The sequence below is a fragment of the Papio anubis genome, chromosome 20 (genome assembly GCF_008728515.1).
Source record: "Papio anubis isolate 15944 chromosome 20, Panubis1.0, whole genome shotgun sequence".
Lineage (NCBI taxonomy): Eukaryota > Metazoa > Chordata > Mammalia > Primates > Cercopithecidae > Papio > Papio anubis.
This window is the reverse complement of record NC_044995.1, coordinates 37,194,640-37,262,077: the sequence shown is the minus strand read 5'-3', so window position 1 is coordinate 37,262,077 and position 67,438 is coordinate 37,194,640. Positions and strand designations below refer to the sequence as shown.

The window sequence follows — 67,438 nt, the reverse complement described above, 5'->3', positions numbered from 1 at the left end:
TGTAATGTAAATATTTTAATTATTTGACATCAAACTTTGTTTATGATGTTGTTATTTAGAAGCTTTAAGATTTGTTGAAGTAAAACATTTCAGATTTTTATTTTACTGTTTTTGCTTTTTGGTTCTTGATTAAGAAGCGTTTCTGTAGCTGGAGGTTATAGTTCCTGGAATTACATATATTTCCATTTATTATGTTAATGACTTTACTATTTATTTTTAGACTTTCAGTTCATCAACCTATATCTGTGCAACTTCAAAACTTTTTCTAAATTTTAATTTTTTGGGGACAGGGTCTCACTTTGTTACCCAGGCTTGAGTGTGGTGGTGTGATCATAGCTCTCTGTAACCGCGAACTCCTGGGTTCAAGCGACCCTCCCACCTCATCCTCCCATGACTGGGACCACATCTGGCTGTGCCCACGTGTGCCACTGAAGTGGCGTCATTGTCTGGGGTAATACCCAAGGTTTGTTGTCTCATGTCAAGAAAATTAAGGACATGGGCACACACAAGGAATGAGTTTAGGAGTGGAGGGTTTTTTTTTTTTTTTTCTCTTTTAGACAGAGTCTTGCCCTGTTGCCCAGGCTGGAGTGTAGTGGCATGATCTCGGTTCACTGCAACCTCTGCCTCCTGGGTTCAAGTAATTCTCCTGCCTCAGCCTCCTGAGTAGCTGGGATTACAGGTGTGTGCCACCACACCTGGCTAATTTTTGTATTTTTAGTAGAGACAAGGTTTCACTATGTTGACCAAGCTGGTCTTGAACTCCTGACCTCAGGTGATCCACCCACCTCAGCGTCCCAAAGTGCTGAGATTACAGGCATGAGCCACTGTGCCTGGCCAGGAGCAGAGGTTTAATAGGCAAAACGAAGAGAAAGGAGAACAGTTCTCTCTCTTGTGTGGGAGAGGGGCAAATGAATGGGAATTCTGACCCTTGTCATAGTGCACCGGATTTTGTAGACAGGCTTGAGAAGGCAGTGTCTGATTTACCTAGGGCCTACCCCATGTAAGCTGGTCACCCCACCCTAATCTTATTATGCAAATGAGCTTTCCACTTGGCTGATGCTATGTTGTCTGCTTTTTACTGTACACATGGCTGGCAAAGAGAAGGGAACTTGGAGCCGCCATTTTGGACATGCCTAGTCTAGGTAGCTTTTTCCTATTGGCACAGCCGCCGGCATCCACCCGTGCAAGCTTCCGGCTTGCTTATCTATGTCTGCAACTCGATTTTACAGGCTGCTCTTTGTTAGAAAAGAAAATGATTTGGGGACTGCTTTTCATTAAACAGAAAATCTTACTGAGGACTTCCTACCCTTGCTATTTACCTAAATGACTTCTCCTTAACTCCTATATCGCCACCATGCTTGGCTAATTTTTAATTTTTTTTTTTGGGTAGAGATGGGTCTCACTCTGTTGCCCACGCTGATCTCAAACTCCTGGGCTTGAGCCATCCTCCTCCCTCACCCTTCCAAAGTGCTAGGATTACAGGGCATGAACTGTGCCATACCCATCTTCGAAGTTTTATGGTCATGTAGAATCTCTATTCAAGGAAAGCAGATAACAGACAGGGGAAAGGGCATTTGCTTGGCACATTTAGGAGTTTTGCAGATCACTCCTTAGAAATGGAATTTGTTGCACATTCCTGATCTGAGAAACTTTAGAAATTTTTCTGCATGTTGGTGTGAAGATGAAAGAAGACGGTGTTTATAAAACAGTTTATACTTCAATTGCCTAGCAGTAGAAACTTGATTTCTGGGAATTTCAGCTTCTGAGTCAACTCTAGCTGCAAGAGCCAGTTCATTTTCCCCTAAAAGCTCCATGAAGGCAGAAGCCGTGTCTCTCTTGATCTATGTGTGAATAATCAATATTTTTCACATGACTAAATAATCAAACCCATAGAACTAGAGAACAACAACGAAAAAAATTAAGAAATCCAGATTGTGGTGTGAACATACTAGCCCTTTCGAATGTTGTTGCTATGAAAGTCCTCTTAGGCTCGTTTTCCTGCTTCATTTTAAGATCTGGAGGAGTCTTTGTAGGAAGGAGAGGCTGTGGGAGAACCTTCTACACCTTCATAAATATTGTGCTTCACAGTGACCAAGATATGGGCCACAGTTGGCCATCTGTATGCTGAGAGTTTGCTGGGCACATTGTAGGGCATGGAAGAATTCCGGTTTCTGCAGGAATTGAATGCCAAGCACGCCTTCCATGACATCCTTCATATTGCTGACACGGTGAATTTCTTGAAACACACAGAACAAAGTCTTTTCTTTCCTCTCTAGATGGCTGAAATATTGTTTAGATTTTCCACGGGCAAAGAGGGAAGATCTTATTCAGAAGATTTTTCTAGTTAACCTGAAATATATATATATATATATATGTATGTATGTATGTATATATTTTGTTGTTGAGACAGTTTCACTCTTGTCGCCTGGGCTGGAATGCAATAGCGTGGCCTCGACTCACTGCAACCTCCACTTCCTGGGTTCAAGTGATTCTCCTGCCTCAGCCACCCAAGTACCCGGGATTACAGGCATGTGCCACCACGCCCGGCTAATTTTGTATTTTTAGTAGAGACAGGGTTTCACCTTGCTGGCTAGGCTGGTCTCGAACTCCTGACCTCAGGTGATCCGCCTGCCTCAGCCTCCCAAAGTGCTGGGATTACAGGTGTGAGCCACTGTAATATATTTCAGCCCAGCCTGAAATATATATTTTTAGAAATATCTATAAGACTATAGAAAGAAAACCTATAATTTCCATTTTAAAAAGAAAATAAGAAATTAGTTAAATAAGTAGATTATAGCTGCTTGTGCCACAAAAATAAGTAACTATGTGAGATGATAGATATGTTAATTTGCTTCACATGTAGATAACCATTTTATTATCTATATGTATACCATAACTTCATGGGTTAAACCTCAAATATATGCAATAAAATTTATTTAAAAAAAGAAATTTAAGGAGTCTTTTTTTTTTTTTTCTTTTTAGAGACAGGGCCTTGCTCTGTCACCCAGGCTGGAGTGCAGTGGCACCATCTCTGCTCACTGCAACCTCCACCTCCCAGGTTCAAGTGATCCTCCTGCCTCAGCCTCCTGAGTAGCTGCAACTACAGGCATGTGCCACCATGCCCGGCTCATTTTTTAATTTTAATTTTTTGTAGAGATGGGGACTCACTGTATTGCCCAGGTTGGTGTTGAACTTCTGGGCTCAAGTGATCCTCCCATCTCAACCTCCCCAAAATGCTGGAATTCTAGGCATGAGCCACCACGCCTGGCCAAGAAGTCGTTAATCATAAGGTTTTCTTACCATATATATTTGTCAGGGCAACATCAAGAGGCCATATCAGCTTTCATTTTGCTCCATCCCGTTCTTAGAGGCCCCATCTTTGTATGCCTCCTAAACCCCAAGTTACCAAAGTTAAGAGGAAGTAAACATGCTGCGGTAAAATATCTATCTGGGCGAGGCGCAGTGACTCACGCCTGTAGCAGCCAATGTTCCACCAGGTGCAGTGGTTCACACCTGTGATCCCAGCACTTTGGGAGGCCGAGGTGGGCAGATCACTTGAGGTCAGGAATTCGAGACCAGTCTGGCCAACATGGTGAAACCCTGTCTCTACTAAAATACAATAATAATAATAATAAATTAGCCGGGCTTGGTGGCAGGCGCCTGTAGTCCCAGCTACTCGGGAGGCTGAGGCAGGAGAATCGCTTGAACCTGGGAGGCGGGGTTGCAGTGAGCCGAGATGGCACCACTGCACTCAAGCCTGGGCGACAGAGTGAAACTCCCTCTCAAAAAAAAAAAAAAAAAAAAAAAAGATGTATCTGAAGTAGGGTGATTATAGTTAACATTAATCTACCATACATTTCAAAATAGCTGGAAGAGAATAATTTGAATGTTATTGGTATGAAGAAAAGATAAATATTTAAGGTGATAGATATCCCAGTTACCCTGATTTGCTTATATGAGTGTAGCAAATTATCACATGTGCCTAGAAATTATGTATGTCTATTATGGATCAATTAAAAAACATTTAAAAAGATCTACCTGTTTCCAAATGTATGTCTTGACCTCTGAGGTCCAGTGTTTGTGTAATGTTGCTTTAAATGTGGAGTTATAAAAGAAGGCAGGTGGGAAATTAATGAAATGTTAGAAGTGTTATCTATTGTTAATCACATAAGATTTAAAGGAAGAAGGACTGAGTTCCTTTTTTTTTTTTTTTTTTTCTGAGACAGGGGTCTTGCTCTGTTGCCCAGGCTGGAGCACAGTGGTGGGATCGTAGCTCACTGGAGACTCAACCTCCTGGGCTCAAGCGATCCTTCAATTTCAGCCTCCTGGTAGCTGGGACTACAGGCACGCACCACCATGCCTGGCTAATTTTTGTATTTTTTGTAGAGATGGAATTTTGCCATGTTACTTTCCCACGATGGTCTGGAACTCCTGAGCTAAAGTGATCTTCCTGCCTTGGCCTCCCAAAGTGCTGGGATTACAAGCGTGAGCCAATGCACCAGGCCTGAATTCCTTTTTTTCCATACCTTTTCCATCTCCAGTATGAGTTAGCTATTCCCAGGTTCATAGGAAACTTAGTGTAATTTCTAGGGTTCCAGATGGGCAGCTTCACTCGCTTACATAGTTAGTATTTAATGGATAATTAATATGTGCTCAAGAGATTAATATTGTGCTTCAGGAAATTATTCAGTAGTGATCACAAGACATTCTGTTTGTATGAAACAAGACTGCAGAAAGCCGTGGCAGGGACTACAGAATAAAAGCAAGACATACACATTTTCTTTTCTTTTTCTTTTTTTTTATTTTGAGACTGAGTCTCACTCTGTCACCCAGGCTGGAGTGCAGTGGCTCAATCTCGGCTTTACTGCAACCTCTGCCTCCTGCGTTCAAGCAATTCTTGTGCCTCAGCCTCCCAAGTAGCTGGAATTACAGGCACCCATCACCATGCCTGACGAGTTTTTGTATTTTTAGTAGATGTGCGGTCTTGCCATGTTGGCCAGGCTGGTCTCAAACTCCTGACCTCAAGTGATCTGCCCGCCTTGGCCTCCCAAAGTGTTGGGATTACAGGTGTGAGCCAGCATGCCCGGCCAAGACACATACATTTTCAAACACCAGAGATACCAAGTTTTAGGAAACAGTAGAAGATAAAATGACATTAAGTAACGCAACGGGTTTTCTTGGTCCTTTGTCTGTAGTTGGCAGGAATATCTGATCACACACCTACATTTCAGAAGCCTTTTTTTGGCTATCTGATGGCCTAACTCTAATTCCCTACACAAAAGGACACGTTTCCTTCCTTCAATGTGTATATTATTTCCAGTGGCTGTGTGGGGTGGGAGGGTGATAAATATTTATGCAAATATCTACAATATGAGGCAGATTTTGATGATTCTGCAATAGGTAAACCCAAACTATATGGGTATGATAGACAGAATAATGACCCCCCAAAGAGGTTCACATCCCTAATCCCCAGAACCTGTAATTGCTACTTGACATGGAGAAGGAGACTTTGCAGATATGGTTATGAAAAGGATCTTGAGACAGGAAAATTGCCCTGGATTGTCTTGGTGAACCCAACGTAATCACTGAGGTCTTTATAAGTATGAAGGATGTAGCAGAGTCAAAGATAGGGATGGGCGGGACGCAGTGGCTTACGTCTGTAATCCCAACACTTTGGGAGGCCAAGGCGGGCAGATGGCTTGAGGCCAGGAGTCCACGACCAGCCTGGCCAACATGGTGAAACCCTGTCTCTACTAAAAATACAAAAATTAGCCGGGCATGGTGGCGGGCACCTGTAATCCCAGCGACTTGGGAGGCTGAGGCAAGAGAATCGCTTGAACCCAGGAGACAGAGTTTGCAGTGAGCCCAGATGGTGCCACTGTACTCCAGCCTGGGTGACAGAGCGAGTGAGACTCTGTCTAAAAAAAAAAAAAAAAAAAAAAAGACAGGATGGAGATTTAATGACAGAAGCAGAAAAGAGGGATGACTGACATGGCTTGATGATGGAATCTATAGTGTGGGTGAAAGTCTTACCTTTGGAGAGGACAAAAGAAATTCAGTCAAAATATGGGAATGTGGAAGGCGGATGTTCACGTTTGGTTGTATGATTGAGAGCGTGGAGTTTACAATGTGTCACATGATGACTTGGATTTGTGTGTGTGTGTGTGTGTGTGAGAAAGAGAGAGAGAGACATAGGTGGTGAGGGCATTTAGTGAGAACAGAAGAGGAAATAGAAGATCCTGTGTTGGAAACAGGGATTGTGCAGGTTGGATGAAAAAGGTAATGAGGCCAGGCGCAGTGGCTCACGCCTGTAATCCCAGCACTTTGGGAGGCCAAGGTGGGCAGATCATTTGAGGTCGGGAATTTGAGACCAACCTGACCAACATCTCTACTAAAAATACAAAATTAGCCAGGCTTGGTGGCGCATGCCTGTAATCTCAGCTACTCGGGAGGTGGAGGCAGGAGAATCGCTTGAACCCGGGAGGCGGAGGTTGCGGTGAGCCAAGATAACGCCACTGCACTCCAGCCTGGGTAACAAGAGCAAAACTTCGTCTCAAAAAAAAAAGAGAGAAGAAAAGAAAAGAAAAGAAAAAGGTAATGAGAGAAATGCAAATGCAGAAAGAGTGCCTGGCAGTATGGTGGGCTTCTTTTCAAAACTTAAAAAAAATTATTATTATTTATTTATTTACTTTAGACAAGGGATCTTGCTCTGTCACCCAGGCTGGAGTGCAGTGGCACAATCATAGCTCACTGTGGCCTTGAACTCCTGAGCTCAAGTGATCCTCCTGCCTTAGCCTCCCAAGCAGCTGGGATTATAGGCATGGACCACCATGCCCAGCTAGTTTTTATATTTTGTGTAGAGATGGGATTTTGCCATGCTGCCCAGGTTGGTCTCCATCTCCTGGGCTCAAGCCATCCTCTCGCCTCTGCCTCCCAAGTAGCTGGGACTACAAGCATCTGCCACCATACCCAGTGAATTTTTAAAACATTTTTGTAGAGATGGGGTCTTGCTATGTTGCCCAGGCTGAATAGGCTCTCTCTCTCTCTCTCTCTCTTTTTTTTTTTTGACAGAGTATTGCTCTGTTGCCCAGGCTAGAGTACAGTGGCATGGGGCAATCTTGGCTCACCGCAACCTCTGCTTCCCTGGTTCAAGCAATTCTTCTGCCTCAGCCTCCTGAGTAGCTGGGATTACAGGTGCACTACTCACCCTGGCTACTCATGTATTTTAGTAGAGATGGAGTTTTACATGCTGGCTGTGCTTGTTCCCACCTCCTGACCTCAAGTGGGATTTTGGCTCACCTTGGCCCCCTGAAGTGCTGAGATTATAGGCATGAGCCACCATGCTCGGCCCTGAATGGGCTCTTTAAATGGGAAGGAAGACTCAAGAGGCCTAAATCTCACTGGCTGGAAGAGACCGTGTACAATTCCAGCTTTTTTTTTTTTTTTTTTGAGATGGAGCCTCTCTGTCGCCCCAGGCTGAGTGCAGGGTGATCTTGGCTCACTGGCCTCGCTTCTCCCCATTCTCCTGCCTCAGCCTCCTAGTAGCCTGAGATCATAGGTGCCCACGCACTAATTTTTGTATTTTTAGTAGAGATGGGAGTTTCTGACAAGTTAGCCAGGGAATGGCCCTGACCTCCTGACCTCATGGATCTGCCTCCCAGCCTCCAAAGTGCTGGTGCATTACAGGCTTGAGCCACTGTTCCTGGCTGATTTATGAAAAGCGCTTAAAACCATATATTTTGCCATTACAACAGTCATGAGTTGCCTCAAATGTGAACCCTCTTAGGGCATCACCCGCTGATTACCAGGTTGCCCCGTGTGTTTTTAAAACTTCATGTATTTACTTCTATTATTAGTATTGTTTTTTAGAGAAGAGGTCTTGCTTTGTCATCCAGGCCGAAGTGCAGTGGCATAATCATAGCTCAGTGCAGCCTCAAACTCCTGGGCTCAAGTGATCCTCTCACCTCAGCTTCCTGAGGAGCAGGACTACAGGTGCACACCACCACCCTCAGCTAATTTTTAAATGCTTTATAGGGATGAGGTCTCACTGGGTTGCTCAGGCTGGTCTGGAACTCCTGTCCTCAAGCAGCTGTCCTGCCTCAGCCTCCTAAAGTGCTGGGATTACAGGCATGAGCCACCATCGCTGGCCCCATTACTGCTTTTCTTTCTGAGTTTTGCAGGGGGTAGAGGGTGCTGAGTAGAGGCACTGCCCACTACCCACTACTAAGTGGTAGTTGGTAGAGGCAGACTTGTTAAGAGAGCCTAAATCCCAGTTAACACCTATTTCTGTTTAATTCATAAATATGTACAGCGTTTCCTCCCATGCCTGCCTTTATGGGGTGGTGGTGCCAAGTGACTGTGAGATAGACTAATATGTAGAGAAAAGGGATAGGGTAAATGCTTCTGAGTAGAATGTGCATCACTGCTTCAGATCAATTCCTGCTCATTTAGTTAACCATGTATGGCACACAGTAGGTGTCCAATAGGAGTGTTTGTGTGTGAGAGTCAAGATAAGCACAGCTCCCTAAGGAGTAAGAGCCAAGGATTTTTTTTTTTTTTTAAGTTTTGGGATAGGGTCTCACTCTGTTGCCTGGGCTGGAGTGCAGTGGCGTGATCATGGCTCACTGCAGCCTCAACCTACTGGGCTCAAATGATTGTCCCACCTCAGCCTCCTGAGGAGTAGCTGGGATTACAGGTGCATGCCACCATGTCTGGCTAATTTTTATTTTTATTTTTTGTAGAGATGGGATCTTGCTATGTTGCCCAGGCTTGTCTTGAACTCCTGGCCTCAAGTGATCCTCTTGCCTAGGCCTCCCAAATGCTGGGATGACAGGCTATGACTGTAATCCCAACAGGCCTGGCTGATTTAAAAAAAAAAAAAAAAATGTAAACTGAGATCATTGCTAATGGTTAATGAGTCAAGGCATACTCAGATGTGAGCCTGTCTAGGGCATCGCCTGCTGTATTCCCAGGTTTCCTTGTGTGATAGGCACATGCTCCTCAGGTGGGTCGGTCAGTGAAATGCTCTGGAGCAATGCGTGATCTTACCGTGCTGGGTTTGGGGGTGTCAGCCTTCGCACTGCTGGAGAGTGTGTGCATCTCAGACTCAGTTCTCAATTTCCTGAACCCTTTGGACCATTTCCTGTATTGCTCCCGGACCTGCAGAGGCAAAGCGTGCCCTGGGTCAGCTCATGGAAAGCAGTGAGGACAGGAAGAGCACTGGGTGGGAGCTGGGCAGCGGTACCTGCTGGCTGAGGAGGCAGTACACCAGGAAGATGAAGACGCCCTGCAGGCTGTTGATGATGGTGAAGAGGTAGGCCATGACCCGAGCAGCCGGACCCACCTGCAAGACGCCCAGACACCACGTGCAGCCCAGGATGAACAGCTGAATTGTCGCTTTAAATGCCAGCATCCTGCATTGAATAAGAAAGGAGGCTGGTGATGCACCCAGAGAAACAGAATCAAGGCTATTTCATCTGTGCCCATGGAGTCCTCTGCCCTCCCCTGTAGATGATTTCTCAGACTGGGCTGTGATCAGCTTAGATCTTTACTGTCAATGATAGCCCACAATAGAAATGCCACCTGGGGCCGGGCGCGGTGGCTCAACATCTGTAATCCCAGCACTTTGGGAGGCCGAGGCAGGCGGATCACCTGAGGTCAGGAGTTTGAGACCAGCCCAACCAACATGGTGAAACCCGGTCTTTGCTAAAAATAATACAAAAATTAGCCAGGCGTGGTGGAGGGCGCCTGTAATCCCAGCTACTCAGGAGGCTGAGGCAGTAGAATCGCTTGAACCCGGGAGGCGGAGGTTGCAGTGAGTCGAGATAGCGCCACTGCACTCCAGCCTGGGAGTGACAGAGCAAGACTCCATCTCAAAAAAAAAAAAAAAAAGAAAAAAAAAAAGGTTAGTTTTGAACATGCAAAGAGATTTCTCTGTTCATGAACTACACAGTCTCTTCAAATCACCAATACAACCAAAGCATGACATATGAAATTTGGAAATGATAATGACAGGAACCTAGAAGAAAGCTCATTAATTTTGCACAAGGGTGCCTGGAACAACAAACTGCTCAAGCCCTACAGAGGAATTTTTTTATATTTATTTATTTATTTATTTATTTATTTATTTATTTATTTTGAGACGGAATCTCGCTCTGTCACACAGGCTGGAGTGCAGTGGCGCGATCTCGGCTCACTGCGACCTCCGCCTCCCGGGTGCAAGTGATTCTCCCACCTCAGCCCCCTGAGTAGCTGGAATTATAGACGCCCACCACCACGCCTGGCTAATTTTTGTATTTTTAGTAGAGACAAGGTTTCACCATGTTGGCCAGGCTGGTCTTGAACTCGTGACCTCAAGTGATCCGCCTACCTCGGCCTCCCAAAGTGTTAGGATTACAGGCTTGAGCCACCATGCCCGGCCCCCGTAGAGGATTTAATGTTGATTAGGATTTTCCCAGAGGGAGGATTGCATGAGGAGTGATGAGGAGCCTGAACTGAGGATACGGTATGAAGGTGCAGGCTGGGCTGTGGGAACAGACATGAAAACGTACACATTCTTTGCACTGTTTTTTTTTTGAGTTGGAGTCTCGCTCTGTCACCCAGGCTAGAGTGCAATGGTGCAGTCTCGGCTCACTGCAACCTCTGCCTCTCAGGTTCAAGCAATTCTCCTGCCTCAGCCTCCCAAGTAGCTGGGATTACAGGCGCAGGCCACCACAACCCCCTAATTTTTGTATTTTTAGTAGAGACGGGGTTTCACCATGTTGGTCAGGCTGGTCTCTTTGGCCAAGCTAGTCTCGAACTCCCTACCTTGTGATCTGTCCCCTCCAACCCTTGGCTCCCCAAAGTGCTGGGATTACAGGCATGAGCCACCGTGCCCGGCCTTCTTTGTATTTTAAAAGTGCTAACTTCTTTGCACTTTTGTTACAGGACTGCTTACAAAAGTCCAAAGAAGTTTTTAACCTTTTAGTTTATTGATTCATAATGTTTGTACATCTTTATGGGGACATACATGATGTTTTGCTAACATGTATAGAGTGTGTCATGATTAAGTCAGGGTATTCAGGATATCTGTCACTTTGAGTGTCTATCATTTGTATGTGTTGGGAACACTTTAAATTTTCCCCTCTACCTATTTTGAAATATACAATATATTGTGAACTAGAGTCACCCTACTCTGCCATCCAACATTATAACTTACTCCTTCTATCTGACTCTATGTTGTACCCATTAACCAACCCCTCTTCATCACCTTGCCTACTCACACACCTTGTCCAGCCTCTGGAATCTATCATTCTACTTTCTTTTTCTTTTTATTTTTTGAGGCAGAGTCTCGCTCTGTCGCCCAGGCTGGAGTGCAGTGGTGCGATCTCGGCTCACTGCAACCTCCGCCTCCTGGATTCAAGCGATTCTCCTGCCTCAGCCTCCTGAGCAGCTGGGATTACAGGCGCCCCCCACCACGCCCAGCTAACTTATCATTCTACTTTCTGCCTCCATGAGATCAGCTTCTTTAGCGCCTCTCTATGTAAGTGACAGCGTATGCTATTTGTCTTTTTGTGCCTGGCTTATTTCACTTAACAGAATGACCTCCAGTTTCATCCATGTTGCTGCAAATGACATGGTTTCATTCTGTTTTGTGGTCGAATTGTATCTTATTTTGTATGTATACCATTTACCAGTCAATGAAGATTTTTCCGGTTGCTCTGGGATTCACTAACTGAGATTAGACATGGACAAAACATTTTGCTCGGGGTGTCAACAGGATACCACTGAATCTGAGACGGCTGCCATAGAAGGATGGCTGCATCTGTTTACTCTGGGTGCCTTCAAAAGACCCTGAGATGGGACCTCAGTGGCTGTTGAGGCACATGGCTTGGCTCTTGGGAACCATACATGTCTGTGTTGTTGTCACCCCCTTCTCCATCTTACCTTGTGTTCTGGAGGGTGGACACTTCATTATTGAGGGAGGAGAGTCTGTTTTTCAAAATCCAGAGAGTCACCAGAAGGAGAGCTAAATTCACCTTCAGGAAACCACAGAAGATTTGTTGAATAGAATTTGAAACCCATTATCTCTCTCTCTCTTCTTTTTTTTTTTTTTTGGTCAGACAGGGTCTTGCTCTGTTGCCCAGGCTGGAGTATGGCGGTGCAATCTCAGCTCACTGCAACCTCTGCCTCCCGGGTTCGAGCGATTCTCCTGCCTTGGCCTCCCAAGTACAGGCACCCACCACCATGCCTGGCTAATTTTTTATTTTTAGTAGAGACAGGGTTTCACCATGTTGGCTAGGCTGGTCTTGAACTCCTGACCTCAAGTGATCTGCCCGCCTTGGTCTCCCAAAGTGTTGAGATTACAGGCGTGAGCCACCACATCAGGCCTGAAGCCCATTATCTCTTCATCTTAGCCTGTCTAATATGAATTATACACGTAAGTCTTTTTCTTAAATATTGAGTAACAGTGTTAGAGTTTGAAGATTCAAGAGTGGTCTTAGGAAACCTAACCCAACCCATGACAACCCAAGGGGCATTCCTGCTCTTGTCACCATCTTTATTATCTTGCTTTTCTAATGACCCTCAGCGGGGCAGCGAGGATGCTTAGATGATGTCACTTACAGAGAAGATGGCACAGACAGGTCCAAGGAAGCCCCATATAAATCCCTTTTCTGGTTGGAGCCAGCAGCTGAACAAGAGAGAGAGATTAAAAAAAAAAAAAAGCATCAGTTTTTGGAGATATGGAACAGTTATGTAAATCTATTCCTTCCCTCCTCACCACTTCCTCCCTTCCTTCCTACATCAACAGTATTGAGTGTTTCTTTAGCGATAGGGTCTGTGGTTGGCTCTGAAGATACAGTGGTGATATCTAAGAACACGGTCTTAGATCCCCAAAATTTCAACTCAGGGAGGATACACGCAATTAGACACATTCTAACAATGAAACAAAAATGGAAGGTTGTGCCAGGCACAGTGGCTTACACCAGGACTTTGGGAGGCCAAGGTGGGAGGATTGCTTGAGGCCAGGAGTTTGAGACCAGCCTGAGCAACATAGCAAGACCCCATTTCTACAAAAAAAAAAAAAAAAAAAAAAGTCCAGGTGTGGTGGTTCACACCTGTATTCTCAGTTACTTGGGAAACTGAGCGGGGAGGATCACTTGAGTCTAGGAGGTTGAGACTGCAGTGAGCTGTGATTGCACCACTGCACTCCGGCCTGGGCAACAGAGCAAGACCTACATGGCAGCATTTTAAATTTCTATTTAAAATAGAAAATGAGTCCAGGTGCAGTGGTTCATGCCTGCAATCCCAGCACTTTGGGAGGCTGAGGCAGGTGGATCATTTGAGGTCAGGAGTTTGAGACCAGCCTGCCCAATGTTGTGAAATCCTGTCTCTACTAAAAACACACAAAAAATGAGCTGTGTGTGGTGGCGCACACCTGTAATCCCAGCTACTCAGGAGGCTTGAACCCAGGAAACAGAGAGCAGAGGTTGCAGTGAGCCGAGATTATGCCACCGCACTCCAGCCTGGGTGACAGAGTGTTTCTAAATAAATAACTAAATATAAAATGATTGAATGGTCTCTTAAAATTCCTTTCTATGGCTGAATAATATTTCACTGTGGATATGTTACTTTTTTTATCCATTCATCAGTGATAGGCATTGTTTCCAATTTTTGACTCCTTTAAATAATGCTTCTATGAGCATTCATGTACAACATGTTTCTAAACGTTTAGTTTAGGTTCAGAGGTACATTGTGTAGGTTTGTTATGTAGGTCAATTGCACGTTGCGGCGGTTTGGCGTACAGATTATTTTGTCACCCGGGTCATCAGCACAGTACTCTATAGGTCGTCTATTTATCCTCACCCTCCTCCCACTTTCTACCCTCAAGTAGGCTTTGGTGTCTGAAGTTCCCTTGTGTCCATGGGTACCCAGTGTTTAGCTCCTACTTATAAGTGAGAACATGTGGTATTTGATTTTCTGTTTCTGAATTCACTTAGGATAATGGCCTCCAGCTCCATCCATATTGCTGCAAAGGACATGATCTCGTTATTTTATTTTATTTTTTTTGAGATGGAGACTCACTCTATCGCCAGGCTGGAGTGCAATGGTGCCATCTTGGCTCACTGCAACCTCCGCCTCCCAGGTTCCAGCAATTCTCCTGCCTCAGCCTCCCAAGTAGCTAGGATTACAGGCACCCACCACCTTGCCCGGCTAACTTTTGTATTTTTAGTAGAGACAGGGTTTCACCATGTTGGCCAGGATGGTCTCAATCTCTTGAACTCGTGATCCGCTTGCCTCGGCCTCCCAAAGTGCTGGTTTTACAGGCGTAAGCCACCGCAACCGGCTGACGTTGTTATTTTTTATGATTGCATCATTTACAAGTTTTTGTGTGGACATCTGTTTTCATTTGTTTTGGGTATATACCTGGGTCATATGGTAGCTCTATGGTTAACTTTCGGAGGATTGGTGTTAATAATTCACAAAACCAAAAACAGCAAAAGAGGAAGCACTTCCCAAATCTTCTACAAGGCCAGTATTACTCTGACACCAAACCCAGAAATAGACATCACAAGAAAACAAAACTGCAGACCAAAATCCTTTATGAAAATGAATGCAAAAATCCTCAAAAAATACTAGCCGACCAAGTCCTGCAACATATTAAAAGGATTATATACCATGACCAGGTGGTAATTATCCCAGGAATGTAGGCTAGTTTAATATCTAATCATCCATCAATGTAATACACATATTAATAGAATAAAGGATTAAAATTATATGATCACATTATAGTTATATAATTATATAATCATATAATTATATGATCACATTATAAGATCACAGTTTAATTATATAACCATATAATTAACTGTATATAACCATATAATATTCCCCAGGACTCAAAGGTAAATAACCATATATAACTGTATAATTATAATGTGATTTTTTTTTTTTTTTTTTTTTTGAGACGGAGTCTTGCTCTGTCCCCCAGGCTGGAGTGCAGTGGTGCGATCTCGGCTCACTGCAAGCTCCGCCTCCCGGGTTCACGCCATTCTCCTGCCTCAGCCTCCTGAGTAGCTGGGACTACAGGCGCCTGCCGCCAGGCCCAGCTATTTTTTGTATTTTTAGTGGAGATGGGGTTTCACGGTTGTCTCGATCTCCTGACCTTGTGATCTGCCCGCCTCGGCTTCCCAAAGTGTTGGGATTACAGGCGTGTGCCACTGCGCCTGGCCGTGATCATATAATTTTAATCCTTTATTCTATTATGTGTATTAATAGAACAAAAGATTAAGTAATTAAGTAATCATATAGTTATATATGATTATATAATTATAATGATATAATATATGATTATATAATTTAATGTGATAATATAATTTATAATTATATAATATAATTATCATATTTGATTATATACTTATATAATATATAAATTACATAGATATGTATTTATATATAAATTACATATAAAATAATCTAAGTATATAATTATAATGTGATCATATAATTTTTATCCCATATAAGTAAAAATTATATGCTTCTGAAATGCATTTGACAAAATCAAACACAGTTTCATCACCAAAATACCCAACACACTAGGAATAGAAAAGAATTTCTTTAACCTGAAAATGGGTATCTATGAAAAATCCTCAGCTAACATCATACATTAATGAGAATAGACTCAGTGCTTTCTCCCTAAGTTCAGGAGCAAGACAACACTGTCTGCTGTTCTAGTCAACAGTGTCCTGGAGGGTTCAACCAGTGCAACTGGCAAACAAACAAACAAACAAACAAACAAACAAACAGGCTAGAAAAGTACCTAGCACAAAGTAAGCATCTCGTAAGTCTTAACTATGACAATATCAATTATTTGGGTTATTCAAATCAGGTCTACTTTTTCAAATGAAAAATTGAAGCATCCTAAAAGATCTGGATAAAGTAGGTTAGATATTAAACAAATGCTATCATGAGCACTTTGGTTTCATTCTTGCTATTTCAATGATAGAGATTTAAATACATTATCCCTAACTATTATTAGTATCTTTTAGAGACATGGTCTCTCTCTCTTGCTCAGGCTGGAGTGCAGTGGTGTAATCATAGCTCACTGCAACCTCGAACTCCTGGGCTCAAGCGACCCTCCCATCCCAGCCTCCTGAGTAGCTAGGACTACAGGTGTGTGCCAGTATGCCCTGCTAATTTTTTAAATTTTGTAAAGAAGGGGTCTTGCTGTGTTGCCCAGGCTGGTCTCAAGATCCTGGGCTCAAGTGATCCTCCTGTGTCAGCCTCCCAAAGCACAGGGATTCCAGGCGTGAGCCACTGAGCCTGACCCTCCTTAATTATTATAATCTTCTAGCAGAAAGATGCCCTGGGGATTATGACACAGTGTCTTTGTCCTCTTTATGCTTTCCAAAGACTTGCCCTTTATTTCATTCAGAAAATTTCCGAAAACCCTCTTCTACAATGCCTAGTTTGAAATGTAATTGAAATAAACTCAATAGCTAAGAATGAGGAGCTGCAGTGTAATCCAACCAACAGAGCCTAAAATCCCTACTGATCTAATTAAAAGCAAGTATCATAAAAATGCTATCTAGGTTCTAGCAATGGCCACGGTTATGCCGGAGAAGATAAGGACTGTGGGAATTTGCATTAACTGGGAAGGTGTTCCATAAAGGTGAGGCCTGGAGGCTGCAGAAATGGCCACTATCACAGCTGGGACTCCATAGCCCATAGGGAACATGAGCTTCTTCGTGAATCTGTTGATGCTTGAGTAGTTGACCACCATCAGGTTCCGTGCAGTGAGGAAGAGGTACAGGGCCTCCAGCAGCATCCAGGTGAAGGCGGCCAGGTAGAGATAATGCAAGGCACCGGCGATGATGGCGCACAGCACCTGGGGGAGAAGTAAGAGACGTCCAGAGCGGCGGTCAGATTTGAGTGTGACCCATGGCTTCTCCTGTACCATGCCGTTGGGGAGAATTCTGAGATATTTGATGGCATTGTAGAGAATATTTGCTTTGTAGTTGAGTCAGGCAATGGGAAATTGGTGGTGTTCTCTTCTAATATTCCCCAGGACTCAAGGGCCTATATATACACACACACACACACACACACACACATGTAGATACACGTATATATACACACACACATATGTGTATACACACACACATATATGTGTATACACACATACACATATACATATACGTGTATATATATATGGTTTTTTTTTTTGAGACGGAATTTCACTTTTGCTGCCCAGGCTGGCGTGCAATGGTGCAATATGGTGCGATCTCGGCTCACCACAACCTCCACCTCCTGGGTTCAAGCGGTTCTCTTGCCTCAGCCTCCTGAGTAGCTGGGATTACAGGCGCCTGCCACCACGCCTGGCTAATTTTGTATTTTTAGTAGAGATGGGTTTTCTCCATGCTGGTCAGGCTGGTCTAGAACTCCCGACCTCAGGTGATTCACCCCCCTCGGTCTCCCAAAGTATTGGGATTACAGGCGTGAACCACCGCGCTCCGCTGGGCCATTATATTAAGGAATCCAATGCCACATCATTCCATGAGCCAGCATCCTCTGCGTCAAGGAAGGGAGACCCCTGGAACACCGCTGTCAATACCTCATGTTCGGTTCGATCAATTGCCACGAGGAAGAGGAGGTGGGCCAGGAGGAGGCAGAGCGAGAGCTGCAGATGCAGCCAGGTGCTGGTGTTCTGGATGGCTTTACACAGGAGGAAGGTGAGGGCTGCCAGGAGGAGGCACAGCAGAGACAGGCTCAGCCCCATGTAGGTGATGACAGTCAGCACAGGATCCTCCTCCTGGGACCCCAAAAAGAAGAGTTCACAGTTATGCTTTCTTGCTCTGGGGTAATGACCCCACCACCATTTTTAATTTTTATTTTGGCATAGCACATTCAAGAATGAGGCAGCCAGGTAAATTTGTGAAGGTGTCATCAATTTAATTTAATTTGTGAAGTTGTCACCTGAGCCTCTTGGGTGTCTGGGAATACAAGGGTAGTCATGCAGGTGACAACAGGTGTGCATTATAGTCATGTATGGCACCATGCCCTGCTAATTTTTTTTTTTTTTTTGACAGAGTCTTGCTCTGTCGCCCAGGCTGGAGTGCAGTGGCGCGATCTTGGCTCACTACAACCTCTGCCTCCCTGGTTCAGGCAATTCTCTGCCTCAGCCTTCTGAGTAGCTGGGATTACAGGCGCCCACCACCACGCCCGGATAATTTTTGTATTTTTAATAGAGACGGGGTTTCACCATCTTGGCCAGGCTGGTCTTGAACTCCTGACCTTGTGATCCACCCACCTCGGCCTCCCAAAGTGCTGGGATCACAGGCGTGAGCCATCACACCCGGCCTAACTTTTTAAAAATTTTTATAGAGACAGGATCTTTCTGTGTTGCCCAGTCTGGTCTCGGATTCCTGGGCTCAGGTGATCCTCCTGCTTCAGCCTCCCAAAGCACAGGGATTCCAGGTGTGAGCCCGTTAGGTTTCGAAGGGAAGGTGAGGGTTAAAGAAAGACAGAGAGAGAGAGAGAGAGAGAGAGAGAGGAGAGAGAGAGAGGAGAGAGAGAGAGAGTTGGCAGCTCTACAGCAATGCAGGTTTATGTCCAGCATGAGACCTGTGGAGCGGGGAGCTAGCTGCGTGCCAGAATCCGCCGCCGCTTACAGGCTAGGGTAGTTACAGGTCTGGGCAAGAGGGGCTGGGTGGTATGGCTTGCTGTCTGGGAGGATATTGATAAGATGTTCCTGCGATGGAAAACAAAAGGGTGGTTTGGCCCTTTTTCCCGCAGGATCTGATAGTGATGTCCCTTGGATCTACTCCAAGTGATGAGATAAGAAAGTCAGGTGGGCCAGACGTGGTGGCTCACACCTGTAATCCCAGCACTTCTGGGAGGGGGCCGAGGCGGTGGAACTTGAGGGGGTGGCAGAGTCTGAGACCAGCCCCAGCCTAACTTTGGTGAAACCCCACCCCTCTAGTAAAAAAACACAAAAATTAGCCAGGCATGGTGGTGCATGCCTGTAGTCCCAGCTACTCAGGAGGCTAAGGAAAGAGGATCTCTTGAGCCCAGGAGGTCAAGGCTGCAGTGAGCTATGACTGTGCCACGTATTCCTGTAGCCTGGGTAAATAGAGACCCCCCAGCCTCAGCAGAGTTTCTACTCCTGGGTGGGCTTTCGTGACCTAATCAGATGAGCCTTCACAAGATCTTGACTCTTTCCTGGAGAATCAGATCCAAAACTTCTGTGATGGTTAATACTGGATGTCAACTTGATTGGATTGAAGGATGCCACGATCCTGGGTGTGTTCATAGGCGCTACAAAGGACAATAACATTTGTCACTGGCTGTGCACCCCACTCTGAATTCAAAAGCACCACCAACGGCCAGCGTGGCTAGAACAAGCAGGGCAGAAAATGTGAAAAGAGAGGCTGGCCTAGCCTCCCAGCCTACAGCTTCTCCTGCTGGATGCTTCCTGCCCTGAACATCTGGACTGCGTCTTCTAGCTTTGGGACTGACAGCCTCCTTGCTCCTCAGCCCGCAGATGGTCATTGTGTAACCTCGTGGATCTTGTGAGTTAATATTTCTTTAATATAATTCCTATATATATATAGGAGTATATTATATATATATACGCATATATACATATATACTATATATATTCCATTATATATATGAAATTATATATACATATATAATATATGAATTATATAAATGGCTCTATATATAGTATATACAGTGAGCATATACCGTGATATATGTATATATAATTTATATATAGTATATATGCATATATACTCATATATATATGTGTGTGTGTGTGTGTGTGTGTGTGTATATGTATATTCCATATTTAAGTCGTCCTCTAGAGAACCCCACTCTCTCGATACAAACCTTAAGAAGGATTCCTCGGGATCAAGGAATATAAGGTTTCTTTCCTTTGACCTCCAGATAGGAATGCTGAAAGGTTGCCAGAGGGTCATGTGAGAAAGGATGTGAGTGGCCTCTAGGAACTAAATGCCATGCCTTCCTGACAGCTAAGAAAGTGAGATCTCAGTCCTACAATCACGAGAAACTGAATTCTGCCAGCAACCAGGGAGCCTGGAGAAGGACCTCAAGTCTCCGATGAAACGGCAGCCCTGGGGGTGGGGCGACACGATGATTTCAGTCTTGTAAGACCCTGAGCAGAAAAGCCATCTTGCTATGCCAGCTTGCTGACCCATAGCTGTGAGATAATGCATTTTTTTTTAAAGGCTGCTACATCTGTGGGGATTTGTTACACAGCAATAAATGCAGAGTGCAGCCTCTCCTAAGGGTCTCACCTGTACATCGTAGGGGGCCATGAGGACGGCAAAGCTGCTCAGGTGGGTGCAACGGCAGATGGTGCTGGTATCTCTGGTGCCCATTGTGCTGCAGCCTGTGGTGGCCCAATGACCACATCCATTCTGGCCACGCTCCCAGAAGACACAGAACACTTTCCGTCTTGGTATGACCGACTGCAGGAACAGAACACAGGTGTGGGCCGGGCATGGCGGCTCACGCCTGTAATTCCAGTACTTTGGGAGGCTGAAGCAGGTGGATCACTTGAGATCAGGAGTTTGAGACCAGCATGGCCAACATGGTGAAACCCCATTTCTACTAAAAAAAAAAAAAAAAAAAGTACAAAAATTAGCCAGGCGTAGTAGCACACACCTGTAATCCCAGCTACGAGGGAGGCTGAAGCAGGAGAATCACCCGAACCTGGGAGGCGGAGGTTGCAGTGAGCTGAGATTGTGCCACTGCACTCCAGCCTGGCTGACAGAGTGAGACTCTGTCTCAAAAAAAAAAAAGAAAAAAAAAAAAAGAAATAAAGAAAAAGAACCCATGTGTGAGCTGGTAGGTGGGTCTGATGCTCAGAGATGCTTACCCAAAGCCGGCTTGGGAAGGACTGACTTTCCTGGGGAGATGATGTACCCGTAAGAGACCCGTGAGCCCCAGGGCTGAGCTGGGCAGCAAGGCTATGCCTGGACTCAGACTCCCCACCCACCCCCACCACCCCACCAGCACTCACACGGTGGGAGAAGGTGAAGGTAACTGGGGAGCTGAGGTTTTGGGTGTCGTTGTTGCTCAGAAAGGCAGAGATGACATCTGAGAGCAGGATGGGGAGCAAGCCCTGGTGTGTCTCATTCAGAACCACCTGTTTCTCAGGCTCCGAGACCAGGGGGGCCTCAGCCAGCAACTTGCCCATCCCTGGAACGGAGACAAGGCCCACCACAGAAGGGCCTGCGGGACAGGGCCAAGATTGAATCTTGGAGTTCCTCCGCCCCGCACAGAACTTTCTACTCATGGAGATGGGCTACCTTCCTTTGGCTTCACCAGTCCCACACTTTCCTTCAATCTTTAGTTCTATATGTATCACATCCTGTAGGACAAGGCCGCGGTTAATATCTCGGGGTCCCCAACAAGGTCCCTTCCTCTTCAGATGGGCTCTCCTCTTACAGCCCCACCCCACCCACCTCACACTTCCCTTTAATCTTTAAATCTCTTAGTTTTCACATTCTTGGGCATCTTGTCCCACCACGAAGCTTCACTGACCACCTCCCCATCTCAGCCATTACCTGGGTCACCAGATTTCTGTGCCAGACTCCAGTCCAGCTGCATCGTTGCCTGATTCTGTCTCAAGGTGACATTCCTGTCTACTTGCTTCTGTACCTCCAGGGAAAATTCTATGAGTTGTGGGAATTATATAAGGGGAATTAGGTTAGGAATCGTGCCTACAGTGGTTGATATACTATGACTTAATTTATATACTATATACACATATAGGCTGAAGTTACAAAATATCAGAAGAGAAGAGTATGAGCAACTGTATATCCACAAAGTAGATAACCTAGATGAAATGGATACATTCCTAGTGACACGCAAACCACTGAAACCAACTCAAGAAGAAATAGAAGATCGGCGGGGCGTGGTGGCTCACGCCTGTAATCCCAGCACTTTGGGAGGCCAAGGCGGGCGGATCACAGGTCGGAGACTATAAGCATCCTGGCTAAATAAGATGAAACTCCATTTCTTGGCTAAAAAATACAAAAAAAAAAAAAAAAAAAACAAAAACAAACCCGCCTCTACTTAAAAAAAAAAAAAAAATACAAAAATTGGGGCCGGGCGTGGTGGTGGGCCCCTGCAGTCCCAGCTACTCAGGAGACGGAGGCAGGAGAATGTGTGAACCTGGGAGGCAGAGTTGCAGTGAGCCGAGATCACGCCACTGCACTCCAGCCTGGGTGGGAGAGCGAGACCCGCCTCAAAAAAAAAAAAAAAAAAGAAGAAGAAGAAATGAAGATCTGGAACAGACCGCAGGACCTATAACAGATTACACAGATTAAATCAGTGATCAAAACCTCTCAAAACGAACAACCCAGACCAGATGACTTCACTGGTGAATTCTACCAATAGCTAAAAAGAATGAACATGAATCTTTTACCTGTTCAAAAATATGGAAGGGGAGGAAACACTATTTAAATAATTTTATGAGGCCAATATTGCTCTGAGGTCAGGAGTTCGAGACCAGCCTGGCCAACATGGCGAAACCCTGTCTCTACTAAAAATACAAAAAAATTAACCAGGTGTGTAGGCACATGCCTGTAATCCCAGCTACTGGGGAGGCTGAGGCAGGAGAATTGCTTGAACCTAGGACGCAGAGGTTGCAGTGAGCCGAGATTGTGCCACTGCACTCCAGTCTGGATGACAGAGCAATAGATGAAGACATAACAAGAAAATAAAATTATAGACTCATATTTCTTATGGACATAGATGCAAAAATTTTCAGCAAAAATATTAGGAATACATTTTACCAAGGAGACTCAGACTTATAGGAAAGTTTTTTGAGTTTTTTTTTTTTTTTTTTTTTTGAGACAAAGTCTTACTCTGCTGGTCAGGCTAGAGTGCAGTGGCACGATCATAGCTCACTGCAGTTTCCTGGGCTCAAGCAATCCTTCCAACTCAGCCTCCCAAGTAGCTGGCACTACAGTTGCTCACTACCACACCCAGCTAATTTTTAAATTTTTTGTGGAGATGGTGTTTCAGTATGTTTCCAAGGCTGGGCTTGAGCTCCCGGGCTCAAGCAATTCTCCCACCTTGGTGTTCTCTGACAATGTTGGGCGTGAGCCACTACTTCTGGCCTACAAAAGTGTTTGAAAGAAATAAAAGGTCCTCTCTAAATGGAAAGACATCCTATGTTCATGGATTGGAAGAATTTCTATTGTTAAGACAGCAATACTCCCCCAAAGTGGTCTAGAGACTCAATGCAATCCCTATCAATATTTTAACCTATTATTATTTTGCAGAATAAGAAAAGTTCATCTTAAAATTCATATGGTGTTGTAAGGAATCCAAATACCCAAAAACAATCTTGAAGAAGAACAACAAGGTTGGAGGATTCACACTTACTGATTTCAAAACTTACTACAAACTGACAGTAATACTGGCATAAGGATATAACAGAATAGAATTGAGAGTCCAGGAATGAACCCATCCATCTTATGGTCAGTTGATTCTCAACAAGGGGTGCCAAGACTATTCAATGGGGGAAAGAATAATCTCTTCAACAAATGGTGCTGGGATGACTGGATAGTAACATGCAAAATAAGGAAGTTGTGACCCTACCTCACAGAACAAACAAAAATTAACTCAAAATAAGCCAGTGACCTAAGTTTAGAAGCTAAAACTAGAACGCTTAGGAGGAAACAGGGGTAAATCTTCCTGGTCTTGGATTTGGTAATGAATTCTTTTTTTATTTTTATTTTTGAGACAGAGTCTTGCTCTGTCATCCAGGCTGGAGTGCAGTGGCACAATCTCGGCTCACTGCAACTTCTGCGTCCCAGGTTCAAGCAATTCTCCTGCCTCAGCCTCCCGAGTAGCTGGGATTACAGGCATGTGCCAACACACTTGGTTAATTTTTTTTGTATTTTTAGTAAAGACAGGGTTTCGCCATGTTGGCCAGGCTGGTCTCGAACTCCTGACCTCAGGTGATCTGCCCGCCTCGGCCTCCCAAAGTGTTGTGATTACAGGCGTAAGCCACCACCCCCAGTCAACGAATTCTTAAATATGACACCAATTGCACATGCAACAAAAGAAAAAATAGATAAAATAAATGTCTTCAAAATTTAAAACATCTATTCATTAAAATGAAAAGACAATAAAGAAAATGAAAGACAGTCTACAGAATGGGAGAAAATATTTTGCAAATCATTTATCTCACATGGTCTACTCTCAGAATGTATAATGAATGCTTACAACTGGACAACCAAAAGGCAAACAGCACAATTCAAAACAGGCAAAGGATTTGAATAGACATTTCTCCAAAAATGACATGCAAATGGTGGGCAAACACATGAAAAGATGTTAAACATTGTTAGTTATTAGGGAAGGGCAAATCCAAACCTCAATGAGATATCACCTCACCAGTAAAGCAGCGTAAATACCCAAGCGTAAATACCCAAGGTTCATTGTCTCACACCAGGGAAACTGAGGACGTGCACACATAAGAAGTGAGTTTAAGAGCGGAGACAGGGGGGCCGGGCGCGGTGGCTCAAGCCTGTAATCCCAGCACTTTGGGAGGCCGAGACGGGTGGATCACGAGGTCAGGAGATCGAGACCATCCTGGCTAACACGGTGAAACCCCGTCTCTACTAAAAAATACAAAAAACTAGCCGGGCGAGGTGGCAGGCGCCTGTAGTCCCAGCTACTCGGGAGGCTGAGGCAGGAGAATGGCATGAACCCGGGAGGCGGAGCTTGCAGTGAGCTGAGATCCGGCCACTGTACCCCAGCCTGGCCGACAGAGCGAGACTGCGTCTCAAAAAAAAAAAAAAAAAAAAAAAAGAGTGGAGACAGGGCTCCCAAGTGGGGCTTCTGGTTGCGTGGTGAAATGCACGAAGTGTGATAGATGAGCTTGGGTAGGTGGTGTCTGATTTACATAAGGCTCAAAGATTGGTCGGAACAGGTGAGTCATTTACATGGAGCATGAAGAAGCTGGCTGCCCCAGCCTAATCTTTTATTATGCAAATGAATTCTTTACCTGGCTGGTTCCATGTTGCCTGTTTCTGTACTGTACACGTGGTTGACGAAGGTAAGGGAAGAGGGAGATTCCATGTTGAACATGCCTGGCCCCCAGGTAGCCTTTTCCTATTGGCACAGCTGCTGGCATTCACCTGTGCCAGCTTCCAGCTTGCTTCTCTATGTCTGCAGCTTGATTTTTCAGGCTGCTCGTTGTTAGACAAGAAATGATTTGGGGGCTGTTTTTTATTAAAAGGGAAACCTTACTGAGGACTCTCTTACCTTTGCTAACTGCCTAAATAATTTCTTTTTCACTCCTGTATCACTGGGATGAAGAGAGGTAGGTTAACAGGTACAGACATACAGTTAGATAAAAAGTATAAGTTCTATTTTTTTTTTAGACGGAGACTCGCTCTGTCGCCCAGGCTGGAGTGCAGTGGCCAGATCTCAGCTCACTGCAAGCTCCGCCTCCCGGGTTCACGCCATTCTCCTGCCTCAGCCTCCCGAGTAGCTGGGACTACAGGCGCCCGCCACCACGCTTGGCTAATTTTTTGTATTTTTAGTAGAGACGGGGTTTCACCGTGTTAGCCAGGATGGTCTTGATCTCCTGACCTCGTGATCCGCCCGTCTCGGCCTCCCAAAGTGCTGGGATTACAGGCTTGAGCCACCACGCCCCGCCCAAGTGTTTGACAGCAGAGCAGAGTGACTATAATTAACAAGAAGGTATGATATATTTCAAAGTAGCTAGAAAAGGGGACTTACATTGTTCCCGACACATAAAAATGATAAGTACTCAAAGTGGTGGATACCTCAGATGCCCTGGCTTGATCGTTACACATTCTAGGCAAGCAACAAAGTATCACATGTACTCATAAATACGTAAGATATTATGTATCAATAAAAGCAATTAAAAAACAGAACCAGAGAAAATAAAACGGAAGTAACCAGTTTTGCTGAAGGTGTGGAGATGATGACCCCTGTATGTTTCTGGTGGGGATTTAGGACGGTGCAGCCGCTTTGGAAAAACGGTTTGGTGGTTCCTCCAAAAGTTGAACATAGAATTACCATATCACCCAGCAGTTCCACTCCTTAGTAGATGTTCCGGAGGGTTCAGTGCCAGTTTATTCAACGTACCATCACATTCTGGCGGCGAGTCCTGGTCTGGCTTACCCAGCCGCTCAAATCGTGCTCAATGAAAACGTAATGGCGAGGGTTCGCCGGTATCCCGCATTTGGAGGTTTCGGAGATGGCGATCGGTCAGTTTCAGATCGCATCTGATCCCGGTTACACGTGAAACCCCGTCTCTATCGCAGCAAAAAATCAGTCGGGTTAGGCGGCGGTCGGTAAGTCCAGCCGCCCTCAGGTTGAGGCAGAGAATGGCGCGAACCCGAGGTGATTGCAGTATTTGAGAGCTCAGCCATCACCCGTGCCTGTTGTTCCGTCTCAAAGAAAGAAAGAAATCCTCTCCGCTTCCAAAACCCAGCCCATTGCCTTTCGCTTCAGGCACTCTAATGTCCAGCATCAGTCAGCCGCGGTGGCAACTGATGCTTCCATGTCTGCTCCTGAACTGGTATGCTTGACACCCATTTTAATGATCACCACAGACCTGAAGTTTTAATAAACACCGAGTTCTCTCTTGTGCCCTGAGGCCCGGCCAGGCGGTTCGCTCGGATGATAGAATTTCCTGCCTCAGTCCCTTGTTGTAGAACTAGAGTATTCTTTTGTTGAGCATACCTCCCTCCAACCTAACTGTTGTCCAGTCTTGGGGTCTTACCTATAATTGGTTAGCACCAATCATTCCACTTCTGACGTCCGTCTTTCTTGGAGTGAATCACGGGAGCTTAAATGTTTGATTTGTTTGTCCTCAATATCCTCCCAGGAAACCGCTTAGATTTAGTAGTACTGTTTCACACCTTGAAATTCAGCACTGAGAGTGTTTTAGGCAAAATGGGAGAAAGAGACTGGCATTAACCCTAATAACACGTGAAACCTCACTCCTGTCCGAAAATGACACAAAAAGAATAGAGCAGTCGGTTTCTGGAACCCAGCTACTTGGGAGGCTGAGGCAGGAGAATCACTTAAACCTGGGAGGTGGAGGCTGCAGTGAGCCAAGATTGCACCACTGCACTCCAGCCTGGGTGACACAGCGAGACTCTGTCTCCAAAAGAAAACAACAACAACAACAACAACAACAACAACAACAAAAACCAAGCTGCGCCATGACCACCTCGTGATATAGAAGTTAAAAAGGAATTACTTAGGCAGAGAGTGAGGGTAAGGAAGTCCTCAGTAAGGCTTTCCTTTTAATGAAAAGCAGCCCCTGTATCATTTTTTTTTTTTTTTTTCCTAACAAAGAGCAGCCTGCAAAATCGAGCTGCAGACATAGGCAAGCAAGCTGGAAGCTTGCACAGGTGAATGTTGGCAGCTGTGCCAATAGGAAAAGGCCACCTGGGACTAGGCATGTTGAAAGTGGCGGCTCCATCTTCCCATCTCTTTGCCAACCACGTGTACAGTAAGGAGAAGGCAAAGACTCCATTTGCATAATAAGATTAGGGTGGGGCAGCCAGCTTGTCTGCACCTTATGTAAACGTCACACCTGGTCCAACCAATCTTTGGGGCCTATGTAAATCAGACACTGACTCCTCAAGCCTGTCTATAAAATCTGGTGCACTCGGCCATGGATGGGAAGTCCCATTTGGGCATCCTTTTCTCTCACAAGAGAGGGAATTGTTCTCCTTTTTCTTTCTTTTGCCTATTAAGCCTCCACTCATAAACTTACACCTTGTGTGTGTCCGTGTCCTTAATTTTCTTGGCATGAGACAATGAACCTCGGGTATTACCCTGGACAACAACACCACTTCTCTTGGGCACATGTTCTCAGGGGCTCCTGAGGGCTCTGTCATGGGCCATGGTCATTCATACATTCATATTTAGCTCACAATAAGTCTCTTCAAATATTTTACAGAGTTTTGACTCCTTTTGTCAATAACCAAAAGCTGGAAACAACCCAAATGTCCATCAAAGGATGGATTAAAAAAAAAAAGTGAGGTATTCATACAATAGAATAGTATTCAGCCATGAAAAGGAATGGAATATCGGTAAATGCTATGGCAGGCATGAACCACAAAGCCATTATGCTAGGTGAAACCAGCTAGACTAGATGGTCACATACTGTATGATTCCATTTATGTGAGATATCCTGATTAGGAAAATCCGTGGAAACAGAAGGCAGATTAGTGGCTGCCAGGGGTTGGAGGAAGCGAGGAATGAGGAGCGGTTGCTTACCATGTGCAGTATTCACTTTTGGGCTGATGGAAGCATTTTAGAAATACAGGTGATGGTTGTATAAATTTGTGAATATACTAGATTCTACTGAAACACATGCTTTTAAAATTTTTTCTTATTTTCATTTTTCATTTTAATTTTTTTGTTTGAGATGGAGTGGCACTGTCTCACGCAGCCTGGAGTACAGTGGTGCAAGCTCTGCTCACTGCAACCTCTGCCTCCCAGGCTCAAGCGATTCTCCTGCCTCAGTCTCTTGAGTAGCTGGGATTACAGGTGTGCGCCACCATGGCCGGCTAATTTTTGTATTTTCAGTAGAGACAGGGTTTCACTATGTTGGCCAGGCTGGATTTGAACTCCTGACCTCAGGTGATCCACCAATTTCAGCCTCCCAAAGTGCTAGGATTACAGGCGTGAGTGCCTGGCATTATAGGCACGCCCGGCCTGAAACAGACACTTTAAAGTGGTGAACTTGATGTTATGTGAATTTTATCTTAATAAAATTAACGCCATATGCATTTTCATGCTTTAAAAATTATTATGCAGGCAGGGCATGGTGGCTCACGCCTGTAATCCCAGCACTTTGGGAGGCCGAGGCAAGCGGATCACCCACGAGGTCAGGAGATCGAGACCATCCTGGCTAACAAAGCAAAACCCCATCTCTACTAAAAATACAAAAAATTAGCTGGGCATCATGGCCGGCGCCTGTAGTCCCAGCTACAAGGGAGGCTGAGGCAGGAGAATGGCGTGAACCCGGGAGGCGGAGCTTGCAGTGAGCTGAGATCCGGCCACTGCACTCCAGCCTGGGCGACAGAGCGAGACTCCGTCTCAAACAAAACAAAACAAAACAAAACAAAACAAAACAAAAATAAACAAACAAAAAAAGAAATCATACTTATAGATCAAATGATACTAATTTATAGTGTTCCAAATTAAATAAATTGCTCTCTTTTGAAGTGATTTCTATTTTATTTTAAATCTTCATAATTATTTACTGCTGATAATTCATATTACAATGAAAATGCATATTATTTATGCATTTATTTTTCCTCTCCTTTCTTTTTCTCTCTTCTTCCTCTCCTCCTCCTCCTGTCCTCCTCCTCCTCTCCTCCCCTCCTCCTCCCATCATCATCATCATCATGTCATCATGTTGCATCATTTGTCATCATCATGCATCATCATCATCATGTCATCATGTCATCTATCATGCATCATCATCATCATCATCATCATCATCATCATCATCATCATCACATCATCATCATATATATATTATGTCATCATCATCATCATCATCATCATATGTCATCATGTCATCTCATCATGTCATCATGTAAATAAAATAATATGTCATGTCATCATCATCGTAAATAATATGTCATGCTCATAATAAATAAATGTCATCATAAGTAAAATAATAATAAATAAATAAATAAATGTCATCATGTCATCATAAAATAATGTCATCTTAAAAATATGGCATGTGTGTCATCATCATGCGTAAATGTCATCGTAAATGTCATGTCATCATCATCATGTCATCATCATCATCATCATCATCATCATCATCATCATCATCATCATCATCATCATCGTAAATAAATAAATGTCATCCTCCTCCCCTCCTCCTCCCTCCCTCCTCCTCCTCCTCCTCCTTCTCCTCCTCCTCGTCCTCCTCTTCACTGTTTTGAGAGGTGTCTTGCCCTGTAAGCCAGGCTGGAGTACGGTGATGCAATCATAGTTCACTGCAGACTCAACCTCCTGGGCTCAAGCGATCCTTTCACCTCAGCCCCCCAACTAGCTGGGACCACAGGTGTGCCATCACATCTGTCTAATTTAAAAGATTTTTTTTTTTGGTAGAGATTGAGTATTGCCATCTTACCCAGGCTGGCATGCATTTCTTTTTCATTTTTTATTTTACTTTGTTGATGAAAGAAACACTGACAGACAGGTGTGGTCACTTGGCTCTGGTGGGACTGGGAAAGGAATGAGACAGAAAGCATGCAGAGCTGGAGTCTGGGGCAGACCCAGGGACGTACCTGTGCCTGCAGGATAACTGAAGTTCAAGAGCCCAATGGAAAGGTTCTTGCTCAGGCCTCTGAGGACATTCTCTAGGCCATCCAGCAGGTGAGTGGCCACACAGTGCTGCTGAAAGCGGGGCAGGGTCTCCAGGTCCCCGGGGGCCTCCAGCAGCTCATCCAGCCCCTTTAAGATGCTCTGGAGGGATGGGGACCACACCTAGTGAGCCATGGGCCAGAGCGGCTGCATGAAGACTCTAACCGCTCAGTCCCAGGGAACAGATCCCAGAGACTGTCTATCTGGGGGATAAAGATGGCATTGGCGGCTGGGCGCGGTGGCTCACACCTGTAATTCCAGCACTTTGGGAGGCCGAGGCGGGTGGGTTACAAGGTCAGGAGATTGAGACCGTCCTGGCTAACACAGTGAAACCCCGTCTCTACTAAAAATACAAAAATTAGCCGGGCGTACTGGCATGTGCCTGTAATCCCAGCTACTCAGGAGGCTGAGGGAGGAGAATCGCTTGAACCCGGGAGGCAGAGATTGCAGTGAGCTGAGATTGGGCCACTAAATTCTGGACTAGCGACAGAGTGAAACTCTGTCTTAAAAAAAAAAAAATGACATTGGATGGAATTCCCTAGGTGATCCTTGACCCTGGTGTGTGGCCCCTCAGAGGCCAACACTTCTCTGCAATATCAATGCCGACCTAAACCCAAAGTCCAGGGAAAGCAAGAGGAAAGACATTAAGTGCACTTGGGTGTCCAATAACTTCCACCAGCCCTGAAAGATGCCAGGAGTCAGACCAGCACCCACAGCATTGGGGCCTGTCCCCTCCCAGGCCAAAACTGCCCCAGGCCTCTGTGGGATGCAGCCACCTTCCTTCCCCTCCCGCTTGCCTTGGCTCCTGCCCTTACCTGGATGGTGACCTTGGCTGAGCTTGTCTTGAAGTCTCTGCCCAGGTCCTGGACTTTGTTGAAGAATTGGGAAAGCGTCTGCAGAGACAGATGTGGGGGTCAGAGAGCTTGGACGGTGGGTGGGAAGCTTAGGACAAGGAGACAGATGCCGTGCTGTGTGGATGGAGTTCCTGCCACCTCGTCCCTGCGGGGGCCACTCACCTGGCTGTGGACTCCAGGGGCGAGGGTTCAGGTGGGGAAATTCATCTCTGCAGGGAACAAGACAAGCGGCTCATTAGGCGGGAGAGTGTCTGTGTGTGTTGGGGTTGGGGAGCTTCTAGAGTCAGGTCGTACCTTCACAGACAGTGTCCTTTTTGGTTGTCCGAGGATTCGTGTTTGGGCTCCCAGCCTGAAGTGGCTTAGCGGCAGGTGTCTGAACCCGATGTTGAAGCAGGCGGTGGTGTCACACTGTGAGTGCAGACCCGGAGCTGCACTGGAGTCCCACATCTGAGAGGACAAGAAAGAAGGGGGAGTCAGGCTGTCCAGCGAGAGCCCAGAGAGTCCTGTCTCCTGTCTGTGCCCCAGCTCGTTCTTCCTGGCATTAGTGCCCTTGGAGTGGCGGGGCCGCTGGGTTATGGAAGTGTGGAGAGGCCTGGGCAACAGGTGTGCCCGATGCAGACGTGCAGGTTGCCGGAATATGGTGAAAGCGTCTTCCTCCCAGTGAGTCATCAGCTGTTGCCTGGGGTCCCCTGAGCCTCCCCCTCAGTACCCCAGCTCCTTCCGGAAGTCCTACTCTTTTCTCATCTAGCCCCTCCAGAAGAGCGGCTGGCACAGCTAGGGAGCCTCAGTGTTGGGTGCTTAGTTCGTGGGGTACCCGTTGAGCGATGTGGTTAGATGTTTGTGGGTCTCTGGGGAGCGTGGGATCCGAGCTCTCGACCTTCACAGATGGTATTATTTGGGCCATTGGGGGACGGAATGAGTTGCCAGCCGGTGACAGCGTGCTGATAGCTGCCCGTTGTTGAGGCAGTGGGTGGAGCTGTGGCATGGGTTTTGTCGAGAAGGTGCATTCATTCATCTGAGGACAAAGCCAGAGGAGTCAAACCCTGTCCTGACCAGCCCAGGCCTGCCTCACTCACTGCCCACTTCCCTATCTTTTCATTGCCCCAGACTGGGAGCCATTGTGCACGTGTGGCCACCTGGTGACCTTCAGCTTCACCTTCAGCATCTTATGATGGTCTTCCTACCAGAAGGGCACAGCAGGGACCATGGCCCCAGTTTATAGGAGGTGAAAGCAAAGGGAAACTGAGTCATGGGGCGGACTTCCCTTGACTAAAACTAAAACCTCTCATCTGCTCCCTCACAATCATGGTGGGTTCCCTTCTCAGAACTGGAAGTGTACCTTCTTCCCACTCACACGTGACAGACGAGGAAGGGGTGAGGTCTGGGGGGACACGGGGGCACTCCCAAGCCCCAGAGGCCCTGCCGCCTCCCTGCTGTGGCCGGGACCTTCCTGGGAGGTGAATCCTTGGGGAGGGGGCTTAGCAGATCCTTGACCTTGGCAGGGAACCTGCGGATCTTCTCCCTCGTCCTCCGGCTGCTTTGCAGGACCTGCCTGGCTCATCCCCAGCTCCCGTCCAGCCTCACAGCGTCTTCCCGGGGCCTCTACCTGTGCAGAGCCGAGGGTCCTCAGGTTTTGAACTTGACCAGGCGGGCACTTTGGCAGGTGTAGGAAGCTGCCGGCCGGTGTTAACGCGCCAGGTGCGGTAGCTTTACAGAGCCTTGGGTTCTGCTGACGTGATCCCGCGTCTGCAAAGGAAGGAGAGGGTGAAGGATGCCCGTAGCTGTGAGCAGCTTTTGGGGCTGAAGGTCCGCCATGTTTCCCGGCGGAAGCATCTGGAGAAACCACTGTCTCCCCTCTTTTCTTTTCTTTCTTGTTTTTTTTTTTTTTTTTTTTTAAAGTCTTGCTCTGTCCCCCAGGTTGGAGTGCAGTTGCATGATCTCAGCTCACTGCAACCTCCGCCGCCTCCCGGGTTCCCGCCATTCTCCTGCCTCAGCCTCCCGAGTAGTTGGGACTACAGGCACCCGTTACCACTCCCGGCTAATCTATTTTTTTTTTTGTATTTTTTAGTAAAGACAAGGTTTCACTGTGTTAGCCGGGATCTTGATCTTCTGACTTTGTGATCTGCCCACCTCGGCTCCCAAAGTGCTGGGATTACAGGCGTGAGCCACCGTGCCTGGTCGGAGGAGGCCTTTTCTAATTCACAGGAAGGCTCTGTCCTTTGGTCAAGCCATGTGCATGCAACGGTCCCCTGTGCTGCTGGTTCAAGGGTCCCCTGTGAACCAGCAGCACTGTATATGGAGCCCCCCTGCTGGGCTCTCTGCAGGTGCCTGTCCTCCAGAATGTACACCTCTACTCTATCCTCACTTTCCTCCCACCAGGGAGGCTCTACTGCCTGCAGGGAGGACAGGAGCGACAGGGCTGGGACCAGGAGCACTGCCACTTTTCTCTTTACGGCAGGGCAGGTCTGCTGAACCCCCTTAACGTCCCCTGGGACCCTTGGCTCAGCCCCAGCCTCTTCACTTCCTGCCTTTACTCACCATCCCTTCCCACTCTGTGTACTCTGTATGAATCTCGCTTCTCTGCCCACCTGCTACTGGTTCCCTTCTGGCCTTGCAGATGCCTGAAACTCCCTGCCCTGCCCTGCCCAACTAGCTCCCACTGGAAAGAAGGCAAAGCGGAGAGATGCGTGGGGGCCTGGCTTCTCCTGGGCTGGAGCTGCAGTGTGAGATAAGAACATGGCAAGGGATGAAGCAGGCTGTGTCAAAATAGATTCATTCTGAGTGCCAGCCAGGAGTGTGGCCCCACAGAAGCCCAGCTTGTCTGAACAACTCCTAAGAAGCATCAATTGCATAATAATTCATTTGTGTATTTTTTTAGATGGAGTCTTGCTCTGTCGCCAGGCTGGGATGCAGTGGCACGATCTCGGCTCACTACAACCTCCGACTCCCTGGTTCAAGTGATTCTCCTGCCTCAGCCTCCTGAGTAGCCGAGATTACAGGCACCCACCACTGCGCCCGGCTAATTTTTGCATTTTTAGTAGAGACAGGGTTTCACCATGTTGGCTAGGATGGTGTTGATCTCCTGACCCCATGATTCGTCTGCCTCGGCCTCCCAAAGTGCTGGGATTACGGTGCATAATAATGTTTAAAGAACGAAGATGCCTATAGCACCTGCTGTGTGCTGGACTCTGTTAGAAGCACCTATTCTTTCCTTGATCCTCCCAGAAGGCATACGAGTAGGCACCATTATTATCATCCTCATTTAATAGAGGCTCTAAGAGCAGTAGTGATGTTGGTAATATCATTAGGTAACAGGTGGCAAAGCCAGGATTTGGGTCCAGGTAGCTGGTCCCAGAGGTTTCCCTTGGCCCGCACACCACGCTGCCTCTCTGGGCCGGCGGAACAGGTACATGTACACCTGTCTCATCTCAGACTCCAGGAACTGAACCTACACTTGGGCACCTGCTCCCTGATGCTGCAGAAACAGCTCTGGTGACCCCAAACCTCATGGACAGTGGTGATGGAGGACGTGGGGTGGTTCTTACCTTGACACGTGTTCTCGCTCTCATTCTTGAATGTTTTTGCCCCAGAAACAAGCTCATACCCCGGGTTGCACACGCAGTCGTAGCTCCCCTTTGTGTTCCTGCAGTACGAGGATTTTCCGCAAGACACTTTCGATGGTGGCACACACTCATTGATGTCTGGAACACAACAGGACAGGGAGTCACCTCCCAAAGATGTGAGTTCCATCAGGGCAGAGACCCCCGTCCTGATTCCCCAACATGGGGCCTGCTGCTTAGTATCTTTTGGAAAGAATCCTAAGTTGCACTGCACAGGCTGTGCTGCAGCTGGAGCAAGCCATTCCTGAAGACCACACTTGATCTCAGTTCTCTGGCTGGCATCCTAGATTTGGACACAGTGAACAGAGCTGAGGTGGGGGATGAACAGGAAGCTCCACATCCCCATCCCCAGTCTTTTTGTAGAAATTTAAACCCCATGGCAGCCGGGTGCAGTGGCTCACGCCTATAATCTCAGCACTTTGGGAGGCTGACATGGGTGGATCCCCTGAGGTCAGGAGTTCGAGACCAGCCTGGCCAACATGGTGAAACCCTGTCTCTACTAAAAATACAAAATTAGCCAGGCGTGGTGGTGCATGCCTGTAATCCCAACTACTCAGGAGGCTGAGCCAGGAGAATCGCTTGAACCTAGGAGGTGGAGGTTGCAGTGAGCCAAGATCGGGTCACTGCACTCCAGCCTGGGAGACAGACTAAGACTCTGTCCCACACTCAAAAAAAAAAAAAAAGGCAGAAAAAACTCATAGCCAGAATGTACCCCTCCCCAGTCTTAGGGGTAAACTGAGGCACAGACTCCAGATTCCTGAGCACCCAGCTTCTCTCTCCCTGGGAAGCCATGCCTATTCACTTCTTACTTCTCCTCCTTCATATTTTTCCCTTATTTTCCCCTTCATTCCTCCCTCCCTCCCTTTCTTTCCCTCCCTCCCTCCCTCTCTCTCTTTTTCTTTTCTTCTCTCTTTTTTTTTTTTTGAGACAGAGTTTCGTTCTTGTTGCCCAGGCTAGAGCACAATAGCACGATCTTGGCTCACCGCAACTTCTGCCTCCCGGGTTCAAGCGACTCTCCTGCCTCAGCCCCCGGAGTAGTTGGGATTACAAGCATGAGCCCATGTGCCACCATGCCTGGCTAATTTTGTATTTTTAGTAGAGACGAGGTTTCTCCATGTTGGTCAGGCTGGTCTCAAACTCCCGACCTTCCCAACCTCAGGTGATCCACCCACCTTGGCCTCCCAAAGTACTGGGATTATAGGCATGAGCCACCCCGCCGGGCCTATCTCCCTCCCTCCCTTCCTTCCTTCCTTCCTGCCTGCCTGCCTGCCTCCTTTCCTCTCCCTTCCCCTCCCTGTACCCCTCCCCCTTCCCCGCTCCCTCTTCCTCATCCTCTCCCTCTCCTTCCCCTTTCCTTTCCCTAAGACAGGATCTCACTCTGTTGCCCAGGCTAGAGTGCAGTGGTGCAATCATAGCTCACTGTAGCCTCAAACCCTTGGGCTCAAACAATCCTCCCGCCTCAGTCTTCTAAGTAGCTGGGACTCCAGATGTGTGCCACCATGCCCGGTTATTTTGTGTATTTTTCGTAGAGACAAGGTCTCGCCATGTTGCCCAGGCTGGTCTCAAACTCCTGACCTCAAACGATCTGCCCACCTCAGCCTCCCAAAGTGCTGGGATTACAGGTATGAGCCACCACACCTGCCCTCTTTGTCTTTTCTCTGTCCATGATGATAGTCTGGAAGGTGATGCTGTGGCCCCTAACAACAACCTCTGTCCCCCACTGGCACTGGACAAAGCCTCATAATCTCAGATGTACCCTGCGCTGCCCTCAAGCCTCTGTACCGTCACAAATCTCCGTGGGGGAGGTGAAGATCTCAGATGAAGCGCTGAACCCTGGATTGCAGCGACAGGCGGTGGCGTTGACACACGAGGAGTTCTCAGGGCACCACCGGGCACAGTCTGCAAGAGCAGGGAGCACGGTCAGAAGGTGAGGGGCAAGGGGACACACAAAAAGGGGGCACTGAGGGAGATGGGGCAGGGCGCTGAGTTTCCCGTGCACGAGGCCTCTCTTTCCCTGGGATGAAGGGGGGATGGGCGGGGGTCCAGGGCCCTCCCCAGACTCTGGCTGTGGACTGTGCTTTCTGCTTCCCAGCAGACTCACCCCTGGAGTCCTGGGTTTCAGCTCCCAGCAGAGTCAGCCAGACACAGAATGCTGCAACAGAGAAAGGAAAGGCGGTCAGAGGGAATCCCAGGGTGGGAAAGGAGGCATAAAGGTGATGCATTTTGGGGGAGGAGGATGCTGACCCCTCTCAGGTTCAGATCCTGCCCGTCGTTCAAACAGAGTGGGCAGATGTCACGTCCCACTCGGATGCTCAAAGCCAAAGAGTCTGTCACCCTGTCCCCATAGGGGTGGGTTTTGTTTTGTTTTGTTTGACACAGGGTCTCACTCGGACACCCAGCCTGGGGTGCAGTCATAGCTCACTGCAGCCTCCGATTCCTAGGCTCAAGCGATCCTCCTGCCTCAGCCTCCCAAGTACCTGGGACCACAGGTGTGCACCACCATATTTTAAATTTTCTTTCTTTCCTTTTCTTTCTTTCTTTCTTTCTTTCTTTCTTTCTTTTTCTTTCTTTCTTTCTTTCTCTTTCTTTCTTCCTTCCTTCCTTCCTTCCTTCCATCCTTTCTTCTTTTTCTTTTTTTCCTTCCTTCCTTTATTTCTTCTTTCTTTCTTTTCTTCCTTCCTCCTTCTCTTTCCTTCTTTCTTTCTTCTTTCTCTTTCCTTCTTCCTTTCTTTCCTTTCTTTCCTTTCTTTCTTTCTTTCTTGACAGAGTCTTGCTCTGTCACCCAGGCTGAAGTGCAACAGTGTGATCTCAGCTAACTGCAATCTCTACCTCCTGGGTTCAAGCAATTCTCCTGCTTCAACCTCTCAAATAGCTGGGATTACAGGCACCCACCACCATGCCTGGCTAATTTTTTGTATTTTTAGTAGAGATGGGGTTTCACCACATTGGCCAGGCTGGTCTCGAACTCCTGACTTCAGGTGATCTGCTGGCTTTGGCCTCCCAAAGTGCTGGGATTACAGCTCAAAAATTTGAGCTCCCAGCTCAAAATTTTTAAAATAATTTATTTATTTTTATTATTTATTATTTTTTTGAGACTGAGTCTCCCTTTGTCACCCAGGCTGGAATGCAGTGGTACAATCTTGGCCCACTGCAACCTCCACCTTCCGGGTTCAAGCGGTTGTACTGCCTCAGCCTCCTGAGTAGCTGGGATTACAGGCATGAGCCACCATGTCCAGCTAATTTTTGTATTTTTTAAGTAGAGATGGGGGTTTCACCATGTTGGCCAGGCTGGCCTCAAACTCCTAACCTCAGGTGATCTGCCCGCCTTGACCTCTCAAAGTGCTGGGATTACAGGCGTGACCCATCACGCCTGGCCAAAAAAATTAAAAATAATTTAAAAAATTATTTTAGAGACAGAGTCTTGCTTGTTGCCCAGGCTGATCTTGAATTCTTGGCCTCCAGCGATCCTCCCGCCTCAGCCTCCCGAGCTCAGCTTGGGGAGGAGCTGAGAAGTAGGGAAGGGCCGTGAGCCTGGTGGGGGTCCCAGCTCCAGCTGCCCCTCTTCTGACTTGGGGGTGTCTGGTGTGCCTGAGCATTTACTGCCATCTTCATTTCTTTAGGTAAAAATGAAGGCATGGTCAGGCACGGTGGCTCAAGCCTGTAATCCCAGCACTTTGGGAGGCCGAGGTGGGCAGATCACCTGAGGTCGGGCGTTCGAGACCAGCCTGCCCAATATGGTGAAACCCCGTCTCTACTAAAAATACAAAACATTAGCTGGGCATGGTGGCAGGCTCTTGTTACCCAACTACTTGGGAGATTGAGGCAGGAGAATCGCTTGAACCCAGGAGGCAGAGGTTACAGCAAGCTGAGATTGCCCCACTGCACTCCAGCCTGGGTGACAGAGCAAGACTCTGTCTCAGAAAAAAAAAAAATGACAGCGCTGGATCCCCCAGGTTCTAAGATGCCCTGGACCGGCATGCTTCCTCAGAGACACAGGTGCACACACACCACAATCACAACCGCCACCAGCCCTGGCGGCCCATCCTGAAACCCAGTGGTGATATTTCACCCCCTGGGCGCCCCTCCCACAGGAAAACGCTGTGACCGCCTGTTGGGGTGCATGTGGAGCTGCAGTACCCAGCGCTCAGGGGGTTCCCCTTCCCAAGGCATGTCCTGGGGGACCCCCCTCAGATCATCAGCGGCTTTAGAGATGGAGACCTAGGGATCTCCTTGCTGTTCACCAGAGAGAGAGACAGACAGACAAAGAGGCAGAGGTGGAGAGAAAACAGAGATTAGAGAGATAGACTGAAAGAGAGACAGAAGAAGAGAGAGAGAGAAAGAGAGGGAGAAGCTGGGGGTACCTGCAGTGGGGAAGTCCTGGCCTCTATTTTCCCCGCCTCCCCCCCTCCCACCCCGCCCATGTCTTTCTATGCGCTATATTAAGAGCAGTGGCTCTGGGGTCCCAGCACTCACTTTTTGCCCCTTTCCTTCCCCCGTGCCTCAGTTTCCCCTCTTAGGGAGCAGATGCCAAATTGGCTCCAGTAGAAAGCTTGAGGATACCTCCGGCAGAGTAGCAGGCTCCGAGCGCACCCTAGAGTTCCTGCTGGAGTGTGGGGGTGTCCAAGCACAATCAGCCCCTCTCCCCATGTGCCGAGAGTGCCTGCTTGACCATGTGGCTTCCTCCATCGCAGGCCCCACAGCCACCAGCGGCGCCTCCCGTTTCTCAGAGGCAGCCAAGGGTACCGCTGGAGCTTCCTCGCCCCTCCCAGCGGGGCCCCGAAGTACTTACCGAGAAAGACGCGGCCTCCCATGGTTCGAGCTGCCGGCAGAGCGGCGGGAAAGTGAGGGCGGGCGGAGTCTGTCCTGTCACCAGGCTGGGCAGCTGTGCGGGCACCACCTGCCCCGACTCAGAGCTGGAGCAGCTGTGCGGACTGTCCCGAGGCCAGGACTTTGAGAGGAGGTGGGGACTGACGGCTGCAGGCCTCCCGGAACTGGCGGTTGCAGCTGGAAACCAGCAGGAGGATGCAATAGAAACACAGACCCGGGGCGCTGCAAGCACACACACACACACACACACACACACACAGACACACACACAGACACACACAGACACACACAGACACACACACAAGACACACACACACAGACATACACACACACACACACACACACAGACACACACACAGACACACACACAGACCCCTGGTTTCCCTGGTTTCCCTGGTTTCCCTGAACTCCCCGTTCCTGGTTCCTTCCTGGTTTCCTGGTTTCCTTCCTGGTTCCTGGTTTCCTGGGGTTTCCTGAACCTGTGGTTTCCTGGTTTCCTGGTTTCCTGGTTCCTGGGTTCACCTGGTTCACGGACACCTGGACCACTGGACCACCTGGACCACCACTGCCTGGGACCACCTGGGACCACCACCTGGGACCTGGACACCCTGGGACGCCACCTGGGTCAGTAGCTCCTTAAAGAATGGTGCAACCTGCTTTAGAAACCCTCTGCTGGAGTTTCCACCAGCGTGGCTCTGACAGACCACTCCTGACTCCTGTGTGTTTGGGGCTAGGCTGCTCTGAGGGAAGGTGTGACCCAGCCGGTCTCTCCCAGGGCCACCCGGCTCTTCCCTGGGCAGGCACGCGGGGGCCTTGTCAAGCTCAGCTCTGGGCTCCCACTTTGAGGTGGGGTTAAGCCCTGTGCCACTGTCGCCCAGGCTGGAGTGCAGTGGCGCAATCTCGGCTCACTGCAGGCTCCGCCTCCTGGGTTCACGTCATTCTCCTGCCTCAGCCTCCCAAGTAGCTGGGACTACAGGCGCCCGCCACCACGCCCGGCTAATTTTTTTGTATATTTAGTAGAGACACGGTTTCACCATGTTAGCCAGGATGGTCTCGATCTCCTGACCTCGTTATCCGCCTGCCTCAGCCTCCCAAAGTGCTGGGATTACAGGCATGAGCCACCGCACCTGGCCTACATAACAATTTTTTAAAACGCTATATATATATTTTAACAGATCTTACTCTGTCACCCAGGCTGGAGTGCAGTGGCACCATCACAGCTCACTGCAGCCTCAAACTTCAGGGTTCAAGGGGTCCTCCTGCCTCAGCCTCCTGAGGAGCTGGGACTATAGCTGTGCACCATCATGCCTGGCTAGTTTTTTTCCTTACTTTTTTTTTTTTTTTGTAGAGACGAGATCTCGCCATGCTGTCAAGAAAATGCTGTTACTTATGGAACACTTAATTTGCACCAGGTCCTAAGTATTTTTTTTTAAATCTATTTTAACTCATTTACTCCTCAAAACATCTACAATCATGTTGTCATTCCCATTTGACAGAGGAGGAAACTGAGGCACAAATGACTGACCCAGCTGAGAAGATCCACAGGCGGGCAGCGCAGCCCCGGAGTCCCTGCGATGCGCCCAGGAGAGAGTCTCTATGGGCGCTAACATGTCTTTGCACCTCCGTGGCCCTGAGGCTTAGCAGGCGTCTGTGTCCAGCCAGAATTCAAGGACTCGGTTTTCTGTTCCTTATATTCATATTTATTTTTAGGTTTCCCTACTATTTGGGGCAATGAGGAGGGATTTTCAATGAGGATGTCGAAATCAAGTCTCCTTGTTACACAAATCAATTCAAGATGCAGAAGTGATGAATGCTAAGGAAAATAGAGTTCAATAAGGCCCCTCGATGCCAGGCAGGTGCCAAGAAAGAAGCTTCACTGCACAGAGCAGACTCCCCCGGATCTTCTGGGTCTTCTAAGTCAGCTTCCTGTGGGAAATTTTATTTGAGTTTCTGGGCACCCGTTAATCGACAAGAGAATCATGTAATAGGAGGGTTCTTCCTTTCTGGATAAATCATGCATGATTACTTTGTCTCTTAAGCCACGTAATATTTTTTGTGTTTTTTTTGTTTTTTTTTATTTTTTTTTTTGAGACAGAGTCTTGCTCTGTCGCCCAGGCTGGAGTGCAGTGGCGCATCTCGGCTACTGCACTCCGCTTCCTGTTCACGTCATTCTCTGCTCAGCCTCCCAAGTAGTTGGACTACAGGCTACCACACCACGCCTCCGCTAATTTTTTTGTATATTTAGTAGAGATTATCGTTTCACCATGTTAGCCAGGATGGTCTCGATCTCCTGACCTCATCCCAGCGTCTCAGCCTCCCAAAGTGCTGGGATTACAGGCATGAGCCACCGTGACCTGGCCTACATAACAATTCTTCTTAAAACGCTATATATATATTTTAACAGATCTTACTTGTCACCCAGGCTGAGGCAGTGGCACCATCACAGCTCACTGCAGCCTCAAACTTCAGGGGTTCATGCCAGCCTCCCTGAGGAGCTGGGACTATAGCTGTGCACCATCATGCCTGGCTGTTTTTCCTTACTTTTTTTTTTGTAGAGACTAGATTTCATGCTGTCAAGAAAATGCTGTTACTTGGTGAACACTTAATTTGCACCAGGTCCTAAGTATTTTTTAGTCTATTTTAACTCATTTACTCCTCAAAACATCTACAATCATGTTGTCATTCCCATTTTGACAGAGGAGGAAACTGAGGCACAAAATGACTGACCCAGCTGAGAAGATCCATTGCATGGCAAAGCAGCCCCGGAGCAGTGATGCGCCCGTTGTGAGAGTCTCTATGGCGCCAACATGTTCGGCACCTGTACCCTGAGGTTTAGCAGGCGTCTGTGTCCAGCCAGAATTCAAGGACTCGGTTTTCTGTTCCTTATATTCATATTTATTTTAGGTTTCCTACTATTTGGGGCAATGAGGAGGGATTTTCAATGAGGATGTCGAAATCAAGTCTCCCTTGTTACACAAAATCAATTCAAGATGCAGAAGTAATGAATGCTAAGGAAAATAGAGTTCAATTGTTCAAAGGGGGAGATTGCAGCAATGGGAGGGAAAAAGTCACTAATGACTGAAGTCAGAGAACTATTGTCCTGGGAGTAACCAAACATTCCTAGTCCTAGAATTTACCCTTCCATCCAAATTCTGTGGGGTGGCTGGCTGTGGGGAGGGAATGAACATCAAAGCAGAAGCCAGAAGGCAGAGGCCAGACCAGCTCTTGAGGGATTGCCTTTTTTCTCAGCCAGCCCAGCTAGAACCCCAGGGCTCAACGTCCCTTTTCTGCAGATCAGACGGGGAGGTCAGACAGCTGGCGTCTGCAGAATCTCAAGGAGGCACAAGGCGCCGGGTTAACCCTACCCCCATTCATGGTGATCATTGACACTTTTTTATTTTATTTTATTTTACTTTGTTTTAGAGACAGAGTCTGCTGTTGCCCAGGCCGGAGTGCAAGAGCGCCATCTCAGCTCACTGCAACCTCCGCCTCCCGGGTTCAAGCGATTCTCCTGCCTCAGCCTCCCAAGTACCTGGGACTACAGGTGCCCACCACCACACCTGGCTAATTTTTATATTTTTATTTTATTTTATTATAGATTTATTCATTCATTTATTTATTTTGACTCCTGGGTTCAAGAGATTCTCCTGCCTCAGCCTCCCAATTAGCTGGAATTACAGGTGCAAGTCACCATGCCTGGCTGATTTTTGTATTTTTAGTAGAGACAGAGTTTCGCTATGTTGGTCAGGCTGGTCTCGAACTTCTGGCCTCAAGTGATCTGCAAGCCTTGGTGTCCCAAAAGTGCTGGGATTACAGGCTTGAGCCACCATACCCGGCCTGAAACATCCTTTTAAAATTTTTATTTTATTTATTTTTATTATTTATTATTATTATTTTTTGCTGAGACAGAGTCTTGCTCTGTCACCCAGGCTGGAGTGCAGTGACGCTATCTCGTCTCACTGCAACCTCTGCCTCCTGGGTTCAAGCAATTCTCCTGTCTCAGCCTCCCTAGTAGCTGGGGTTATTGGCACATGCCACCGCATCTAGCTAATTTTTGTATTTTTAGTGGAGACAGGGTTTCACCATGTTGGCCAGGTTGGTCTTGAACTCCTGAACTTGTGATCCACCCGCCTCAGACTCCCAAAGTCCTGGGATTACAGGCATGAGCCACTGTGCCTGACCCTGAAACACTCTTACCCTGAATAACCTCAGGGTTTGCTCCCTTCTCTCTTCAGCTTTTGGCTGAAACATATTTTGACCTACACGCCTCATCCAAAATGTAAACCCCTCCCATCCTCAGCACTCCAAAATCCTTCCTGGCTTTTTTTTTTCTCAGATGAAGTCTCACTCTGTCATCTAGGTTGCTGGAGTGCAGTGGCGTGATCTCAGCTCACTGCAAGCTCTGCCTCCCAGGTTCAAGTGATTCTTCTGCCTCAGCCTCCCAAGTAGCTGGGATTTCAGGCATGCACCACCATGCCTAGCTAGTTTTTTGTATATTTAGTAGAGACAGAGTTTCACCATGTTGGCCAGGCTGGTCTCGAACTCCTGTCCTCAAATGATCCACCTGCCTCAGCCTCCCAACATGCTGGGATTACAGGCGTGAGTCACCATGCCCCGAGGCTTTTTTTTTTTTTTTTTTCTTTGAGATGGAGTCTCGCTCTGTCGCCCAGGCTGGAGTGCAGTGGCCAGATCTCAGCTCATTGCAAGCTCCGCCTCCCGGGTTCACGCCATTCTCCTGCCTCAGCCTCCCGAGTAGCTGGGACTACAGGCGCCCGCCACCTCGCCCGGCTAGTTTTTTGTATTTTTTTAGTAGAGACGGAGTTTCACCGTGTTCGCCAGGATGGTCTTGATCTCCCTGACTGCTGGATTCGCCCGGTTCGCTGGCTCCCGCGTGTTGATACAGGTTTGAGCCACCGCGTTCCCGGCCGGCCTCGGTTTTCTGGAGTTCTCCCGTGGCCTCTCACCTCATCTCTTCTTCCCCTTTGCAAAATCCGACCTCGCCCTCGAGTCGATTGTCTCTTCAGCTCCCCGAGGATTTCCTTTGTTCGTTCTCTGCACCAACACAGAGCCTGTAATTGCGGAGCCCATTTACGGTAAACTGCGCAATGGTACCCTGCCACCTGACTCCACCGTAAGCTGCCTTGTGCTGCGGTGCCTCTTAAGCCTTGCTGATCCGGTCCCTGCCGGCGTGTCTGCTTATGTTTCTCTGCCTTCTCTTCATCCTGAAGTCTCAGTCCGGCTGACCTATTTTGCAGCTTCTGGACAACCTCATGGCTTTTGTTCTGCAATGATGGGGGGCGGGAACGTGGTCCTCATTTGTCAAAAGGGGAACTGGCATCTGGGGGTTTCGGGCCACGGGCCCCAGGTTGCTCAACTCAGAAGTAACCCAAGATTGCCTGTAATCCCAGCTACTTGGGAGGCCGAGGCGGGAGAATTGCTTGAGCCCAGGAGATGTAGGTTGGAGTGAGCTGAGATCGTGTCATTGCACTCCAGCCTGGGTGATAGAGCGAGACTCCGTTTCAAAAAAAAAAAAGAATCAACCCAAGATTTTCCAAGCAATAATAATAATGGTATTATTAATTATATTAGTATAATTTATTATTATTATTTTAGAGATGGGGTCTCTGTTACCCAGGCTGGAGCACAGTGGCACAGTTATGGCTTAAGGCAGCCTGCACATCCTGGGCTCATGAGATCCTCCTGCCTCAGCCTCCCAAGTAGCTGGGACTACAGGCACATGCTGCCATGCCTGGCTAATTTTTTACTTTTTTTTTTTTTTTGGCAAGGGGGATGGAATCTTGCTCTGTAGCTGAGATTACAGGCACACGCCACCACGCCCAGCTAATTTTTGTACTTTTAGTAAAGATGGGGTTTCACCACGTTCACTACGTTGGCCAGGCTGGTCTCAATCTCCTGACCCTCAAGTGAACCGCCCACCTCAGCCTCCCAAAATGCTGGGATTACAGGTGCACACCACCATGCCCGGCCACACCCCTTTCTGAATGAAGTTGGGCGGGGGGGAGGGGAGGGGAAGTCTTAAATTGCAGTGAGACAGATTCCGTAGTAGAATCTTGAGCAGAAACAGTCTCCGAAGCCCCACAGGAAAAAGCCACCTTGCGAAAAAGCTCAGACACAAAGATAATAAAATGAGATTTGTTTTCAGGATACAAACATACGCAAGAAGACTTTAAAAGATAAACAAAGCAGCCAGGTGCGGTGACTCACGCTTGTAATTCCACCACTTTGAGAGGCCGAGGCGGGCGGATCACCTGAGGTCAGGAGTTCAAGACCAGCCTGGCCAATATGACGAAACCCGGTCTCTACTAAAGGTACAAAAATTAGCCGGGTGTGGTGGTTGCATGCCTGTAATCCCAGGTACTTGGGAGGCTGAAGCAGGAGAATTGCTTGAACCCGGAAGGCAGAGGTTGCAGTGAGCTGAGATTGCGCCACTGCGCTCCAGCCTGAGAGACAAGCGAGAGACTCAGTCTAAATAAAATAAAACAAAATAAAATAAAAAAATACATAAACATAAATAAATAAATAAATAAAAACAAACAAGGCTGGGCCAGGTGCAGTGGCTCATGCTCATAATCTCAGCTACTTGGGGATGCCGAGGCAGGAGGATCGCTTGAGCCCAGGAGTTCGAGACCTTCCTGGGCAGCATAGTGAGACCCCCATCTCCACAAAAACAAAAATAAAAAATTTGCCAGGCGTGGTGACTCGCACCTGGAGTCCCAGCTACTCAGGAGGCTGAAGTGGGAGGGTGGCTTGAGGCCAGGAATTTGAGGCGGCACTGAGCTGTGTGTGATCGTGCCACTGCACTCCAGCCTGGGTGACAGAGCAAGACCCTGTCTCAAAAATAAATAAAGTAAAAAATGAGTTAACTGAGCAAAGAAATAAAGGGCAAAGAATATTCGGGGTGGTGGTAATCAGCAAGATAAAGATGGGAGCATGGGAACAAGGTCACGTCTCATTTCTTGGTGATGAAGGAGGCTTGTGTATGTGCCTTCCTTCCCTTTTATTTTTAAATTTACTTATTTTTTTTGCAAAGCAAAATTCTTTATTCCCACAAACTGTGAACAATTTGCATAGAAGTTTCCACATGCAAATGTTTCCTAAAATGATGGCTTTTTTTTTTTTTTTTTTTGAGTCTCTTGCTCTGTCGACAGACTGGAGTGCAGTGGCACAATCTCAGCTCACTGCAACCTCTGCCCCCCGGGTTCAAGCCATTCTCCTGCCTCAGCCTCCCAAGTAGCTGGGATTACAGGTGCCCGCCACCATACCTGGCTAATTTTTTTTTGTATTTTTAGTAGAGACGGACATGAATCACTGCGCCCAGCCAAAATGATGGTTGTTTAACATAATGCCATGTAACGCAGGTGTGTGGTGTTTTGTGGTTATATGCAGATGTGATTTTATCAGAGACCAAAGCAAAAATAAAGAGAATTCTGAAAAGAGTTTGTATCAAGGAAGATAAAATCAGCCAGGGAGAGTGGCTCATGCCTGCGATCTCAGCACTTTGGGAGGCCGAGCCAGGAGTTCGAGACCAGCCTGGGCAATGTGGTAAAACCCTGTCTCTACAAAAAAATGCAAAAATTAGCCAGGAGTGGTGGCGTGTGCCTGTAATCCCAGTTACTCAAGGGGCTGAGGTGGGAGGAGCTCTTGAGCCCAGGAGTTCAAGGTTGCAGTGAGCTATGATCTCGCCACTACACTCCAGCCTGGGCCACAGAGTGAGACTGTCTCAGAAAATAAGTAAAATAAAGTTGACCATGGATAGACCGATGGTCCCAAGAATTATACTGTTTCATGGATTCTATAAACCTGAGGCTCTGTACAAATATTTAAAAAAGAATTTTAAAATGTTTGCAGGTTTTAAGGAGAAGCGTTTAGAGGAAGCAAAGGAGAGAGTAGGGTGGGGGAGAGGAACAGCTCGGGGGGAGGGGAACAGCTCGGGGTGAGGGGGCGGGTGGCTGTGGGGGTGGGGAACTGGTGGGAGCCAACAAGAAGCTCAGAACTAGGAATGCTGTGTGACACTTGGTGGCATTTTTGTCACTTTCTTGCAGCTCTCAGTGTCTTTCCCTTTTGCAAAGACTTCTGAGCTAGTTCTAGATCCTTGAGGAATCGCCAAACTGTTTTCCATAATGTCCCATTACTGGGTATATGCAAAAAGTTATAAATTATGCTGCTATAAAGGCACATACACCATTGTATGTTTGTGCAGCACTATTTAATAGCGAACTTGGGAATCAGCAAATGTCCATCAGTGACAGATTGGATTAAGAAAATGTGGCACATATACACCATGGAATACTATGCAGCCATAAAAAGGATGAGTTTGTGTCCTTTGTGAGACATGGATGCAGCTGGAAACCATCATTCTTAGCAAACTATGCAAGACAGAAAACCAAACACATGAACACTCATGGGTGGGAACTGAGACAATGAGATCCTTGGGCCTTGGGAAGGGGAACATCACACACCGGGGCCTATCATGGGGAGGGGGGAGGGGGGAGGGATTGCATTGGGAGTTATACCTGATGTAAATGACGAGTTGATGGGTGCAGCACACCAACATGGCACAAGTATACATATGTAACAAACCTGCACGTTATGCACATGTACCCTACAACTTAAAGTATAATAATAATAAATACATTAAAAAAAAAAAAAAAAAAAAGACTTCTGAGCTGGGTGGTGCCGATGTCCCGATAAGGATGGGGTCAGGCTTCTAGCGGGCACTGGGAGGACAGAGGTCTCAGAATCCTTCCCTTGACTTTGTATGGGTGGGGAAGGGCAGGGGAGGAAGGGGGTTATTTAGGCTGGGTGCCCACCCGGGTCAACCCCTCCTCATGCATCTGGGACTTTTCTGTTGTGAGCTTGTGGGTTCCCGAGAAATAGGGCCACGGATGGCACTGCCAGTCCCAGCCAGTCCCAGAAAGAAGCAATGGGAAAGCGTTGGTGAGAATCAGTCCATCCCCAGGGCTCTGTGCCTCAGATGGAGCTCTCCCTTTCACTTCTTTCTAAGCATAGAAAGCAGTTTGCAGCTCCTCAAAAAGTTACATGTAGAGTGACCCTGTGATCCAGCCATTCTGTTCCTGGGTATACACCTGAGAAAACTGAAGGCAGACACTCAGATGGATACTTATGTTTATTTTTATTTTTTGAGATGGAGTCTCACTCTGTTGTCCAGGCTGGAGTGCAGTGGCGCAATCTCGGCTCACTGCAACCTCCACCTTCCGAGTTCAAGCAACTCTTCTGCCTCAGCCTCCTGAGTAGTCGGGATTACAGGCGCGTGCCACCATGCCAGGCTATTTTTTTTTTTTTTTGTATTTTTAGTAGAGACAGGGTTTCACCATGTTGGTCAGGCTGGTCTCAAACTCCTGACCTCAGGTGATCCCCTCACCTCGGCCTCCCAAAGTACTGGGATTACAGGTGTGAGGCACCACACCTGGCCTCATTTATAGTTACTTTTTGTGTATGATTATGAGGTAGGGTCTAAGTTCTTTAATTATTATTATTTTTTGCATGTGTATATCCTATTCTTGGGAAAATTTAAAAGGGATTATTTCTGTTTCTGGTTACGCAAGCATTCAGCGTGTGCTCCCCTGCCTCCCCAGCGTGTACTCCCCTCTCCCACTACGGTCAGGGCAGGGCTGGAGAAGCAAAAACCATAACTAGAAGAGACTTCCCCAACAGGATGTTGCCCAACCCTGGCCGGGCTGACGTCCAGCCTCGAGGGTCCTTATCGGCAGTGCAATCGCAACTGTGACTAAACCAAGCCATCCACAGCCTGACGCCCCCACACCCTTGACCTTCCCTTTAGCTTCGGGCTTGAGCAGGGCTTTGATACTCAAATAGAGAAAGGAGACAGCAAGACCCTTTTGCCTTCTCAGAGGGGGCATCCCCTTCTCTGATGCCTTCACAGGTCCTGCCTCTCCGGGACCCTGCTTCCCTCCTGGCCACCCCACCACCTCCCCAGCCACACCCCATTTCCACCCATCTAGAGAGGGCGAAACACAACACTCCTGGGACATGGTGGGGGTGGGGGCTCCCTGACTCCTGGGACGGGGAACTCTGGGGGTGCCTGTCCTCCCAGCTCCTCGCCCCACTGGTGCCTCTCCCCATGAGTCGTGGGAAAAGGCAACAGAACCAACCACAGGGAGATATCAAATCTCTTCCTGTATCTGTGACGAGCTGTTTTGTTGGTGTGGCCGTCTATTCTTCCTGTAAACACCTGAATCTGTTCAGACCAAGCTCTTCCTCTCCCCCAGAACCTTCTATGACTCCCACCTCCCCCAGTAAAATCCAGTCTTCCCCAAGGCCCACAAGGCTTAGCTGTGTGATTTGCCCTGTCACCTCCAGCTCTCTTCCCCTCATTCACTTGGCTCCAGCCACACCAGCTTCCTCACTGTTACTCAAATAAATATGCCAGGCCCAGTCCAGCCTCAGGGCCTTTGCATGTGCTGTTCCCTTCACCTGGAACACCTTTCCCTCAGAATGTTTTTTATCTTTCAATTATTTTGTTTTTTGAGACAGAGTCTTGCTCTGTCGCCCAGGCTGGAGTGCAGTGACACGATCTTGGCTCAGCGCAACCTCCGCCTCCTGGGTTCAAGCCATTCCCCTGCCTCAGCTTCCCGAGAAGCTGGGACTACAAGTGTGCATCACCACACCCGAATAATTTTTGTATTTTTAGTAGAGATGGGGTTTCACTATGTTGGTCAGGCTGGTCTCGAACTCCTGACCTCAAGTGATCTGCCCGCCTCAGCCTCCCAAAGTGCTGGGAATACAGGCCTGAGCCACTGTGCCCAGCCTCCCAAAGAGAGTCTCACTCTCACTATTTCTCTTTTTTTTTTCTTCCTTTCTCTCTCTCTCTCTTTTTTTTTTTCAATGGTGTCTCATTCTGTTGCCCAGGCTGGAGTGCAGTGGTGCAATCATAGCTCACTGTAACCTCAAATTCTTTGGCTCAAATGATCCACCTGCCTCAGCCTCCCAAGTAGCTGGGACTACAGGTGCACGCGACCACACCCAGCTGATTTTTCTTATTTTTTTATAGAGACGGGGTCTTGCTATGTTGGCCAGGCTGGTCTTGAACTCCTGGGCTCAAGCGATCCTCCTGTTTCAGCCTCCCAAAGTGCTGAGATTACAGTCATGAGCCACCTCACGTGGCCCCTCTCACTCTTTTGTCTGCCTCACATATTTGCTCAGAGGTCACCTCGTCAGTGAGGCCTTCCCTGACCAAACCCCATTTAAAACGTCAGCTTCCTTCCCCCAGTTCCTTTCTAACCTTTCCCCTCTGTTTTATTTTTCTCTATAGCACATCACCTTCGAATATTTTAATTCATGAATTTACATAGAGTGGCAGCTCCACGAGGGCAGGGGTTTTTCTCTCTTCTTCACCACTGTATCCTCAGCCCCTAAAACAGGGCCAGGCACACCACAGGTGCTCAATTAATGTTTCTCGGCTGGATGCGGTGGCTCAGGCCAGTGATCCCAGCACTTTGGGAGGCCGAGGTGGGCGGATCAACTGAGATCAGGGGTTCGAGACCAGGCTGGCCAACATGGTAAAACCCCGTCTCTACTAAAAATACAAAAATTAGCTGGGTGTGGTGGCGCATACCTGTTATCCCAGCTACTCAGGAGTCTGAAGCAGGAGAATCGCTTGAACCTGGGAGGCGGAGGTTGCAGTGAGCTGAGATCATGCCATTGTACTCCAGCCTGGGCAACAGAGCGAGACTCTGTCTCGAGAGAGAGAGAAAAAAAAGAAACAAGGAAGGAGGGAGGGAGAGAAGAAGGAAGGGAGGGAGAGAAGAAGGAAGGGAGGGAGCAAAGGAGGGAGGGAGAGGTGGTCAATTTTTGAAGACTATTCTGGTTGCAAGTAAAAAATCCAAACCCCAACTGGCTTAAAGAAAAAATAATGATAATTTATTGGTTTGTGTCACTGAAAAGTCTTAAGATATGTTGGCTTCAGGGACAGCTGGACCCACAGGATCAAACAAAGTAATCTGGCCGGGTACGGTGGCTCATGCCTGTAATCCCAGCACTTTGGGAGGCTGAGGCAGGAGGCTCACTTGAGCCCAGGAGTTTGAGGCCAGCCCGGGCAACATAGTGAGATCTCATCTCTAAAAAAAAAATTAAAAAATAAGGAGGGAGGATCACTCAAGCCTGGGAATTGAGGCTGCAATGGAACCATGATGGTGCCACAGCTGAGAGAGTCACCACGCCCAGCCTCCTTCCTTCTTTCTATTTCTATACATATATATAGAAATATATATATGTGTGTGTGTGTGTGTGTGTATATATATATATATATATTTTTTTTTTTTTTCCTTCGGGGCTGAGTCTGTCTGTCACCCAGGCTAGAGCGCAGTGGCATGATCTTGGCTCATTGCAACCTCCGCCTCCCGGGTTCAAGCAATTCTCTTGCCTCAGCCTCCCGAGTAGCTGGGACTACAGGGGCACGCCACCGTGCCCAGCTAATTTTTGCAGTTTTAGTAGAGATGGGGTTTCACCATGTTGCCCAGGATGGTCTCAAACTCCTGACCTTGTAATCCACCCACCTTGGCCTCCCAGAGTGTTGTGATTACAGGCGTGAGCCACTGCGCCCAGCCTCTAATTTTTGTATTTTTAGTAGAGACAGGGTTTCACCATGTTCCCCTGGTTGGTCTCGAACTCCTGACCTCAAGTGATCCACCCACCTCGGCTTCCCAAAGTGCTGGGATTACAGGCATGAGACACTGTGTCAGTCCTCTAACCCCTTGCGACTGACCCATCACTGAGCCTTGCTCACTTGCCCTGCTCCGGCCTCTGGTCCCCTGTCCCAAAGCTTTGCCTACAATGCCCCAAGTCCACTCCTTGGCCAATAGAAGAAGGTCTCAACCCACCAGACCCCCATGGCCACCACAGTCAGGTCCGAAACTCCGAGGGGGCTGTTGTCATCACCCCCATTTCACAGATGAGGAAACTGGGCCCTTGTTTAGACCCAGTCAGGATCTCAACAAGGCAATTTACATAAGAGAGGTACAAGTGTGGCCAGGGGCAGTGGCTCATGCCTGTAATCCCAGCACTTTGGGAGGCAGAGGCAGAAGGATCTCTTGAGGCCAGAAGTTTGAGACCAGCCTGGGTGACATAACAAGACCCCATTGCTACAAAAAACAATTTTAAAATTACCGGATGTGGTGGTGCGTGCTTGTAGTCCCAGCTACTTGGGAGGATCGCCTGAGGCCAGGAGTTCAAGGCTGTAGTGAGCTACGAGCACACCACTGCACTCCAGCCTGGGCAACAGACTGAGACCCTGTGTCTAAAAAAAGAGAGTGAGGGCTGGGCGCGGTGGCTCACGCCTGTAATCCCAGCACTTTGGGAGGCTGAGGTGGGCGGATCACTTGAGGTCAAGAGTTCGAGACCAGCCTGGCCAACATGGTGAAACCCTGTTTCTACTAAAAATATAAAAAATTAGCTGGGTGTGGTGGTGCACGCCTATAATCCCAGTTACTGGGGAGGCTGAGGCCTGAGAATCACTTGAACCCGGGAGGCTCAGGTTGCAGTGAGCCGAGATTGTGCCACTCCATCTCAAAAAACAAAACAAAACAAACAAACAACAACAACAAAAACAAGAAACAGAGAGAGAGAGACAGAGAGAGAGAGAGAGAGCAAGAGGGAGGTAAAAGTGTAATAAGCTGGAGAATTCTCAGCAGGGAGTGGTTCAGGGGGAGACAGGGTGGTCAGGGAAGGCTCCCAGGAGGAGGTGACATTTCAGGACAAAAGCTTCTCATACGCAGCACCATCAGGGGGAGAGTATGCCAGGCAAGGGGAACTCCAGGGACAAAGGCTCTGAATTGGGAGCCAGTATGGTATATTCAAAGCCCATCAAGGTGGTTAGGAGGAAGGCAGGGAGATGAGGGCTGGGAAGTGGGCAGGCCCTAATGCTTACATTACTACAAACCCAGGCAGAGAAGCAATAAGCTGGATGAGCTGTGGATGAGTGCTGCTTCCTTGGTGCCCACCAGGATTTCTTCTCCAGGGACAGCCTTCATTTCCTGCTCACTCTGCCTGGCGCATCGCAGCCTTGGCCCCATTTGACAGGTGAGGAAACTGAGACTCTAGGCAGCATTCCCATGCCTGGAACCATCAGCTCCAGCTTCCCCAGGCCCTGCTACCCTCTAGGTGGGAGAGAATTCTAGGAGCCCTTGGCCTACCTGGGAGGGTGACTTGGGGTCCTGAAGACCAACCCTTGGCCACCTCTTCCAGGAAGTCTTCCTGTCTTGAGCTGGCCGGGAACCTTTCTCCTCTGAATCCCGCTCTTGCTTGTGGCAGGCCTGGCAAGTGTGTTCTCCGAGGCGAGACTGGTGGTTTCCGATCCTCCAGACCCCCCCAGCCTACCGTGCCCCTCCTTGCAGGAAAATTAGAAAAAGCAAAAAGGAGTGGGCACTTCTGGAAGGGAAAATATTTTGATTCTCTGAAGGCACAAAGATTGCCTGATTCCCAACCAATTAGGGGTAATTAACCCTTCACAAGGTAGTAATTAAGTCGGTGCCTCTGAAGCCTTGATTATAAGCTCCAAGAGGCTCTGCCCTCTCCCCAGTAGCCAGGCAGCCTCCAGAACTGAGGCCAGGCTGTGGAGACCGGGTGTACCCCTTCTGCACTAGCGGGGAGTCGGGGACAGGGCTCTGCTCCCCTCCTGGGGCTGAGCGAGACCCACAGCCTCTCTCGTGGCCACCCCCAGGCAGGGATCCCAAGAGCAATGTTCGAGAAACCAGATCTCTTCCCTGCATAGTCCCTTTTGGGGTTATCAGGGCACACGGGGAGACTTTGCTTTTGGGGGTATGAAGGCAAAGGGGGCAGGCTCTGCTGGGGTTCGTGTGTGGGGCTGGTAATCTTTTTTTTTTTTTTTTTTTTTGAGACGGAGTTTCGCTCTTGTTGCCTAGGCTAGAGTGCAGTGGTGCAATCTCGTCTCACTGCAACCTCTGCCTCCCACGTTCAAGTGATTCTCCTGCCTCAGCCTCCTGAGTAGCTGGGATTACAGGCATGCACCACCATGCCCAGCTAATTTTGTGTTTTGTACTTTCAGTAGAGACAGAGTTTCATCATGGTGGCCAGGCTGGTCTCAAACTCCTGACCTCAGGTGATCCACCTACCTTGGCCTCCCAAAGTGCTGGGATTACAGGTGTGAGTCGCCGAGCCCTGTCAATCTTCAAGACCATTTTTCTCTAGCCTGGCAGAGCTGAAGCAGAGACACCCCCCAGCTCCAAATGGAAGTGACGATGCCAAGCATGTGATTATCCTCACTAAGGACCACAGGGAGGACGGCGGGCTCAGAGAGGACAGAGGACACTTTCTGGTGGAGGCACTCACTGCAGTCCCCAGGCCGACAGAGGTGGGAGACCCTTGGCCGTCTATTGTCTCTTAGTATCAAGAGACCGAAGAGCTATAATCCCAGTGCTTTGGGAGGCTGAGGTGGGAGGATCACTCGAGGCCAGGGGTTTGAGACCAGCCTGGGCAACATAATGAGACTCTGTCTTGAAAAAAAATTTAAATTAGTCGGGCATGGTGGTGAGCACCTGTAGTCCCAGCTACTGAGGTGGGAGAATCTTATTTATTTATTTATTTTTTTGAGACAGAGTTTTGCTCTGTCACCCAGGCTGGAGTGCGGTGGTGCGATCTCAGCTCACTGCACTTTCTGCCTCCCAGGTTCAAGCGATTCTCCTGCCTCAGCCTCCCGAGTAGCTAGGACTACAGGCGTGCGGCACCAAGCCCGGCTAATTTTTTTATATTTTTAGTAGAGATGGGGTTCCTTCATGTTGGCCAGGCTGGTCTGGAACTCCTGACCTCAAGTGATCCTCCCGCCTTGGCCTCCCAGAATGGGGGGATTTTTTTTCTTTTTCCTTTGCTTTTTTGAGGCGGAGTCTCGCTCTTTCACCCAGGTTGGAGTGAAGTGGCGCGATCTCGCCTCACTGCAACCTCTGTCTCCCAGGTTTAAGCAATTCTCCTGCTTCAGCCTCCTGAGTAGCTGGGATTATGGGCGCCTGCCACCAGGCCTGGCTAATTTTTGTATTTTCAGTAGAGAGGGGGTTTCACCATGTTGGCCAGGCTGGTCTCGAACTCCTGACCTCAAGTGATCTGCCTGTCTCGGCCTCCCAAAGTGCTGGGATTACAGGCTTGAGCCACCACGCTTGGCCAAGAGTCACCGTGTTTAAAAACCATTGTGTTTTTTTTATTGTAGAGACGAGAAGTCTTACCATGTTGCCTGGGCTGGTCTCTAACTCTTGGGCTTAAGAGATCCTCCTGCTTCAGGCTCCCTCAGTGCTGAGATTTCAGGCGAGCACTACCTTGCCCAGCCTAAAAACATTTTTCAATGGATTCTCTAGTTACCCAGAGGGATACAGGATTCCCTCTGGGAAGCTAAAGTCCTTTCTGTCCCTCCTTATCTCAACTCCGAGATGATGGTAGGGAGGGTCTCCTTTTATCCTGCCCTCTTTGCCTTCAAACGCATGTCTACACATGCCTCAGGGGCCTCTGGGTTTCTTGCTGGGTCATAAACTTCTCCTGTCTGGGCTGGGTGCAGTGGCTCACGCCTGTAATCCCAGCACTTTGGGAGGCTGAGGCGAGTGGATGACTTGAGGTCAGGAGTTCAAGACCAGCATGGCCAACATGGTGTGACCCTGTCTCTACTAAAAATACAGAAATTAGCCTGGTGTGGTGGTGCGTGCCTGTAATCCCAGCTCCTTGGGAGGCTGAGGCACGAGAATCGCTTGAACCCAGGAGACGGAGGCTTCAGTGAGCTGAGATGGTGCCACGGCACTCCAGCCTGGGCAACAAGCTAGACTCGGTCTCAAAACAGCAACAACAACAACAATAACAGCAACAACAACAATAACAGCAACAACAACAAAACTTCCCCTGTCTGGGTCTCAGTTGCCTCATCTGTAAAATGGGTTTAATGGTCATTGAACCACTTTCTAGGGTGTCTGTGAGGATGGAATGAGTTAGTCGCACAAAAAGCTGGTCCGGGCAGGTCCCTGTACCTGGGTGGAACCCTAGGTGGAATTGGGGGTCTCCTCTCATGGTCTATATACATCTTGGTAGGAAAACACACCAGGCATGGATGATTCTGCTGTTTCCCTAGCTCGAGGGCTTGGTGCACAGTGGGTGTGTGTGGCCTAATGCTGCCGGTGCACCCACTGTGTGTCTGCATTTGAATAATGTGTGTGCACTCAGCTGTTTCCGTGTGGGGCCAGTGGCTTCCCGTAGACCAGGGTTTCTCAACCTCAGTACTCTTGACATTTGGGGCCACATCATTTTTTGCTCTGGGGGACTGTTCTGTGCCTCTGTTCCTCTCTTATGCTATTTTAAGAAAGTCTGTTAAGGCTGGTTTTCCTGGTTATATATTTTCCACTTGAGGAAGAATCTTTTTAGAAAAAGAGGTTGAAGCAGAGGACTTAATCCAAGGTATGTGTGAAATTGGGCCATAGCACCTTACCTATAATGGGAGTTAGCTAAGCATGCTCTATGGACAAGAAAACCTAAATTCTACAGCAACTGAGTGTCAAACATTTCCTGGAAATTTTCTTTTATAATGGTGCCATAAAAAGTTATTTGTAATAAACATGAAAAAGCATTTTTAAAATACTCCTGGCTCAGTGAATAACAGTTCAATATTTTCCTCATTTTCCAGGAGACAGGATCATCTGGTTTAGCTGCTCATTATAATTATCCTGTGAAAGAAGATGTACAAATACTACTATACAAAGAAGTGCAAGACTTGTACATTGAAAATTATGAAACATTGTTGGAAGAAGTTAAAGATCTAAAGAAATGGAAAGACATCCCATGTTCATGAATTGGGAGGCGTAGTATTGATAAGACAGAAGTACTCCCCAACTTAATGAATTTAACATAATCCCTACTACAAGCCCAGTTAACTTTTTTGCATAAATTGACAGGATGACCCTAAAATTTATGTGGAATGGTAGAAGATTCACAATAGTCAATGAATGTTGAAAAAGAAGAAATAACTTGAAGACTCACATTTCCTGATTTAAAAACTTACTACAAAGCTACAGTAATCAAGACAGTGTGGTACGGGCATAAGGATTAGACATATAGCCCAATGAAATAGAATCAAGAGTACAGAAATAAACTCTTACATTTATGGTCAATAGATTTTCAACAAGGATGTGAAGACAATTCATTGGGGAGAAAGAATGGTCTATTTAAGAAATGTTTCTGGGACAACTGTATTTCAGCATGCAAAAGAATGAAGTTAAGCCCCTACCTCACACTGCATTAAAAAATCAACTCTATATGGATCATAGGCCTAAATGTAAGAGCGAAAACTGTAAAACTTGTAGAAAAAAAAAAATCGTTTTGACTTTGGTTTAGGCAGTGGATTTTTAGATGTGGCATCCAAAGCACAAGTGACAAAATACAAAATTAGATAAATAGAACTCCATCACAATTAAAAATGTTTATGCATCAAAATCATCTGGCAAGAGACTTATATCCAGAACATACATAGAACTTTTACAACTTAACAATAAAAGACAAATAACCCAATTAAAAATGGGCAAATAATTTGAATAGGTATTTCCCCACAGAAGATACACAAATGGTCAATATACACTCGTAAAGAGTCTTATCATAAGTCATTAGGGAAATGCAAATTAAAACCACACTGAGTTACCACTCCACATCTTTTGTAATGGCTAAAATAATAATAATAATAAAAAGACAAGCACTAACAAGTTTTGATGAGAACATGGGAAAATTGGAACACTCCTACATTGTTGGTAGAGATGAAAATGGTGCAGTCACTATGAAAAACATTTTGGCAGTTCTTCAATGTGTTAAACATAGCATTACCATACAACCCAGTAATTCTACTCCAAGGTATATATTCAAGAGAAATGGAAACATATGTCTACACAAAAATTTGTACACAAGCCTGGGTGCGGTGGCTCACGCCTGCAATCCCAGCACTTTGGGAACCTGAGGGGGGCGGATCACCTGATGCGAGACCAGCCTGGCCAATATGGTGAAACCCGGTCTCTACTAAAAATGCAAAAAAATTAGCCAGGCGTGGTGGTGGGCGCCTGTAATCCCAGCTACTTGAGAGGCTGATCAAGAGAATTGCTTGAACCTGAGACGCAGCCACCACGCCCATCTAATTTTTTTGTATTTTTAGTAGAGACGGGGTTTCATTGTGTTAGCCAGGAAGTTCTCGATCTCCTGACCTCGTGATCCACTCGCCTCGGTCTCTCAAAGTGCTGGGGTTACAGGCGTGAGCCACCGCGCCCAGCCAACTGTGTGACTTTTAAACCACAGTTTCTGATCTTGTGGCTAATTTGTTAGTCCTACGAAGGCCGTCTAGTCTTCCAGCAGGAAGGGAGTTGGTTTTGGGGAAGGGCTGTTACCGTCTTTGTTTCAAAGTTAAACTATAAACTAAGTTTTTCCCAAAGTTAGTTTTGCCTAAGCCCAGGAATGAGCAAGGTTAGAGGCAAGGTGGAGTTAGTTAGGTCAGATCTCTTTCACCGTCATAATGTTCTCAGTGATAATTTTTGCAAACGCAGTTTCCCTGTCACTCTTCTCAATTAGAAATGGAAGGACCAGACTGGGTGCAGTGGCTCATACCTGTAATCCCAGCACTTTGGGAGGCTGAGGCAGGCAGATCATGAGGTCAAGCAATCAAGACCATCCAGGCCGGGCGCAGTGGCTCACGCCTGTAATCCCAGCACTTTGGGAGGCCGAGGCGGGTGGATGACGAGGTCAGGAGATCGAGACCATCCTGGCTAACACGGTGAAACCCCATCTCTACTGAAAATACAAAAAAATTAGCTGGGCGTGGTGGCGGGCACCTGTAGTCCCAGCTTCTAGGGAGGCTGAGGCAGGAGAATGGCGTTAACCTGGGAGGCGGCGGAGCTTGCAGTGAGCGGGGATCGTGCCACTGCACTCCAGCCTGGGTGATAGAGCGAGACTCCGTCTCAAAAAAAAAAAACAAAAAACAAAAAAACCCATCCTGGCCAACATGGTGAAACTCCGTCTCTACTAAAAATACAAAAATCAGCCGTGCGTGATGGCACGTGCCCGTAGTCCCAGTTACTCAGGAGGCTGAGGCAGGAGAATCGCTTGAACCCGGGAGGTGGAGGTTGCAGTGAGCCAAGATTGCACCACTGCACTCCAGCCTGGGTGACAGAGTGAGACTCCATCTCAAATAAAATAAAATAAAATAAAACAAAATAAAATAAAATAAAGAAATGGAAGGACCATTTGAAGGACCAATGGAAGGACAGATTGAGTGGGTTACATGAGAAGTTGCCCATTCATCCAGTCTTTCCTGTTCTACATCACTCCCCTGGAAGATGATGGCACTGGGTTAGCTTTAACATGTGCGTGATGGTGAATAATGACGTAATCTTACAGCACAGCCTTCATATAAGGGTGTTACTCAAAATCTCCGTGAAGCTTAACTACAGAGTAGCTAAAAGTTTTTCTAGCTTCGCAGCTTTGTTAATTCTACTTACTTATTCAGGATGTGCATATACTAGTTTAGATTTACCTATTCAACAAGAATTTATCACACTTTCCTTCTATGTCAGAGATTTTGCTATGCAGAGGGGATATGACGATTTTAAAAAACGAAGGGCCCACCCATCATGAGAATTAATATTTAGATTACTAGGAAAGGATCACTTATGGTTTGAGTTAGCATTCTGTGTATAGAACAAAACCCTTCTATTTACATAGTAATAAGAATGGAGCTTTGCAAAGAATTTCATGTTCACTAGGAAATTTTAATGAACTTAAATTTCATGTTTAAGTTCATGAAATTTATGTGCGTGAGATGTTTAAAAAAAAATTTAGGTGTGCTGAGATGCTTAAAAAAAAAATCTAACTTAGGCCGGGCATGGTGGCTCACGCCTATAATCCCAGCCCTTTGGAAGGCCAAAGCGAGAAGATCACGAGGTCAGGAGATCGAGACCATCCTGGCTAACTTCTCTACTAAAAATACAAAAACAAAATTAGCTGGGTGTGGTGGTGCATGCCTGTAGTCCCAGTTACTCGGGAGGTTGAGTTGGGAGAATGGTGTGAACCCAGGAGGCGGAGCTTGCAGTGAGCTGAGATCGCGCCACTGCACTCCAGCCTGAGTGACAGAGCAAGACTCCGTCTCAAAAAAAAAATCTAACTTAGATAAGATGAACTGAGAGCAATGTTTTAATTCAGGGGTCAGCAAACTTTCACAGTGAAAAATGTCAGAGAGTAAATATTTTAGGTACGCTTTCCAAGCCAGATGATTTCTGTGACAATTACTCATATCTGCTCTTGTAACATGAAAGCAGCCACAGATAGTATGTACACAAGTGGGTGTGGCTATATGCCAATAAAATTTTATTTGCAAAAAAAAAAAAAAAAAACAGAAAAAGGAGCAATTTGGAATGCTGGTCATTCTTTGCATTTAAAGCTAGTCTTGATCAAACTGCCTTTTATGGGTTGAATTTTCATTCTCTACAAATTCATATGTTGGAGTCTTTACTGCCAAAACTTCAGAATGTGGTCTCGGCTATTCTGACCTTTGTGAAGCCAATGTTTAATTTTTTCATTGCAAATATTTGAGATGTTCACAATAGTTTGCATTGCTTATGTGATCATACGTTACATTAAAGCCCTCAGTTAGAAATAGGGCTGTGGCGAATGTAATTAGTTAACCTAAGACGAGGTCCATTGTGGAGTAGAGTTGGCCTCTAATCTGAATGTTGTCCATGTAAGAAGGGGAAAATTGGACACAGACCCACCTAGAGGGACAACGTCACATGAAGATGAAAGCAGAGATTGGGGTGATGCTTCTATATTGTCAAGGAAAGCCAAAGACTGCCAGCAACCAGCAGAAGCTAGGGGTAAGGCACGGAACAGATACTTTCTCACAGCCTTCAAGAGGAACCAGCCCTGGCAACACCTCGATTTCAGGCGTCATAGTCTACAGAAATGTGAGACAATCAATTGCTATTGTTTAACTCACTCAGTTTGTGGCACATTGTTACACATGCCCTAGAAAGTTAATATACTGTCTTCAAAAATTGTCAAAATCAAGATGAAGCAGCATAGTTGTCTGGGGTAACACCTGAGGTTCGTTGTCTCACAGCCGGGGAAAACTAGGATGTGGATACACCAGACTGAGGTTAAGAGCGGAAATTTAATAGGTGAGAGAAAGAGAAGAGCCCTCTGGGGTCCCAGAGAAAATGGATTGCCAGTTCCATGGTGAAATTTATAGGGTTTTATAAACTAGCTTGAGGAGGCGGTGTCTGATTTACATAGGCCATAAAAGATTGGTTGGATCAGGTGTGCCATTTGCATAGCATGTGGAGAAGCTGGCTGCTCCACCCTAATCTTTTATTATACAGACGGGTTCTCTACCTGGCCAGCTCCATGTTGCCTGTTCCTTTACTGTACACGTGGTTGACAAAGAAAAGGAAGAGGAAGCCTCCACGTTGAACATGCCTGGCCCCCAGCTAGCCCTTTTCTATTGGCGCAGCTGCCGGCATTCACTCATGTGAGCTTCCAGCTTGCTCATCTATGTCTGCAGCTCGATTTTTCAGGCGTTCTTTGTTAGAAATGATTTTGAGGGCTGCTTTTTGTTAATGGGGAAATCTTGCCAAGGATCTATCTACCTAAATAATTTATTTCTAGTTCCTGTATCAAAGACACGATAAGATATGGTAATTCCAGAACGAAAAGAGAATACGTTGATGTTTAGCTACATTCAAGAACCACCAAAAAAATGCCTCCCAATGGTCTAAGCCTTGCTACTTATGAAAGTCCTGTGATGATGTCATCATTATAAAATGTTGCCCTACTGAGGAGTCTCCCCAGGGCCCCCTTCATGTCCGTATTCCTCAGACTGTAGATGAAGGGGTTCAGCATGGGGGTGACCATGGTGTACATCACTGAGGCCACCAGACTTGTCCTAGAAGATGGTATAGCTGCAGAACTGAGATAGACCCCAAGGCCCGTGCCATAGAACAAGCTGACCACTGAGAGGTGGGAACCACAGGTGGAAAAGGCTTTGTACTTTCCCCCAGCTGAGGAAATCCTCAGTACAGAGAAAACAATTTTATAGTAAGAGAAAAGTATTCCAGTAAAGGGAATCACAGCCAGAATGCCAGTTGCAAAGTATATCACTACATTATTGATGAAGGTGTCAGAACAGGCGAGCTTCAGGACTTCAGGAAGATCACAAAAAAAGTGTGGAATTTCCATTTTGATGCAGAAGGACAGCCTCAAAACAGTCAAGGTCTCAAGCAGGGAACCCATGACACTGATGCACCAGGATCCCAGAACCAGCAGTCCACAGAGCCGGGGGCTCATGATGACCGTGTAGTGCAGGGAGTGATAGATGGCCACAAACCGGTCATAGGCCATCACGGTCAAGAGTAAATTGTCCAGGCATCCAAATGAAATGAAAAAAAAAATCTGACTGAGACAACCTGCATATGTTATGAATTTGTTCTGTGTCACTATATTCAGTAGCATCTTTGGGATGGTTGTGGAGGTAAAACAGAGGTCAGCAAAGGACAGGTTGGAGAGGAAGAAGTACATGGGGGTGTGGAGGTGGGAGTCTGAGCTAATGGCCAGGATGATAAGCAGGTTCCCAGTGAAAGTGACTAGGTACATGGAGAGGAACAGGCCAAAGAGAATGAACTGAATCTGTGACGTTGCTGAAAATCCCAGGAGGAGAAATTCTGGGGCATGTGTCTGATTTCCTATTTCCATGGGGATGAAATAACTGTCACAAGAGAGGAAAAATCAACAGTCACTGGCAACATGAAAATTTGGTTACATTTAATTTTAAGTGAGGGAATAAATTAACAAAAGATTGCCTTTTTCTTGCTGTCTTCATCTGGGGGATTTGAAATTCTTCCATCCTTTTCTTTGTTACCATCACGATCTAGAAATGTAGTATTAGTTCCATAACACTTGTACCCTCCATGGCCTGGCTTCTCAAAGTGTGGTTCATGAACCAACAAGATCAACATTACCCAAGAGTTTCTTTGAATGCAGAATCCCTGGTCAGACCTACGGATTGAGAATCTATATTTTAACAATATCACCAAGGATTTCGCATGCATATTAGTGACAGAGGAGTTAAGACACAATCACTTAGGCAGACAGATAGTAAGGGTATGGGAGTCCTCAGTGAGGCTTTTCTTTTTAATGAAACGCAGCCCCAAATCATTTTCTAACAAAGAGCAGCCTGTACAGCAGAGCTGCAGACATACACAAACAAGCTGGCCGCTTGCACGGGTGAATGCCGGCAGGAACTAAGGACTAGACGTTTTCAAGATGGCGGCTCCATCTTCCCTTCTCTTTGTCAGCCACAAGCAGACAAGATGGCGCAGATCAACTAGAAAGTCCAATTGCAAAGTAAGATTAGGGTGGGGCCACCAGCCTTCCCCCAGCACTATGCAAATGTCATACCTGATCGAACCAATCTGTGAGCCCGATGTAAATCAGACACTGCCTCCTCAAACGGGAGTATTAAACTCTGCGAATTCAGCACCAGCCTGTCCTTTCCTCCCAGGAAAGAGGTGTTTCTCTTTCTCTTCTCTTCTCCCTATTAAACCTCCGCCTCTGAACTCCTCGTGTGTATTCGTGTTCTAAATTTTCCTAGTGCATGCCAATGAACCCCAGGGTATACGCTCCAGACAACGGAGCGGCTTCATTAATATTTGAGTAGCAATGGTCTTGGACACTTACAGCTTCTAGTTCTCAGCTTTTCTCACTCTTGTTCTCCTCCATGTCTTCCCTCATTCCTCATTACTTAATATGTATGCAAAATAGGAGCTCAGTAACTATGTTTTTTTCCCCTGCTATCTGCATGGAGTTGATACTTTTCACACATTGGTCTCAGCTATTCCATCCCTTTGTTTATAAAGCCAATGTTTCATTTTTTCAGTGCAAACATCTGACATGTTTACAATAATTTGCTTTGTTTATGTGATCATATGTCACATTGTTTTACATGTTTGTTTTGTGAGTTTCTGTTCTGTCACTGGAAAGCCAGTCAGACATTATGCTTTAAAAAATATTTTGGTGAAATATGGTTCAAAATTTTATAGGTACTGCATTTTAGGATATATTTTGAATTTTAGGTAGAGAACTCCAAAGTACCAATACTTCACAGAAACATTGACAATACTGGGGCAGCTGTCATCAACTTGATCAGTGTATTAGTCCATTCTCACACTGCTGTAAAGAACTATCCGAGACTCAGTAATTTATGAAGAAAGTGGTTTAGTTGATTCACAGTTCTGTATGACGTGGGAGGCCTCAGGAAACTTACAATTATGGTGGAAGGGGAAGAGGAAGCAAGCATCCTTTTTCACATGGCAGCAGAGAGAGAGAGAGAGCTAAGGCGGTAGCACCACACTTTTAAACAACCAGATTTCATGAGAATCCCATCACAAGACAGCACAAGGGGGATGGTGCTGAGCCGTTAGAAACTGCCCCTGTGATCCAATCACCTCCCACCAGGCCCCTCCCTCAACACTTGGGGATTATAATTTGAGATGAGATTTGGGTGGGGACACAGAGCCAAACCATATCAATCAGGAATCTGGAAAACAGTCAAAGGTTTAGAGCAACAAAGCGAATCCTTACTTTTTTAAAAAGGTGACTGAAACCAGGTTGGAGAGCTTTGTGGCAATTTAATTTATCATTTTCCCACCATCCTTCCTGGCTCAGTGGCAGTGCTGAATATGACAATCCCACAGTCCCACCAGTTCCTGGTGCTGAAGACAGCAGAAATGTGTGGCAATGTTCTGTTTTAATATGTCCAATGGGCCGGGTGTGGTGGCTCACGCCTGTAATCCCAGCACTTTGGGAGGCCAAGGTGGGTGGATCACCTGAGGTCAGGAGTTCAAGACCAGCCTGAGTGACATGGTGAAACCCTGTCTCTACTAATAATACAAAAATGAGCTGGGCGTGGTGGCACACGTCTGTAATCCCAGCTACTGGGGAGGCTGAGGCAGGAGAATTGCTTGAACCCGGGAGGCGGAGGTTGCAGTGAGCTGAGATTGCACCACTGAACTCCAGCCTGGGTGACAAGAGTGAAACTCTGTCTCCAAATAATAATAATAAAAATAATAATAAGTCCAATGGACTCCTGAAGGAATAACACAAAGAGCTTACCTTTACCTACCTTGAAACCTCTCTCAAAGGAGATTGTTGAAAACATTTAAAGACAAATGAACTATCCGCAAGTGTCTAGGGAAAAGCATATGAGTAGTGGTAAACGATGGACATGCTGACCTGTCTTGGAAGAAAGGCTGGGGAGTGAGATGTTTGGGACATATGACTTTGAAAATTTATCACGTATTCCTAGGAATGTAGAAGTGAAACTGCGTTGTTGTCTAGGGTAAATACCCAAGGTTCCTCATCTCATACCAAGGAAATTGAGTATGCAGACACACAAAAAGTGGGTTTAGAAGCAGAGGTTTAATAAGCAAAAGAAAGAGAAAGGAGAACGTGCCTGAGTGGGACTTCCTGCTGGCAGCAAAGTGCACTGGATTTTTATAGACTGGCTTCAGGAGGCAGTTTTTGATTTAAATAGGGCCCAAAGATTGTTTGGGGCCAGGCGTTGTGGCTCACGCCTGTAATCTCAGCACTTTGGGAGGCTGAGGCAGGTGGATCCCTTGAGGTCAGGAGTTCGAGACCAGCCTGTCCAACATGGCGAAACCCCATCTCTACTAAAAATACAAAAATTAGCTGGGCGTGGTGGTGTGTACCTGTAATCCCAGCTACTTGGGAGCCTGAGGCACGAGAATCACTTGAATTTGGCAGCTGGAGGTTGCAGTGAGCCGAGAGCACACCCACTGCCCCACTGCACTCCAGCCTGGGTGATAGAGTGAGACTCTGTCTCCAGAAAAAAAAAAAAAAATGAAAAGGAAGCAGTATCTAAGGTTATAATTTGATCTTATATAAAGATGTAAGGGGCCGGGCGCGGTGGCTCATGCCTGTAATCTTAGCACTTTGGGAGGCCGAGGTGAGTGGATCATGAGGTCAGGAGATCGAGACCATCCTGGCTAACACGGTGAAACCCCATCTCTACTAAAAATACAAAAAAATTAGCTGGGTGTGGTGGCGGGCGCCTGTAGTCCCAGCTACTCGGGAGGCTGAGGCAGGAGAATGGCGTGAACCCGGGAGGCGGAGCTTGCAGTGAGCCGAGATTGCACCACTGCACTCCAGCGTGGGTGACAGAGCAGGACTCCATCTCAAAAAAACAAAACAAAACAAAACAAAACAAAACAAAAAAAGATGTAAGGATTCAAACATGTTTATGACAGATAAATGTGACCTTTAAATATATAAGGATTCAAATCTGTTTATAAGAAATAAAGGTGATGCAACTTCTAGATATAGATTGAATACAAAAAGCTAAAAGGCACGATAAAGAATGACAGAGATGTGAAAAGAAGTTGGAAATTTATGTATAGGAGGTGATTTATTTAGCCAAAAGATGCAGAAGAACTTTCTACATTTATTTATTTATTTTTTTTTTTTTTTTTGAGACGGAGTCTCGCTCTGTCGCCCAGGCTGGAGTGCAGTGGCCGGATCTCAGCTCACTGCAAGCTCCGCCTCCCGGGTTCACGCCATTCTCCGGCCTCAGCCTCCCGAGTAGCTGGGACTACAGGCGCCCGCCACCTCGCCCGGCTAGTTTTTTGTATTTTTTTAGTAGAGACGGGGTTT

At 47.1% G+C, this 67,438-nt stretch overlaps 2 protein-coding genes across 2 annotated transcripts; both read right to left on the bottom strand.

Annotated features, from left to right (window-relative positions):
- Positions 1-8,736: 8,736 nt before the first annotated feature.
- ADGRE2 (adhesion G protein-coupled receptor E2) lies at positions 8,737-39,779 on the bottom strand. Its single transcript, XM_031659051.1, has 20 exons — positions 39,669-39,779; positions 36,981-37,031; positions 36,662-36,778; positions 34,685-34,960; positions 32,599-33,005; positions 32,362-32,439; positions 32,074-32,274; positions 31,554-31,706; positions 31,422-31,448; positions 31,221-31,298; positions 30,330-30,507; positions 21,576-21,683; positions 21,029-21,240; positions 20,301-20,474; positions 17,594-17,791; positions 16,632-16,867; positions 12,604-12,670; positions 11,926-12,017; positions 9,245-9,413; positions 8,737-9,159 (listed from the first exon to the last, which is right to left on the bottom strand). Exons 1-20 carry the CDS (start codon positions 39,688-39,690, stop codon positions 9,001-9,003), a joined length of 3,003 nt encoding a protein of 1,000 aa, XP_031514911.1. The 5' UTR covers positions 39,691-39,779; the 3' UTR covers positions 8,737-9,000.
- Positions 39,780-62,357: 22,578 nt separating this feature from the next.
- Positions 62,358-64,987, bottom strand: LOC100998268 (olfactory receptor 7C1). Its single transcript, XM_003915056.4, has one exon. The coding sequence runs from the start codon at positions 63,461-63,463 to the stop codon at positions 62,501-62,503; it is 963 nt and encodes a 320-aa protein (XP_003915105.2). The 5' UTR covers positions 63,464-64,987; the 3' UTR covers positions 62,358-62,500.
- Between the last annotated feature and the right edge of the window lie 2,451 nt (positions 64,988-67,438).

Bases quoted from the DNA above. Each gene is read 5' to 3' on its own strand.
- ADGRE2 (XM_031659051.1), bottom strand. From the start codon at position 39,690: ATGGGAGGCCGCGTCTTTCTCG. The intron at 31,299-31,421 runs GTGAGTGGCCCC...CTGTCTCTGCAG, and splicing joins CCCCTGGAGTCCACAGCCAG to ACGCTTTCCCAATTCTTCAA. The intron at 30,508-31,220 runs GTAAGGGCAGGA...CCATCCCTCCAG, and splicing joins CAGCCAAGGTCACCATCCAG to AGCATCTTAAAGGGGCTGGA.
- LOC100998268 (XM_003915056.4), bottom strand. From the start codon at position 63,463: ATGGAAATAGGAAATCAGACACATGCCCCAGAATTTCTCCTCCTGGGA.